Source organism: Magallana gigas, chromosome 6 (assembly GCF_963853765.1).
Source record: "Magallana gigas chromosome 6, xbMagGiga1.1, whole genome shotgun sequence".
In the NCBI taxonomy this organism is placed as follows: Eukaryota; Metazoa; Mollusca; class Bivalvia; order Ostreida; family Ostreidae; genus Magallana; species Magallana gigas.
Window position 1 is genome coordinate 10,088,701 of NC_088858.1, and position 72,089 is coordinate 10,160,789.

The 72,089-nt window shown below is 33.2% G+C and overlaps 2 protein-coding genes, 1 long non-coding RNA gene, 1 other non-coding gene and 1 pseudogene across 4 annotated transcripts; 1 reads left to right on the forward strand and 4 right to left on the reverse strand.

Annotated features, from left to right (window-relative positions):
* Nucleotides 1-10,390: 10,390 nt before the first annotated feature.
* LOC105333914 (uncharacterized) lies at nt 10,391-12,277 on the reverse strand. Its single transcript, XR_010714760.1, has 3 exons — nt 12,144-12,277; nt 10,653-10,970; nt 10,391-10,464 (listed from the first exon to the last, which is right to left on the reverse strand). It is a non-coding gene; the product is annotated as an uncharacterized protein (transcript).
* A 9,053-nt stretch (nt 12,278-21,330) lies between these two features.
* Nucleotides 21,331-22,699, reverse strand: LOC105333922 (forkhead box protein L2). Its single transcript, XM_011437155.4, has one exon. It carries the CDS (start codon nt 22,548-22,550, stop codon nt 21,726-21,728), a length of 825 nt encoding a protein of 274 aa, XP_011435457.3. The 5' UTR covers nt 22,551-22,699; the 3' UTR covers nt 21,331-21,725.
* Nucleotides 22,700-29,938: 7,239 nt separating this feature from the next.
* On the reverse strand, nt 29,939-33,333 carry LOC136276127 (uncharacterized; annotated as a pseudogene).
* A 15,540-nt stretch (nt 33,334-48,873) lies between these two features.
* On the reverse strand, nt 48,874-52,134 carry LOC105333947 (uncharacterized). The gene is made up of 3 exons (XR_010715209.1): nt 52,029-52,134; nt 50,184-51,467; nt 48,874-49,784 (listed from the first exon to the last, which is right to left on the reverse strand). It is a non-coding gene; the product is annotated as an uncharacterized lncRNA (long non-coding RNA).
* Nucleotides 52,135-66,447: 14,313 nt separating this feature from the next.
* On the forward strand, nt 66,448-68,039 carry LOC117688968 (uncharacterized). The gene is made up of 2 exons (XM_034468314.2): nt 66,448-66,742; nt 67,177-68,039. The coding sequence occupies exons 1-2, from the start codon at nt 66,520-66,522 to the stop codon at nt 67,992-67,994; spliced, it is 1,041 nt and encodes a 346-aa protein (XP_034324205.2). The 5' UTR covers nt 66,448-66,519; the 3' UTR covers nt 67,995-68,039.
* The last annotated feature ends 4,050 nt before the right edge of the window (nt 68,040-72,089 follow it).

The window sequence follows — 72,089 nt, forward strand, 5'->3', positions numbered from 1 at the left end:
AGATTGGATTTACAAGAAAAGCAAGAACGTCAGATCATATGTATATTCTTAAGACTATTATTGATAAGTATTGTAGTACTAAGGATGGTAGAGTGTATGCCTGTTTTGTTGATTTTCAAAAAGCTTTTGACACAGTCATTCATACAGGAATTAAAATTAAACTCCTCAAAATTGGTGTAGGAACAAACTTTTATAACACTATCAAAAGTATGTATTCATCAAGCAAATCTTGTATCAAACTAGAACATAACATCACAGACTTTTTCCCTATAAAAATGGGTGTAAAACAGGGTGACAATCTTAGTCCCAACTTATTTAAAATTTTCATTAATGATCTCCCGAAATACTTGCACTTGTCTGCTGATCCTGTGTTTTTAAACTCAAATCCAATCAATTGCTTGATGTATGCGGACGATATAATTTTATTATCTTCATCAGCAGATGGTTTGCAACAAAAGCTTAATATCTTGCAAAAATACTGCAATGATTGGTGTCTCAATATTAATACATCCAAAACCAAGATAATAGTTTTCAATAAAGCAGGCAGGCTCTCTAAATCCAAATTTAACTTTGCTGATGTTGAACTTGAATGTGTCTCTGAATTCAAATACTAAGGTGTGTCATTTTGTTCCTCAGGCTCATTCTCCTTTGCTCAAAAGCAGCTTTATCAAAAAGCCTTAAAATCATTTTTCAAACTAAAAAAGGACTTTATTTCTATGAATCCAGACATCAAAACCACAATTCATATTTTTGATCATACTATTAAACCTATTTTAATGTACGGAGCAGAAATTTGGGGGTATTTTAATCCATTTGCTAAAAAAATTCACCCTGGTTGTACAATGGACAACATTTATTCCAGCACACTTTGTGACAAATTGCATCTTAAGTTTTGCAAATCGATACTTGGTGTACATAAATCTGCAACAAACTTTGCTGTTCTATCTGAATTGGGAAGATTTCCCTTACATTTTGATATCATAAGATCTATGTTAAGTTATTGGTACAGACTTGAGAATCAAAGTCAATCATTTCCACTTTGTTATTGTGAATCAAAACAGTTGTTTCAACAAAATACTCCCTCCTGGTATGGCTCAATTCATTTTTTAACTAACAGCATTGATGGCACAAACAATTTACTGTCAGTAACAAAACAAAAATTCAAAAGAGCACTTAGAGACTATCTATTTAAATATTTTATTAAAGAATGGAATTCTAAATTCACTATACACGCTGACAAAAAACTAAGTTGCTACAGCACTTTTAAGCAAAATTTTGGCCAAGAGAACTACCTAAGATTACTTAAAAATTTTGAGCAGAGGAGAAGTTTAACTCGTTTTCGCATTTCCGCTCATAGACTTAATATTGAAAGAGGACGATATCAAGACATTCCACGACAAGAAAGATACTGTAATAGATGTAATGTCAAATCAGTGGATGATGAAAAACATTTTTTATTCTCATGTGATCATAATAAGGCATTAAGAGATACTCTGTACAAATTAGCTAATGACTCTTGTAAAAATTTTCAATATATGGACAATAACCAAAAATTTTACTGGCTTATGACAACTGAAGATCTACAAGTACTTGTACAACTCAGTGAAATGATTCTTAAAGGTGGAATATAATGATTATAGTTATATATACAGATATATATGGAACGCCTTGGCTGCCTTATGTAAGATGATTTTATTATATGCTGTGGGTCTATTATTATATGCTGTGGTTCTATTATCATATGCTGTGGGTCTATAATTATATGCTGTGGGTCTATTATTATATGCTGTGGGTCTATTATTATATGCTGTGGGTTTGTAATTATATGCTGTGGTTCCCTTATTATCTGCTGTGGTTCTATAATTATATGCTGTGGTTCTATAATTATATGCTGTGGTTTTATTATTATATGCTGTGGTTCTATAATTATATGCTGTGGGTCTATTATTATATGCTGTGGATCTATTAGTATATGCTGTGGGTTCATAATTATATGCTGTGGGTCTATAATTATATGCTGTGGGTCTATTATTATATGCTGTGGGTCTATTATTATATGCTTTGGGTTTGTAATTATATGCTGTGGTTCCCTTATTATATGCTGTGGTTCTATAATTATATGCTGTGGTTCTATAATTATATGCTGTGGTTTTATTATTATATGCTGTGGTTCTATAGTTATATGCTGTGGTTCTATAATTATATGCTGTGGGTTTGTAATTATATGCTGTGGTTCCCTTATTATATGCTGTGGTTCTATACTTATATGCTGTGGTTCTATAATTATATGCTGTGGTTTTATTATTATATGCTGTGGTTCTATAATTATATGCTGTGGGTCTATTATTATATGATGTGGATCTATTATTATATATGTGGGTTCATAATTATATGCTGTGGGTTCATAATTATATGCTGTGGTTTCATTATTATATGCTGTGGGTTCATAATTATATGCTGTGGTTTCATAATTATATGCTGTGGTTTCATAATTATATGCTGTGGTTTCATTATTATATGCTGTGGTTTCATTATTATATGCTGTGGGTTCATAATTATATGCTGTGGTTTCATTATTATATGCTCTGGGTTCATATGCTGTGGGTTCATAATTATATGCTGTGGTTTCATTATTATATGCTGTGGATTCATAATTATATATGCTGTCGATTTAGTCGAAACTAGCTATTCGAATCCGGATTTCTCGTTTTGGAGTTTACATTTACAAGCACTTTCAACTGACACCAAGGACAATGATCTTGTGATCTTGAATGAGACCCATATGCTAAAAATTGCTTTTTAGAGCTTTGTTGTCGCCGGGTGCATAGTGTTTCACAAAAACATCTTGTTTCAATTTATCAATATAATACTTTCAGACAAAGCAGAAAATGCGTTTGTGTTCTAAATTCTTTTATTTTTTTTAACTACAATAAAAATGATTAAAATACTGAGTATGCAAAATTTATTACTTGTTTTATTTACTATATCAACTATAATAATTTAATCGTTGATGTTTAAGATTCTTTAAAGGGAGTGTGCTATTAAAAATCAAGTACAAGCTTGAGATTCTATACCGTCATTTGAGAGTACGTTACTGGAAGTCCAAGTAGCTCAAAAAATTCTATGTCTCGGCATCTCTCTTAGCGCAGCCGTACGTGTTTGCTCACGAATTCTATAAGGACACATTTTTATGCGTCCGAATCGTATATTGTTTTTGTCCTGTTTGTCTGTTGTCAACTTTAACCTTCGCCATAACTTTTGAACCATAGGAGATAGAGACTTCGTATTTGGTATGCATACTTCACTAATAAGGTGCTTTTAAATGACACCTAGGACAATGAGTTTGTGACCTTAACTGTGACCTATATGCAAAAAAATTGCTTTTTCGAAATTTGTTGCCGCCGGGCTCATAGTGTTTCACAAACGCATCTGTTTTTAATTTGATAATTTGTTTGCCCTCTAAATGTAACGTTACTGTATTTTTTTATGGATCCGCAATCATATTTTTATAAAGAGAGTGAGAAAATTCTGATCTTAAATTCATGTAATTTGATAAATTATAAGTAGTTCTTCAAAGGGAAAAAGCCAAGTTAACCAAAATAAATACAAGATGTGTTTGTGAAACACTGATGTCCCAGAATGGCAGCGTATGGCGAGGGTTGAAGTTTCTCTAATGCAATTCAAACTCCAAAGATCAAGGTCAAAAGACAAAATTTGTTGTTATCCAAAGGAAGAGCTTGAAACGAGAAATACATCTATGAAATATGAAAGCCCTAGTGCTAAATGTTCAAAAGTTATGACCAAGGTTCAAGTTTTTGAAAAGTGGGTCAAACTCTTGGGTCAAGGTAAAAAATATACCCACTGAAAGGTCTTGTCAGAATGAATACATATGTGAAGTATGAAAGCCTTAGCACCAATTTTCAAAAGTTATGGCCCAGGTAAAAGTGTTAAAATGTTTGTAAAAGTTGATCAAACTTCATGGTCAAAAGGTCAAATTTGGTGTTACCGCAAAAAAGGCCTGGTCATAAGGAATACTTTTGTAAAATATAAAAGCCAGAGCCCAAACCACTCAAAAGTTATGTCCAATTTTAAAGTTTTTGCGGACAAACAGACAGACCGATGGACAGAAAGGGCAAAAACTATGTACCCCCCAAATCTTCGATGAAAGTGTCATTAAATAAAACTGCTATTGCATAAGATTATTGCACGTACTCTATAACCACTACACTGATTAGGATCCCCACCCGCAAAATTGAATCTGTGTTGGATTTCCGGGCATTGGGCGAGGCTGAATGCACATCTCTACTTCAGTTCCTCAAACAAATAAAAGATAGTGTCTTCAACATTGTACGAAAGACGAATAGGGCCACATAAAAAAATATTATCTCGTAAAGAAAAGATCTCGTTATTACGAGTTTATTATCTCGTTATTACGAGAAAAGATCTTGTTATTACGAGATAATTTTCTTGTTATTATTCCTAGTCAACTGGATCACCCTTTCAGTTTATCTTTTTTCTTTCCAGAAGCGTTGATTTAATTTTGATTAATTTTTAAATAACAACAATCATTTTTCATTAATTTTTACATAAAATGATCGGATTTGACATTTTATCTTAATGAATACGTGGAAAGAGTTTTCAACATATATCATAATCCCACTCCGAAGTAAATACCAGGTAAACCTATAGTCGTAAAAACACAATTCTATTAGTTACAGATGATTTTAATGACTATATAGTTTCAATAATGGATATACAGGATTTACCCGAATTGTGTTTTATATGTTCATACACAACCTACATGCATATTGAAAACAATTGATTTTGTATATTAACATTTTGTAGTCTGAAAACAAATAACATGTATCCTTCTTATTAATAAACAGTTCAATGAATTTATTAATCAATCTGCTTTGCTACATTTTCTTAAATTTCTTTAAAACTGCTTGGTCTGATTTTATATCAAATTATGTGTAAAAAAACCCCACTGCAGTACTGTTTCAGCTGTATTATTGTCTGTGCATCTTAAGAACATCACCAGTCTGCTAAAACCATCTATTCCGCCAACAATTATGAATCGTCAACGCACAAGTTTATAATTAGTGTCTATGTGCCATAAATGGTTTGGGCCCGTTACATTATAAACACGTCTGTGCAGTCTGCCAGCTTGTCTCTCACAAACACCACGTTCATCCATTCGATGTATGCTTTCTCTTAGTCTCCACCTAGGAACCCTTATCCCTTTTAAAGTTATAATCTGTCTTAAGAGATTTTCTCAACAGAGAGGGAAATCTTTTAAAATTTCCCCGAGTTTTAAATCGAGGTCTTTGTCGGATATTTCTGAAAAATTCATTTTACTAAGTCCATAATGTGCCATTCTTCTGTTAATCGTTCTTTTTGACACTGAGAGAAGGTTTGAAATGTAAGTAATTGTGCATCCTTTTTCAAGGAACATTTCTAATACTGTTGTTAGAATATCATACATCGGAGGACCACACTGAGGCCATACCTTTTTTGGCTTTTCAGTTCCATATTTCACACACTCGTTTCTAATCTCATATCCCTTGTATTTGAGATCCCCAAAGTTTGGAATTCGTGTGCAGATAATTTACATACAATATCTGTGGTTATTTTTTCAGCCCTGAACCTGTCGTGAAACAGATGTAAGTTTAAATCCTCCAATACCTTTCCTATCAACCCTGTGGAATCTGCTGCCATTTTGTTTAGGAACATTTATAATAAGAGCCCCTGTGTAAAATTTAAGTATACCAGCATATAATAATGAACCCACATCATATAATAATTGAACCACAGTATATAATTATGAACCCACAGCATTTAATTATGAACCCACAGTATAAAATAATGAAACCACAGCATATAATAATGAACCCACAGCATATAATTATGAACCCACAGCATATAATTATGAACCCACAGCATTTAATTATGAACCCACAGCATATAATAATGAAACCACAGCATATAATAATGAAACCACAGTATATAATAATGAAACCACAGCATATAATTATGAACCCACAGCATAAAATTATGAACCCACAGCATTTAATAATGAAACCACAGCATATAATTATGAACCCACAGCATATAAATATGAACCCACAGCATATAATAATAGACCCACAACATATAATTATAGAACCACAGCATATAATTATAGAACCACAGCATATAACTATAGAACCACAGCATATAATGATAGACCCACAGCATATAATAAGGGAACCACAGCATATAATTACAAACCCACAGCATATAATGATAGACCCACAACATATAATTATAGAACCACAGCATATAATAATAGACCCACAACATATAATAAAATCACATAACATAAGGCAGCCATGGCGTTCCATAGATATATTATGCAGTGTATTTACTTTGGTTGGGGGAGGGGGGGGGGGGGGGTTATGTTATGTATAAGCATACTGGCTTGAACACTTTGAGTACAAGTAGACCAGTCTAATCGACTGTGCAGGCACCGTCCCTTGGTACTCTCTGTTTTCAGGCCACTTTGTTTCTGTATAGCTGTTGTATTCACTGATGTGTAAATCCCATACATATATTTCATTAATGAAACATTTTGCATATTGTTGCCTGGACATTGTGAGCAGTATTTCATTCATTATTTGTTATAATCATGATATTATTATTATTATTTTTTTTTTAATGTATATGCCCCCTGAGGGCCCTTGATTGGTGAATAAATATATAAATAAAATATTATTAGTGTAGTTTATTATGATATACAGTATAATTCAATTAAAATATATATGCATGTGTATTAAAATTTCCAATATAACGTTTTATCGGTTTACCCCTCAATTCCCTTTTCAGAAAGCTTGTGAGTTTTATTCAATAGCCAGAATAGACTTGTACTAACTTAAACTCTCAACATAATATAGTTTGAGTAATCAATTTTTGTTCAAACTGGTACATAGCATTTCGAGGATATAGACATTTAAACCCCAATTGGTTCGTGTCGATGGTTCCTGCAAAATCACTATCTTGTGCGCCCAGAATCTTTCCAATAAAAAATTACGCCTTTTTGTAATATCGTTCCTGAATTTATCCATGCAAATGTGATATTGTAGAAACGTAAACTAAACAGCCTCTCATGATTTAGCGTGAATGTAATGCGCATGCGCAAGATTGTAAAATCCGAAAAATCCAGATGATTTCCGGATTTTTGAAAGGAATTTTCGTTGATTATTAATTAGCGAAGCTTGATTGAGAAAAAATAAAAACAAATTGGTAACATTCAAGTACCAATGATGTTTAAAATATATGAAACAAAAGACAGTACTCTTCCGATTTCTCTGTATTAAAGTCCAAAAATTCGAGTCTATTATTTTAATATAGTAGTATAGAATAGATTCTGTGTGATTTTGAAATATTCCTTGTATAAACATATTAGCACTGTACTTTAGTTTGATTTATATAGATACCCATGTGCAAAATCTTTTCTGCATGAACTCTTTCTCTTGTCATTGTGCTGTCATGGTAATAGAAAGTTTCAATTGATCTTAATTTTGAATTGTGAGGATAGTCATTTTCAATATTGCGTATTTGAAATTAATGAATGTCTCATTTAATATCTCATGATCAGTTTGATCTTTTAAATATTTGATAAAGTATTAGTTTGGTTAAATACAGATTGTGATGATATTTTGTTGCTATGGTAACAGAGAAATACTGAGATTCCAAATGCTTTAGTTCAAGATGTGTATTTTCCTTCCAACATGCATATGCTAAAACACTTTGAACTTGTGTGCCCAACTGACAATATGCTCCCAAAATGTAACAATTTCAGTTGTATTTTTAAGGCCATTTTTATATTTCGTTGCCATAGTAACAGTTTGGGGATGTGTACTTTCTATCTTATATGATCTTTTTCTTTTTAAACCTGTGTTTTTTATTAGCAGTATGTCAACAAATTGTATTATTGTTTTGTTTTTTGTTTTGTTTTTTTTTGTTTTTGCTAAAACAATTTTTTTGGGAAATTTCGTTGATATAGCTACAAAATGTTTTTTAAAAACCCACCAGTTTTATCTAAAGTTTAGAATATTCAAGGTGTGTACTCTCTATTTTAGGTATTAAGATTTCTTTGACAAGTATAACCCCCCCCCCCCCCCTTCCACCAATATCTTTCCAAAATATGATGATACGTAGTGTACATGTCAAAATTTGACTTTTTCATGTAGTTTCGTCGCCATGGTAACACATTATGTATTTAAAAACCCATGTATTTTATCTTAGTAAGGGAAATGTACTTTTTATCCTCTGTCCTCAAATTTTTGGCATATGTGGCATTTTTACGTTTTTATGCCCTTAATGAGGATTTTTTAACAATGAAAAACAACATATTTTGAACTTGATATTACTATAAGGTAAGGTAGACTGATAGTATTATTATGATTACCAGGGAATATAAAGGGCCATATTTCCAGAGAGAAAATTTGTATAGTTTTGTTTAAAAACAATTTTAATTGTCTAAAGTAATAGATAAACTCAAAATATTATGTGTTAAGTGTTTGCTGTTTAGGTACATTTACAAAGTGCAACGTTACCATGGCAACAAAGGTTAAACAAAAAAGCCATAATCTCCAATGATGATCTGGTGTTCCATAAAACTTCATTTTAAAATTTCATAGAAATATGAGCTGGCCATGAACCACCCCCTGCCTGGTTCTTACAGTAAGTTGTATATAATTGGCAACATTTATTCAAATACCAAGAATATACATAATCTGAACAATGTTGAATGAAGCTTATTTTTACATTTAAATTATGAATATAAGGTTCCAAGATTAACTATGCATAATCGATTAAAACTTGGTTATATTGAGAGATTTACGTCAAGATTTCAAAATGGACTTTTCCGAGAATCGCTGACTTTTACAATTGACGGCTTAATTACTACGGCAAAAAACCTGGGTTATACACAATATCCCGTCATGGCAATAGTCGTGCAACGTCATTCAAATACATAAAAATAATGTCTTTTAAATTTACCTTTACTAGAGGCCAAACAAACCGAAAACGCAACCATATTATATATACATGTACTTTGACTCTTCCTAATTTAGATATTTGTATCACAAAGAAGCGTCCATATTCCGTAATCTCGAACTTTGCAAAAATTTCTTGAACGTGAACTATGTTTATGATCACTGAGAACGCATAGCTGCAACATATCTTGCACTTGTTATGCAACAAATGAAATACGAGTACCCCCCCCCCTCCATTTATATAATTTGATGTATATAAGTAGTGAACAAAATGTTTCAGAACAGCTTTGCTGGTTTTAGTACCACAGATTAATGGTACGCAAATGATCGTAAGTAAGTATTGTGGCCCAAGGGCCTTTATCAATCATATCTGAGCATTTTGAGAAAAGTTCGTTAATTTAGTTGATATAAATAAACTTTGAAGTGCTTTGACTTTGAAAAACGTCAAAGTGCGTATTTCTTTTAAAGTGCAGCTGTACTAGCCCGCACTGTCTTCGTGCTCTCTCTACAGTTTAAACGCAGTATCTACATGCAAAAAGTGCATTATGATGGCAAATCATTATAGTGCTGGAAATAAACCAACTTTTGTTAAATTCATCACGGTCCATGAATTGAAACTGATGGATGGCGCTTTGTTCCAGAGCACAGGTTGTATTCATTTGTTGTTCAACCTGCCGTGCTCTTTCTTGGACCGTGTCATCGAGTTTGACGAATGTGACATAAAATTAACTATGATTAAGTCGGTTCTCTATCCCCTATGAGAACAAAGCGATGGATTAGGTAGGTTTAGGTAGTGTACCGATGTTAAACATCCAGTTATCTTTGGTTGACATAGCGATTACGTATCCATTGTAACAATATAAGATTTTGTGAATGAAAAAATATTGAATGTTCTCTGCGCAAACGTTGCACGTTGAATGGCCCGTAAAGTATTGGGCACGAAAGGGCAGTGCGTATAATATTTACGGTCGTTAACATTTAGGGTTTATTACATACAAAGACACCAAACAGATGAATTATATGTAATTTTAAGACCCCCCCCCCCTTATCAAAATGGAGAAAGGGGAAGGGAAACAGAACTGAATAACCCCGCTTTTCAATGGTCCAGTGATTCCATTTTTTCTAGGTTTAGGAACAGCATAGAAAGTTAAGATTCTACAACATCTTTTAAATAATGGCACTTAAACAAGGGTGGATTATGAAATAACGTACCTTGTATTATAATAAAGACATGTTGATACAGATTAACTCTAGTGATGTATACAATAACTCTGAAGAGAATGAGCTAAGGGAATATACATGTATTTCCCCATGCATTTCCCGTAAACGATACACAAAAAAATAAAACAATATGCGAGTGTAACGTATTTTCTTTTATTTTTTTTTTGGCAAATAGCACATTCTCATGACCCACACACAGCTCCTCCTGTTAAATACAAGCATCGTTTTATTAAAACGAAACAAAAATAATATTTTGAAATATCAATTTACTTTTCAAAATCACAAACGTCGAGGAAATTTTTATTTTACTTGTATGTTATCATCGGGCAACAGAAAAATTCGGGAGGCCCTATGTAGGCAAATATTAAATTAAAACGTTTCTTTAAAACCTACGTTTAGTAAACGTGAATATGCGAGTGGGGATATCCGAAACCACCAAAACCACCGTATGGATATCCATAACCTAGTCCATGGTATCCAAATCCTCGTCCAAAGCCGCCGTAACCGTAAGGGGAGCCGAAGCCGCCATATCCATAAGGTCGGTTAAAACCTCCCAGAAGCCCTGCTCCTAGAATCCCGAGCCCGAGCCCTGCCGCAAATCCCCCTAAACCACCTCGTCGTCGTCGTCTGCTTCCGAATAGTTGGGCGTCACATGAAGCGACCAGGATACTGGAAACTAACACTAGAACTAAAATCTGCCTGGCGTTCATTCTAAAAGTATAAGGGAAACAAGAGAATTACATTCTCTTTTTTCAAGTGCTAAACAAGAACAGCTAAGTGCTGTGCGGGTTCCTGGTAATAAATGCATTGAAAATTTTAGTCTGAAATTGTTAAAGAATTCAATTAAAAAAAAAATACCCCCACCCCCCTCCCACCAAATATCAGTTTGACGTGCAATACTAGTAATGCAATTCAAAATAACATAAAATCTATAGTCTGTTCAACGTTATTGCTTCCATCACTTTTTGATGATTTGTAATGAAAATACACATACCTGTGAAAGAAGTACAGTTGAAATTGGCGAAATGGAAATTATCTAAAATATCTTCATTGACAAATTATCCCTTTTCACTCATAAAAGTTTACAGGAACGAAAACAAATTTCTTACGGAGATTTCTAATGGGAAATGGTAACATCTTTTCTCCAATCAGAAGTACTCGGGACACCTCGCGCAATTTTACAACGTTATCATCCGGGCTTATTAATGGCTGATGCAATGCAAAATCCCCGTAGACTTTCTATTTTTGGATGTGTATTGAAACCTGAAGCGTTTCAAAACAGATAATCTGGACATTTTTCATATTAGTGGATGAACGTAGTTTAAGCACAAAGGTATTTATTACTCTCGAAATATCAAGCGAAAAGTGGTGGAAGCAAAAACTCGGAACAAAGTATAGCACATGAAACAATGTTCAACGAAAGGAAATTGTAGGAGATCTATCATTTATCGCCATCATGAGATGGGATGGACAATAAATAAATTCATAGTCCGAAAGTTTGGGAAAAAACCCCCAAAATAATCAACGTTTTGTAGTCAAACAGCATAGCGAAATAGGTTAGAGCGTCAGCCATTGATCTGCCAGATTTCGAATTGCACTGGAACGTTTTCCAATTTTACGTTTTTAAGAATATCTAAAATTCTTTTTATTGTCAAAATCTTGCATTGTAAAATATGAAAATTTTAGAACGATTTTGATTTGAGTTTGATGAAATACTTGAATCCTAGAAAGAATAATTTTACATGACCAGGCTAACCTCAAGCTACATTAAACCGGGTCCGTACGTAGGACATCTGTCATTTTAACGATAGAACATTTTATCTACCTGAATCCCTATTAACATTTCAGGGAGTCCAATAACACCTCAGCCACACCTGAACTCACCTGTCTTAGTGTATGATTCCCTGAGGGGTTTTGTCGAAGGGAGCATGTCTCTAACAGCACGAACCTCCTTATATATATAGTATCGGACGAGGGGCCAGTGATTGATAACGAATTTGAAGGAAAACACCCAGCCGTGATATATAGGAGGTTTTCTGCTGCTTCCTGGAGCATGCGATGACAGACATTATGTTTATTGTCCAATCCGCTGATAGATTATTTGAATCATTAATAGAAAGATCCTTCATCTATCTAAAGGAAGTATGTCAGCGAGTATTATTGAAACGTATAATGAACGCAGATCCCCAAGGTCTTAACAGGTAAACAATAAATTTGGTGGTTTGATTTTTCAATGACAAACATGTATATATTATAAACTAGGCGTATTGAAAATCAATTATATTCATTATAAAATTTGTGTGGTTCAATTAATCAATTTTGTGAGAAATTTGCTTTGTATTATCTTTGGAATACGTTTATCAGAGTAAAAGTACTACGTGCAAATGTCCTATTTTTTATATTTTTATTTTGGATGATGTATCATTGGAGTTGATCAAAACCTCTTGGCGTGCCATTTGTACCGAATTTCACTTGCCCCTTCTTCAAACGAATGGACCTACATTGAATATGCACGATCGATTATCTTTATTTTTATACTCAGGGGCACACAGCAGTAGCATGGGGGGGGGGGGTATCAAAACAGAAGTTTTAGGTACTTTGCCCCCCCCCCCCCCACCCCGATTACGATGATTAAAAGATTGGTGCAAAATCTGGTCCCACCCCACCCACCTCCACTTTAAAGAACGGTGTCCAATCCCTGATACTTGTGTACCAAGATGAATGCTGTACATCCATTTATCCATTTCTATTTGACATTACAAATCTAATACACATATATATCATGTTTTACACTAATAAAAAACTAAGTAATAAATCAATAAATTATTACTTTTATCATAACTGCATAAAGAAGACTGACTTGGTGTATTTTTTTTTTTAGTAAAAACTACGATAGAAAAACTCTTTTTGTAACCCATGTGTGACATACACCGGTTGCATGTAGTGTACATGTACGTATACTTGCTAAGTTTTATGACATTCTATCGTCTGTTTACTTTAAATTAAAAAATATGCCTTTTATTTTGATAATTGTATTTATCTAGGAAATTGCCCTTTTCTGCACTTCACAGGAGATTATTAAAATACTGCAATTAATAGAATTTTCCCCAAATTGTAATGCCGGTATGTTGTAAGATTTTACAATAGATTTGACCGTCTAGTCTCTTTTTATGTGCATATTACTGAAGTCGATCGTTCCAAAGAATTCATTTTTTAAAAAGTCGCCCCGAGTGTAGCATATTTCTGTGTGTAAGCTATCCGATGTGTACATATTTCTGTGTGTCAGCTATCCGATGTGTACATATTTTTGTGTGTAAGCTATCCGATGTGTACAGTTTTTACTTTTTAATTTTATGTCAAGTCTTATGAACTTATCTTATAGAACTTCAGTTTAATTATAAGACGGTCATTAATTAATACATAAAGACGACGCTCGCCCACCGAACAACAGACAATCTTTGAAACTTAAAAAAAAGTTCAACTGGTAAATTATTTATCGAGTTCGGCATTAGAACAATTCTTAAATTCTTGTAAAATGCAGTGCTTTTACACTCCTTTTTACATGAATGCGCAAAAGATGCATGTGCAATGAAAACCAAAATCTACCATATCTCGTATCTAGTCAAAAGAATTTTCATTTTGGTACAAATAAAATGCATTGTTACAACACTCATTGGATTAAAGTGCAATTACATTCACTATTGGGTTCGTGATTAAATGACACTGTAATGTAGTTCAACTTATGACTAAGATGGGGGGGGGGGGGGGGGGGGGATTAGATGGTCGTGATAATTTTTTAGACTCTAATAATCTCCTTTGAAAGAAGAGTTTTGTGTAACGATAAAGGAAATTATTTAAATTTTAAATCTAAAATATTAGGATGTTTTCTTTATTAAATAATTGTCCATAATTGAAGAAATCATGTAAAAAAATTTAAATAGATCTGATGATTAATTTGTTTACCTTTCAGCCACCTACACAGGGTTTCCAATTCTATCTATAAGTGTCCCATACCACCGAAAATGATTTTGTTAAGGTGGATTGTTATACTTTTATGTTAAATACTGAAATCTGATTGGTTAAGACGCAGTTAATAATATTTATTGTTATACTTTCATGTTAAATACTGAAATCTGATTGGTTAAGACGCAGTTAATAATATTTACTATTACCCTCAGCGTTAGCAACGCACTTGGCAACGGGTAACATTAAAAAATGTTACATGCGCGAAAATTATGCGCGTACGGTTCGCTGTAGAATTCACGTTATTCCTATATAAAAGCAGTAAAATTTTCTTAAAAATTTTAAAAAAAGACATTCAGTATAACAAAATAAATAGTGCCTGTTTGGGAGGATAACAGTTGAAATTGACACCCCTCGAAAACCATTGTCAACCTCCGCTTCGCGTCGGTTGACAATGGTTTTCTCGGGGTGTCAATTTCAACTGTTACCCTCCCAAACAGGCACTATTTATATACTATTACCCTCAGCGTTAGCAACGCACTTGGCAACGGGTAACATTAAAAAATGTTACATGCGCGAAAATTATGCGCGTACGGTTCGCTGTAGAATTCACGTTATTCCTATATAAAAGCAGTACAATTTTCTTAAAAATTTTAAAAAAGACATTCAGTATAACAAAATAAATAGTGCCTGTTTGGGAGGATAACAGTTGAAATTGACACCCCTCGAAAACCATTGTCAACCTCCGCTTTGCGTCGGTTGACAATGGTTTTCTCGGGGTGTCAATTTCAACTGTTACCCTCCCAAACAGGCACTATTTATATAATAACACATCATCACATAATAGCTGACCGCTGATCGAAACGACATTTCGTTTTATATTAAAAGGATTTTATTGACTGCAACATGTAACTTACTCCATAGCCGAGTGGATACCCAAGTTCGAATCCCACAGGGGCTTTTGTTTTTACTTACTGAAATAATCATTTTAGATATTCATTTTTTATCCCCAAACTGCAAATTTTTCGCTCATTTGACATATGTACAGTTTATTTATCATTATACCTTTCATTATCAAATAATGTCCTGTTGACTTTTACCAGGTGTGTTATTCCGCCTTAAAATGTATTTTTTGTCCTTTCGGCTGCCCACATACATGTACATGTATATTCCGCTGAACGGTTCTATTGATGACCTGAACTCCACGATATCAGAGGAATGGTTCTTTTTTTTTCAATGTCAAAAACTAAAGTATTGCATGGTTTATTGGGTTATCATCATTTTAAATTCGCTTAAAAATGAGAAAAATTAATATGAAAAATTTAATCATCACTAGACTTTCACCCGTCCGTGCACGAGTTGACATTGCATGTGATATCGGACATTTACGAAATAGATACATCGATACACCGTACATTGTTGACATTTGTATAACCAAGCTTTAAGCCTACAATAATGCTTTTAATTTTACACTCTGCTGAGTTGGAATAATCTGTGTCTCGAGAAAGGCCTTCACCACAGTTAAAATACCTCCTATATACCCGAAATGTAGCGTAATGTAGCAGATTTTTGAGAAAATTGATGAAGTTGCATTGAACATAAACAGTCAAATTGTTCATAACAAACCATTTTGAAGCTGTAAACCTTTATTTGAAAATTTGAATTCTATATGTAATTGCAGAATCCACAATTTTTCAACAACGTTTTTTACACACCATGTTGACATTCGAAATTCTCGGGATTTTTTTTTATAGTAAATGCACTGTGTTAGAGTTATCTCCCGTATTTTCTTCGATGAACCAAAAAAAATTCCATTGAAAATTTACACGCATTTGTTTTATCGTTTCTGAGTTTATCAATGCAAATGTGATATTGTGGAAACATAAAATAACGAGCATCCCGTGGTTTAGCGTGAATGTGATACGCATGCGCAAGATTGTAAAATCCCAAAAATCAGATGATTTCCGGATTCTTTTGAGGATTTTTCATTTATTATCAATTAGCAAAGCTTGTTTGAGAAAAAATAAAAACACAAAATTGGTAATCTTCAAGTACCAATGATGTTTAAAATATATAAAACAAACAGTACTTTTCCGATTTCTCGGTATTAAAGCCCAAAAATTCGAGTCTACTATTTTAATATAGTAGTATAGATTAGTGATTAAAAAGTAAATCCTCTTAAATATCGTGTAATGCTCGTTAAAGTTAAATCCACGACTAGATCTTCTATTCTCAGAGCTTTATTTTTGGTATTAAAGGGACATGGTCATGATTTTGGTCAAAAATTATTTTCCCGATTTTGATATTTACAATGCTTCAGAAATTTTAAAATTCTAAAAAGGCAACCGAAATTTGAGTGTCATCTGTTGAGTTATAGGCAAGTTATAGAGCATGAAATTCTTCGCTATGTAAACAAAGCGTTAACTTTGTTTACATTTTGAACGTTGAAGTAACAATTTCAATTTTAAACCCAAAACGAATGTGTTGAACGTTAGGAACTGTTAATGAATGCTTAAGATAAATAAAAAGATAGACAAATAGGCTGGGAAAAGATTTTTACTGGTATATTGAATCTATGTAAACAAAAACAGGGCACGAGCTTTGTTTACATGACAAACAATTGTGAGCCCTGTATCTTGCCTATAACTCTACGAATGACTCTCAAATTTTATTTGATAATTAGAAATGCATTTCTAAAGCATTGCAAATAATAAACACATCAAAATAGAATTTGACAAAAATCGTGACCATGCCCCTTTAAGTATAGTAAGCTAACTCAGTCACGCTCCGACATTCATACACATGTTGAAATTTATTTATTCGATAAGGAAAGTCCGCCTGCAGATGAATCAGAATGTTGAACTATTCGCCATAGGACGGTAAAATTGATTCATCATACTATCTTAATTATGTTTACCTCACTATCATATTCAACTTTTGCCTTTTTAAGTTTAGTTAGGAGCAATATGAATTAACAGAGACTGAAAATTTCTATATTTAGATTATTCAAACGAATAACTAAAATCCCAGAATACAAACTGCGATGTGGTGCAATGCAGGCGTGATCACCTTAAGTTTATTGGCTTGAATCAGTTCCCCTCCCCTTATTTCCACTTTCAATGACTTTTTTTTTTTTTAAAAAAGACGTTCACAGTAAATGTGATTACGTGATCACGACAATATATTTTGCAGGCAAATGCGATCAGACCCCCCCCCCCCCAAAAAAAAAAATAAAAAGAGAAAGAACGAAAAGAAAAAAACCCACTCATAACTCTCCAAGTATACCAATAAGATTAACATTTCAGGTTTTAATTCATTTGCCAAAGAGAATGAGCCTGTTCTTGCTTGGGTGTGGGTCTCGACCTGGCTTTAGTATCACCCATAACCCCAGGTAATACTATATTTGTTAGACCGGAGTACGCCGAATGCACCGGTTAACCTTTGTTAACCCAGCTTGTTGCTTCGTTTGTCCGGGGAAGGTTCGTCGGCGTACGCCGATCTGGCAGAATTCGACGCTTATTAAGTATGGCGGAATCTCACGGTTTGGTGATGTAATGAGATGAAAAATGTAGATATTTGAATAAATCAGCAAGCTCGTTGATAGAATTAATTGATTCATTAATTGTTTTTCAATTTTGCACAGAAACTACTTCAATATCTGTAATTCAGGGTACTTTTGGTAAAATTGCGTTGCTATCGGCAAAGCCAAAAAAGAAAGGTGTCTTTATCAGCCGAAATGCATTTATTAGCGATGTTTCCTTTTGTAACAAAAAATCTCATTCTTATGTCAACCATTACAAGAAAACACGTGGTACATTAAACTTAGTTTAAAAGTTCCACATCTTTCCATTCTAATCACTGCATGTGATTATTGTATTCCATTTTGAATATACCGTAAGTTTATTTTATAAAGTTTTGGACACCTCAGAGAGTATTTTTATTCAGGATTAAGCATATTTCTATTTGTTAACACGGAATATCTATAATGGATCAACTAGTCAAAAAATGCACTCTATCATTTATAGAGGAATAACAACAGTGAGCAATGTTTTCAACTGGTTCATATTAGATCGATTCTGCTGGTGTAAATAGGCGAAAGTTTATTTTTTATAAAGATAATTGGTTCCTGTGGAAAATTCAGAAAATGTCTTTACATGCGAATGCATAACACGCCATACCTTACATTTTTATCACACAATTAGTTAAATTATCTGTAAGCCATAAGAAACAAATTAAAACATTGTCGTTATTAAATAATTAGTCGGTAAACACGTGCATATATGTATGGAGGTGTATGCAACCTAAGGATGTACAAAAGTAACAAAACATTGATTTGATAGTCAAAAGGGATAAGTAATGAACTTAGGAAAAAGTCCTTTCCTTAGATATAACTCAGTCCTAAGTATGCTTTGTCAAACGGGCCTCAGAATGTTTGGGTTTATGTTAACCAGCATGTTATGCATCATTTCTAAACAAAATTCAGAAAAAATAGTAAACAAAATGTTCAGGTTTATTTTTGATTTGCTAGAGCATGACTCATATATAGACTCAATTAACGATCTCTAATCCACAGAAACGTTCGATAACTCTAATTTATCCGGATTTTATTTAACCATACCATAAAACTGCCTTTTATATAAACAAATTTAATTTGTCTTGAAGTGTTGATATTACCCTTAGCCATTCAACGAATTGTCTGGCTTAGTGGCTCTACGCAGACCTGCTACTTAGAGGTAAAGGGGTTCGAGCCACTGTTGCACCGGTACAACCTTTTCTTCTCATTTGATATCAACTTGTATACGTTTTCTATTCCATTATATTCATCGTGGCCAAAATTGCAATAACTTCGTAAAATGCATGGATACCATCATTTTTTTAAATTTTTATTTCATTTATAAAGTTTGAAGGATAAATGATATTTTTAAGATAAAAGAAAATACTTTAACTGCCGAGGGTCGGAGAACACTGTTTCAAAGACATACAACAGTATGAATATAAATGGCAAGAATTTGAAATTTAAAGTAATTGATTGTATAATCTTTCACAAAGAACTTTTCTAAAAAGCTGAGAGATTTTTTAAAATAAATGGGTTTTTTTCTGTATACTAAGGCATACTTTTCATAATAGAATTTTTCCAACTCACATTGCAACTTAAAACTTAGCAGAATAAAGCTCAAACTAGCATCCAGTGAATAATGAAAAACATAAGAATGGATAAGGCCCCATTTTATGGACTTTCTTCTCATGACTGTCTATCAAACATTTTTTCAGCAAAAAAAAATCCCACTTAATTATGCTTGTAAAATGCCCCTCCATTTGCTTACGAATTGTTTATATTGTACATGTATAACATTGCAGTTTTTTGTCTGATTTGCTTAAAAAACATATCAATCAAAATGTAAAGATATAAAAGTATTTGAAAACTCTCTTTTAATTCGTTATTATTGCATAATCAATAGTACTTATTACTCTAGCTTTTAAACCGTTTCTATCTCATTTTATCACAGGGGATTTTTTAAAACGGATTTTACCCCATGATCAAATGGGTTTTGGAATATGAACGGGGTAATAATTTTTGTAATCTTCGACCCACCCCCTTTTTTTTTCAAAAGATGCACACCAAATTTAGTCAAGATTTGCCAAGTAATTTTTCAAAGGAACTAACATTTACTACCTTTCATTATAAATAATCAATTTCATCTCAGATATTGAGAAATGAATGGCCTGCCATAAACATGACCGGAATGAAAGAAAGGGGAAAATATACTATAAAGTAAGCTTTCCGTTGGGGTAACATGGCTATAAAAATGGGGAATTACCACTTTATAGCCAAAGTTGGGGAAGAACTACATTTTCCAAGAGAAAGATGGCTGGGGGGAGGCACTGCAACGGTGAATATTTTTTTATCGCATGAAAATTAATGTTTTATATTGATAGTTTTGAAAATAATTAATGTCAGAATAAAGTTATCTAAACGCTTTTCAATGTAATATTTTGTATGTGTTTTTAATTTTTTCAACGTACTTACATGTACTGTAGAAAAACGTTTCCTCACCCTTTTAAAGGAAATTAACGAGTATGCCGTTTTCAGCGACATACATGTACAGGTCGTTAAAAGCAAAAATTTATTTAAAAAGGTGTGAATTGGCAATGAAGCAATGTCGTTGAAAATATAATATGTTACGGATAACTTTGTTCCACGTATTTCTATCTCTCGACTATATGCGACTATATGCGTTTATCTATAGTAAATTCTGTTGAAATAAGCAATGACAACTCTGATGTCAGGGTTAAGAAGTTTTTGAACTTGTGCCAAATCCCATTGTAATCATATTACAATATATTAAGTTCAAACCAACTCTGACGTTGTTAGAGATCCAAAATCAAAATTATTCATGTAGCTCCGAAGAATGATAGTTTAAACACGCTGAACTGTAGAAATCAAATTGTTTTGTGTTAATATCAAATTACAGAAAATATGATCGTCTTCTTAATTCTATCTTTAAAGATCAAATGGTGGTTGACGTTTTCGATAAAAATGAGCGTAAAAAGTTTGCATTTTTGCCTTCATAAAGGACATATCCGCTATGTAAATATAGTCGTCTACGTAATGTGTCTAATAGTATATTTGGATACGTCTCTTCCAGCGTTACGTGTTAGCTCACATTAGGGAAAAATCCCGCTTTTCAGCAACAACATCTTTACAACATGACAAGTTGTCATTTTGTAAATTTTGTATTTACATCCTCCCAGTATATTTAGAATTTACAATGTGACAAAAGTTTAACGCAAGGAACATGTCTCTAGATTATTCTTGATTGGTTTTGTTATTAAGTTATTTTACAAAAAATTTTATATAATTTTTTTACATAACTAATTAGCACTTCGAGAATTTAACTGTTCATTAATGAACTCTTCAATATCAATATACAATACTGGGTTACTTTACTTTCAGAATTTTAATAAAGAAAATCGATATTTTGGTCATTATGAAATAAAAAAGTTTGGAAAAACGTTTCGTCAAACATTCAAAGTACATGTACTAATAAGCATAGTACTAATTAGCACACCGTGTACATGGAGGGTGTACATTGTACAATTTGAAAACTTTCTTCCTATCAGCTGATTATGTTTTATAAGTCTATGAGTAAATGTGATCCCTATATTAAGCAAAGTACAAACTTCTTCAAATTGCAATGTTTATTTCATTCTCACAAATTAAGGTAAATCAACAAAGAACAATTTTACCAAAGATGACAGAATAATACATGAATAGATGATTTTTTTCCCTCATATTCTTTCATCAAATTCATCGAAATAAACATTCTACATGAACCAGTATAACTAAAATTTGTTAAAAAAAATATTTAGATATAATATTGCACTTGAATTATGTACATAAAATCGTATATTTGACACAAATAACACAATAAAACAAATAACAATTAAAACCAATAATAGTCACTTTCATGAAATTCACAAATGCGTACATCAGAGCTCGTATCACCAGCAATGCTGCGAGTAACTCACGGAAGGGTGGACTGTCGGGGACAGAAATTGCTGAGATTGTGGGTTGGGATGTGGTATGTGCATGGGTGAAAAGTAAGCTGAAGGGGGAGACATCTGGGTCACGTGATGCGATGTAATGGACGCGGGCATCTGTGGTACGGAGTGGAAGTTTTTCTGTGGATATAGCACTTGACGCGGGTATCCATGATATCCGAGGGGAGAGGAGGTCATAGGAACGTACCCCACGTTGTAACTACAGTCCGGCCGGAGGGGGCGCTCTGCGGGCTCCTTCATGCTCTTTCTGGCGCGTCTTCGCGCCTGGCGTCGGCGGAAGTCCCCACGCGCGAAATCCTCCACGCAAGCGGGGTGAATGGACCAGAAGTTTCCCTTGCCATTGTCAGCCCGTCCATTTTTTACGAAACACTCGTTCAGCGATAAATTATGCCGAATGCTGTTCCTCCATGCTTTTTCTTTGTTGTTGTAGAACGGAAAATTGTCCATCACATACTGGTAGATGTCACTTAGCAACATTTTTCTATCCGATGTGCTTAATATCGCCATAGAAATCAGAGCGATGTAGGAATGCGGGGGTTTCTCCTTTGACGGGTCTCTGTTGATTCCGCCTTTGATAGTTTTATCCAGCGACAACAGGACCTCGGCGATGGACTCTGCATTGTCCCCTGTGGAGCTCTCGGACTCGCAGGACGAGGACTGGGGGTCAGGGGAGGTACTGCACCGGGCCACGTCCTTGCTGCTGTCGTCGCTCCGGTAACGGTCATCTCTTGTCAGGAAATCTATGCTGAAGGAGGAGGGTATCATTGTCTTTCTGGAATGTTATCTTCCAACAGATGAAAATTTAGCTCAGTTAAAATTGTCTTGTGTCGACAAAGCACTTCGGGGTAATGATGAAATGCCGTTAAACGCCCGTTTTTAAAGAAATCTCGAGAGCGCTGACACACGACATTTAATTGGAGGGTTGGTAATTTGTTGTGATTGACGTTTAGTGAACAAATCGTTTTCAAACGCTGTGACACGTGATAATTATTTGTTTGTCACCACTCACGCCGTGAGTTCATCTAACTCGCTGGGTTCTAACTCCCGCGCCTATATGCATATTCATTAACGTATTTATTAGCGATGAAAATAATTACAGTTTAAAATGTTTACCTGAAATCGTAAATATGTTTTTGCAAGTATACTTGCTGGTTTTGCAATACCTTGATTTTTAAAATACATGTAGAATCAGGGATTGGAAGCAAACCTCGTATCTTATTCGTGCTTCTTGCATAATAAAGAAGCTATTGACTTATTGATCAATATGATTTGACGTCATGAATATTCGAAAACATAAGTTTGACGCATTAAGAAATCTGTGCATTGAAATAACAAAGTTACATAATGATGAAATTAAAAAAAGACCCATAAATTATTTTTTTTAAAAGTGTCTCAATGTACCCATGGTTATACAAATAGTTTTATACCGATTTTTTTTAAAGTTTGCTCAAGTATTTTTCTGATAAGACTTGAATAATTAAAAAAATTGCTCTTTTACAATGTTTAAATCTTTTCCTTCTCGTAAGTTATGTAACTTTTTGATGTATTTTATATATGTAACTTTTTGATGAATTTTCTAAAACGGGAATTGGATAACAAACGATGTGTGTGTGACAGAGAGAGAGAGAGAGAGAGAGAGAGAGAGAGAGAGAGAGAGAGAGAGAGAGAGAGAGAGAGAGAGAGAGAGAGAGAGAGATGTATTCTGTTGCAATTATACCATTGCTTATTAAAAGTATTTATTAGTTGACCAATTTCGGGCCTGAGTGTGAAACACACTGGTCCATACAATCGGAGATGAACACTACTGGACCAGTGTTTGTCATAGTTCCCGGTTTTACCCAACTCATTCCGTGGCACCCGTCGATAAACGCATTGTTTGGTTTTTTATATATCGACATTATTAAATGAATAATGGGGTTTTGCTTTGTTTGCCAAAACAAGAGCGATAACATTGCACGTAAGCGCGTCGCAAAACACAACTTCGGGTTTTTGTATCCGATACATGCATGTCAGTTTGGTAGAACTTTTATATACAATATGTTACCATGTACTTTATACCAACATATATATCTAAGATGCGTCAAAAGATGTACCATTGTAATGGTTTGAGATAAATAAAACGTTCATTCAGTTATTTGGTTTCACGGAAAAGTCATTAGTTGATTGCAATGGAAAGCATTTAGGAGTTGTTATTGACTTGTTCTCTGCATATGTATTGTAGCATGTATTCCTCAGCATCTGATTTGTATTGGTTTTACCTAATATCATCATTGGGTGGTGACATTAAACCCCACATTTATAGTGAATGTCAAATAGAGGAACCTAATACCTAAACACAAAATATTGGAAAAACCAAATTTTTTTCTGAATTTTCTGAACTCATGACTAATTGCAATTGTAAATCGCTAAGAAAATTATGTGTATTTATTTCAAATATTTTTGATGCTGTCTGCTCCTCTTAGTTGTTTTCCTATTATGATCCTTTATACCAAAATCTTACATACGTAGTGATTCTATAGTCTGCCCTTTTTTATTTATATTTTTTCCCTGTATGAAAATGTACCTGTTTGTATGTACCTCTGACGATTTGTATTTGTGTGTATTATATATATGAGCCTCTTGTACCAAATTAGTTGGTTTGAGCGAATAAACTGAACTTGAACTTGAACTAGAACAAAATCAATCCATATTTATAATGTCACACAGCCAAAGACCGATTTCATCAACACTTCTAATTAACAACAATTTTCTTAAAATTGCGTAGTTGTGTTAAATGTCTGAAAGCCTGGAAGATTTCGATTGTTGACTGTTTGACACCCTTCTTGATTCACATTTGCGACATCCTAGCTATAACTCCGGCACACAGGTTATTAAAAATTGTGCATGGTTTATGGAAAGAGAGAAGGTGTTGTTCCTTTATTTAAAGCGTTATCAAAGGGTTTGATGCACGTGGTTAGCAGAATATAATAACATGATAGCTTAGATTTCTTGCCTCGTGTTTTACTGGTGCAATAGTTAGCATTGTCGAAAAATACTAAAAGATCGAACAAACACGTTCAACATAATACTAAGACCAACAAATAAATTTTGGCATAATTTTGAAACTCAAATACCGCTTTTTCTTATTTTTACTACTTTTACAATTTTGAGCAAAAAAATAATATATATATATATATATATATATATATATTTATATATATATATATATATATATATATATATATATATATATATATATATATATATACACACACACACACACACACACACACACACACACACACACACACACACACACACACACACATTACCGTCCTTGGAAAAACATCATAATGAATCATCTCTTTCACCAATAAAAGTGAGAGAAAAAAAAATCAGTACAAAATTTAACATGACGCCCACCCCACCCTAAATATTGTAGGTGGTAAAATGAATGGGCTGTTGTGCGCAGTACCGTTATTTTTTTTGGTCAAATTGTGACAGACAAGTTATGTTCAACGATCAACACGATTGTTAATTAGAAGCAGGCTGGGATCACTGCATGACTCCCGCCAGAAACCACCTCTGCTCCATTGCGCTATCGAGTGTTGACACGATAATCGCTGATCACCGAGACCAGGTGAGGAAACCTGACAAAAAGAAACTTATACCTGGGCAATACCTGTTCAGCTTATTATCCGTAAATACGTGGTCCTCGACCTAGCAGAAAAACTTCTTTAGATCTGAGGGAGTGCCCAGTTAAAAGATGATTTAGATCCATTGTAGGAAAAGACCTTCTTAATTAACAACAATTTCTTATGTCTTTCAGACACATCTGAACCATCCTATTTTTCTTATTAAGAATTTCACTCCTTTACTTATATTTGATAAATCTCATCAGGTACGTCTCAAGTGTAAACATGTACGAAATAAGACAAACCAGTCATTTCTCCCATCGGTTATTGCAGGCACGTGGCATCGGGGGAGGGCATGGGGCAGGGGGCTGCCCCTTACCACGACCCACCCACCCATTTTTTCTCGCAGCAAACATTTTTCTTCAACTGGCTTTATAAAACGTTTTGGTGAGATGTAAACAATTGAAGTGAAAGGAAGGAAATTAACGTAAAATTGGAAATTGAAGTTACTCGAGGTCTTTCCCGTTATTTATTAATTTATCGTATGAATATTAATGAAGTCAAGGCAAGTAAATATTTTTGAATTCAAAGTTCGATTTTCAAATCATTGAGTTTTTTTAACAATACATAAACAATATTAAACTAGTACTTTTATTTATACAATCTAATTTATTTTTTTCTGAAAAAAAAAATGGAATGGAAATTTTATTCATTTATAGAAACATTCTTTCAATTGATTTGCTACGAAAAATCCATGCACAAGAACCTGGCGTTTTAATAAAAAAAAAATACCCTTTACGTGAATTGGTTGTAAGCTAAGATGTTGAAGGACCAATCGGGAGACGGAGAGGATCGCAAAAATAATTTTACCGATGAATTTCAAGGGAAACGTCCAGCTGATATGACAGTTGAAAAACCCACAAGTTTAGCTTTAAAAAAAATCTTACCGTCTTTATTTAGAGCAAACTCTTCACAGCAACAAGTTATCAAAGAAAATTTTATTCTCTTTTATAAAAATGTCGCCTTCCTATACATCTGGAACTTTTTTATGTATGCCTTTTAAGCGTGCATGTCCAAAATTGAGAAGTATGAACAACTTGCTTGTTGGTTGAGATCGACTATAGTAGGCAAAAAGAGATTTTAGGAAAGGTCATACAAACTTGTTAACGGATATTTAGCCATATCTTATCGAATTCATACTTTTTATATTTGCATGAACAAAACAAAAGGAAAAGAACAAATTGTTTAGATAGATATTATAAAAGATTGCTTTCAACTAGTCGCACTGAAAAACTAAAACATGAATTTCCTTCATAGCAATTTTTATTGCTTTTTCGTTTTTTCACTTTTGAAGATTTGAAATCTACAAACATTATTAAGTCGTACTTAAAAAAGAAAATCAGAAAATTATCTTTCTTGCGCCGAACAGTATTTCAACCCTTGAAATAAATGTATTTTCTATCAATCAAAAAGGAGGGGATGTGCACAACCCGGACTGTAAATTATTTCAACTCTTTATACCGTCTCAGACGGTAACTCCAATATGGCGGCGACGTGTACCTTGTGTACTGTAAGGTAAAGGATATATTTTTTTATTATGAGAAAAATGTATAACGTCAAGTGCCAGTAGAAAAATCCTAATGTGAATGTTAGCTTTGATTATAAGATTATCCTTATTAAGGTTACAAGGAATCATCTATAATATACATTGTAATATAACATAAACAATCAATATAAACAAAAAAATAGAGAATTCTAAAAGAAATAATGGCAGTTAAAATTTCGTAAGTTTTACAAATGGTTTTCGTTAAATAAGAATTTTAACACAAATAGGATTTTATAACGAATGGAGTAAGAATGTTTATGAAATCGTTTGCTAAACTTCCACCCAAAAACTGAAGCTGAAAAACCCAGGGGCGTTCAGTAAGGGGTGTGTTCACGATGCACAGCAGTCTTGGCTGCAGATTTCTTGTCCCCTGATCGCTATGACTCCGTCAATCATGGCACAAGTCTAACAGGTGACCTGCAGAACACGTATCAGCCATGGAGACTTATACGGGTATTTTAAAGTAAGCTACATGTGTATCGCTTATGCAAAATATATATAAAAAAAATACAGGTATGTTCTTTGTTTTTTAGCAATTTCATTTGCCGTGCTTCATTTATATGGACAACGTAGCTTATGAGATTTTAAGAAGTTGTTAGTTGCTAGTTCCATTATGTAATTGTTTCAAAGACAATAGTAATATATTATAAGTGTACAATATAATTAGCACCTTTCTTACGTGGGAAGCTAACACGTGCATTAGACTTATTTGTGACCTTGAAATTCAACATCGGGGACCAGTTGAACAATCCTCTCATAAGATTAACTTAGTTAATATATTAAAACTATCTTAAGGTTGAATAACACCTGGAAAAGATCACTCAAATCAACAGTTCATTATTTGATTTTGAAAGATATAATGATAAATAAACTGTACCGTACATATGTCAAATATACGAAAAATGATTATATTTGATATTGACCTAAAATGCCCCCCCCCCCCCCATGAACATTTATCATTTTTCTGTAATTCTTTCTTTTCTTTTTACACATATCATATGCATGTAAAAATATTATACAATTCTCCTTTTGATCCAAAAGCCCACAATTTAGAAATATGACATCATAAAGTTAACCTCTTCTCGCCATTTTCCAATTTGTAGCTGAAAACGGCTGCTTTTAAACAGTTTTTCTTTCAGAGCACACTGAGCACAAGCTTGAACAAACAAAATATTTTCATCAGAGGTGTATCTATTCAAAACTAATAAAAGACAAAAATATTTTACTTGTTCAAAGCGTCGCTCTATGTTTCCCATTCAAAGATGAGAAACATGCAATCATTTGAATGATTTTATTTAAATTATAAAAATTGCGTAACTTCTGACATCATAAACTACCAGTGAGTGCAAGAAATTTAAATAAATAGGTAACAAATATGTAAAATCAACTCTTCTAGAATATAACATTATATAAATAGTGCCTGTTTAGGAGGGTAACAGTTGAAATTGACACCCCGAGAAAACCATTGTCAACCGACGCGAAGCGGAGGTTGACAATGGTTTTCGAGGGGTGTCAGTTTCAACTGTTATCCTCCCAAACAGGCACTATTTATTTTGTTATACTGAATGTCTTTTTCAAAATTTTTAAGAAAATTTTACTGCTTTTATATAGGAATAACGTGAATTCTACAGCGAACCGTACGCGCATAATTTTCGCGCATGTAACATTTTTTAATGTTACCCGTTGCCAAGTGCGTTGCTAACGCTGAGGGTAATAGTAAATATTATTAACTGCGTCTTAACCAATCAGATTTCAGTATTTAACATGAAAGTATAACAATACAATTTAATGTACATGAAGCGCTTAATAAAAGGGCGAATAATGGGGGCCAAATATGACCGATATCGTATAATGTTTTTTGCAGTTTGGGGATAAAAATGAATATCTAAAAAATTCATTTCAGTATTAACAACAAATGCCCTGCGGGATTCGAACTCGGGATGTACGAATCACAAGCCCAACAATTTATCCACTCGGTTTTTGAGTATGTTACATTTTGCCATTAATAAAATTCTTTTCATAAAACGTTCAGAGCATTTCGATCAGAGGTGTTATTCCACCTTAGTATGTTGAAGGATGGACACGATCCTACAAAAAAAACTGGGGGTGAGATTCCAGGAGTGATCAACAAAAAGAAAAAAACCCCGAAAAACCCCCCCAGAAAACAGCAGATTTGCACAAATTAAAAATTGAGCTAAGATCTTTTACATATAAAAAATATTGGTTTACAGTGAGTCGCGATACGGTCATGATCTCGATATTTACGATTATGAACCCAGGTTTGCACCGGCCTTCGGTGTTGGTGGTGGGGTATATGCGACCAATCGCGGAAAATGGTTAGAGATCATCCGGCGAGTTGGTGATCACTTTCTTGCCGTTAATACCCAAAGGTTTGATATACATGTAAATTCGGCTATCAGATATCCAACCACTAATATATAAAGATTTAGACTGATAACAATACTGGCACTGTACCAGTTATCGGCTAAAATTTAACGTTTTCTTTCTCGTATTTTCTTATTTCTATTAATTTTTTTGGATAAAACTTGACATACTTTAAATAGTGTACTCCTTGTTAATCCATCTGTAAGGTTATATCGTTACCCAGAACCCAAAATATATTGTTTTTGTGCTTTTTAGCACAACCCGAATTTGCCGAGTTTTGACGATTCACTGTACCAGTTATCGGCTACATGATAAAAGACGTAAAATCCCGAGGTCATTCTTTCGGATCTCATCTATAATTTCCCTTACGTTATGTAATCACATTGATTTATAAAAAAATAGTACGATATGCAAAGACATAGGTGTCGGAACCGGGGGGGGGGGGGGGGAGGCTATTAAAAGGGGTAACTTAGCCCCCCCCCCCTCCCCAATTTCTTTCTTGTCAATATTTATGATGAGTCTAACACCCCCCCCCCCCCCTTTTAATCTGCTTCCGACGTCACTGATATGTACATGTAAAGAAATAAATTTCCGAGAATGGTTCCTTGCGATATAAATATTTATTTTATGTTTATATAGAGAATACAAATTAATCCAGAGTTTCTTTTTACTCTTCTCCTCTTTCATTTTCTCTCTTTCTTTGTCCCTTGGTTGTCTGCTTCTGTTTTTTCTCGTTCATTTTTTCTTGTCTTTTCCTTTCTCTTTCTTTCTTCTTTTCCTCTGTCATTAATCTTTTTTCCTCTGTCGCTCGCTCTTTTTCTTCTCTTTTTTTTATTCGGTCAATTTTACGTTTTTCCTTTCCCTCCTCCAAAACTCGAGCCTTATTTTCCTTTTCCTCCAGCAACCTGATCACGTTTTCTCCTGTTATGTGTTAAATACACGTTCATGAAAAAATTGTATTTCAATATAATGATAAAATAATGATAGTGAGTTTATCATAATGTTGGAGTTTACAAATGCAATTTGCTAAAAATAATTAACTGGCTTTAATACAAACTGAAAGGCCTGTATAACGCAAAAGATATTGAAAATGGTTCGGGTAACCTGTAAGAACTCTTGCTTCTGTTATTATTTTAGAGCTTTTCTTCTTTTGGCCGTTTTGGTTCTGATCAATTGGAGGCATCAGAATGTTTGCCAGGGAGTCGGCTATGAGACCTTGTGTGACCAGGGGGTTCGTAGCAACAAGTCTCTTCGTCTCTATCTCGAGACCTGTTCCACAGCTATGACATAAGATAGTTTCTGGTGTTGCCTCATCTAATAATTCAAGACAAAAAATCATTTTGAAAATGATTTGCTTGTTCCGGTCAAAATTTCTTCAGCAAAACATCATCAATCAATCAACAGTTAGATCGATCGATAAAAGAATGAATAGTTTTTTTTCTCTTATATACCATGCATAGCATACATGTATTAACGAGTTTGTAAGGTTAATTAAGTATCAAAGTACATGTATAGATATTCAGATATTGTATGTGTTAATAAGATATTGCTCATTTACTCTCTATGAAATCTTCGCTTTGCTTTTTGTTCGATGTGTCAGGAAAGTCCCTTGGTAGGATTTGTGTCTTGTCGATGGCATCAATGTCTATTGGATAAATGCCACATTTCATGAAACCCGATTTCACCCGTGCTGGCGTGCAGATATGGTCAATGGCGGAACTTTTCATAGCAGCAAAATAACAAATAAAATTATTAAAATCCTCTAATCTCCTTGTATTTATATCAATACCATAAGTTAAGGATTACTCATGCACGTATCATGAAGGGGGGGGGGGGTGCTGCCCCATTCACTTTTCTCTCTGCAGTCAATTTCTTAAATTTACACATATAAAAAGTGAATAAACATGGATCGAGTTGCTTACCACCACCCTTTTTTGGGAGCATGTAAAAAAAAATGAAGTGGAAAAGAAGGGATGCAATAGTGAAATCGAGTTAAATTGTATTATAGGTACAGTATGCTAACCCCCCCCCCCCCCCCCCCCCCACGGATAAGGATTTTCATGGTTTTTAAAAGTTGTAAATTCATTCTTTTATTATTTGTCAATATTGTTTTGGCGAGTCTGCGCCCCCCTCCCCCTCCTTTTCAAAAACGATGCTACGTGTCTGTTATTTATTGTACCGGTATTAGAAACAATATCTACATTGCGTCATATATTCGTGATTCTGTACCTCAGAAGCATTGGGAACTTAGCCTTCCCTATTATGGCATTTGGATTAACGTATCCAACAGAAGCCGCAAGTGATGCTACCTTTTGTTTCAAAGGGCCAAAAATGGAAACGTCGAGGGGTTGCAGAATATGGGTTGTGTGTGGCGGCAAACCCATGACATGGACGTCGTTAGCCATTGCCTTTTTAAGAAGGGACAGTGAGATATGGGAATCGTGGTTGTCGAAGATGAGAAGAACTGGTCTCCTACTTCCGCAGTGCGGCAGAAAAATATTATCGAACCACAACTCGAAAAGCTCACTATCCATGTAGCCACTGGCGGACGAACCAAACAACCAGCTTGGAGGAACCCCGTCCGTAAAATTCCTGTGGGGCAGACCTCCTTCAAAGATTATGTAAGTTGGAAGCACCCTGCCGTCAGCTGCGACACAAACATGCGCTGTACAATGCGAGTGTCCAAGATTTGACTGCTGGTACGCATGTGTGCCTTTACCAACCAAAACCTTCTTTCGACATTTTTCTTTACCTGTAATTGAGGGAAATTTTGTATTTTTTAATATCACATGTGTAAATACCGCTAAATCATCCACTCGGCAATACCAATTTAATTTCATGCGTCGGACTCACGCGCTCATATTTAAAGAAAACAAAATAAAATAATATTAAAAAAATCACGTTAATTAATCGTAAATTCTATTTAATTTCCCCTTCCATGTTAAGTACTTGTTTTCATCTGATGTCCTACAAATATGAAATTAAATTGGTGTGACCCTAGTTTTTCTTTTTCTTTTAAATATATAATTATTGTATAATTATCTTCAGTTTTTTAGTCCATGAAATTGTATTTTAATAGTCATGCAATATGAGTTAGCATTTTTAAAGTACCGCTAAATCTGCTTTCATCACAGTTGAATATCTATGCAGGTTTGTCCTTAAGGCCCAAGTCTTCAACAGTTTTATTCAAAAGATTGAAGTACTGGTTCATGACAGTCCAGTTGGACATTCTAGCTCTAGAGTTATCTAGCACCTCGGGAACTCTTTCCGAAATGTCGGGATGTCTTTTGAAAAACTGCCGACACCACTTATCTGAAGGGCCATTTTCTAGGTTGAACAATGTGTTTCGTCCACTTTCTTTAACTATTGCAACCACGAACGACTAAATTGAATTAAAAAAAAAACATTGAAGAAAATTTACTGGACTGATCCCTTCAAAATATTCAAATTAAAGTAGAAATTGGTGTATAAAATAGTGTATAATTTTAAGAAAGCGTGTACTTATGTTTTAGCAACATAATTATATCAATAAAAGAGAGACCTTCAATAGTTTTCTCGACACGGGAAAACCTCTTGTTCCCATATGTTTAATGTAATTTAATAGAGACACTTCTTCGTCCTCGGTAAGCATACGTGGTGGACCTGGCGTTGTTCTCTCTATCTTGTTTTCTTCTTTTATGTGGTCAAACACAGTTGACCTAGGCACTTGGTATTCTCGAGCAGCCTGATAAGTATTTAACTTTTTTGTTCTTACATCACTCACAGCCCGATGGAAGCATTCCTCTTGGTACTGGTGTCTTTTTCTTTTGTTCATCTTTCTCTTTTTTTTTTATACACAAATAAATATTAAAATATATGAATGCAACTTTATTTTACGGGGGCAATACAGATGGCGGAGAATTGGATATGGGACTTAATATATTTTTCTTTTTTTTGTTTATATAATTACAATTTTAAAAAAAATATCTATTGTCTTTCATTACCTTTAAAACAGTTTGATAGTGTATTTTATGCAAGTTCAAGTTGATTAGATAGAGTGGCATGCATGTACTGGTTTGTTGATTTTATCGATGCAATTAATTTTATGTAATTGTAATTCGAATTATGTCCCTTTGTGGGGTCAGACTAAAGGTCGTAAGGGTTATGATACATAAACAAAACTCATAAAATTAATCCTTTGGTATCATGCGGTAATACACAAAATCGTACTGAATATTCAAACATGTTGTCGAATTAGGCGTTTAACTGCGATATAAATCTTTCATAATTCAGCGATTTCCTTTTGTTTGTATGCATTGATATTGTATGTCAAATCAAAGAAGGGATATATAACAACGTATTACAGAAGTCATAGTCTATTTTTAACTTATTACGTCACTTCCCCCACTGCTGAAAGTGCAAAGATGGTAAACAATGATCGTTTAAGCTAATGTTTAAAGGATATTCAAGAAAGTTTTTAAGCAAACTTACGTTTCTTTATTCGGAGCAGACGACCAAATTAAAAAATCTCGGATAGTCGCGCGCTATAAACCCGAACTCTCAGTTTAGCCGATAACTGGTCTTAGCCGATAACTGGTACAGTACCAGTATACATGTACTTATAGTAGATGTACTAACGTAAAACAAGAAACATAATTTAACGTACTGAGGATGATATTTACGAGACCAGGGCTGCGTTTTACAAAAGAACTTACGACAGAGTCATAAATATTTTCAGTCTCATGGAACGGTCTTTGATGAACAAAATTTATATCAAACCATTTATTTACACCTATTTTGATTTCCATAATTATATTTTACAATTATAACAATAAAATATTGATTAGTTTGTGATTAATAAACATTCATTAATTTGGTCGTAAGTCGTAAGTTCTTTTGTAAAACGCAGCCCTGGTCTAATTTGCTTTGCTCCAGATTTTTTAATGAAATTTTTTACATAAATTTCTACTGAAATGATTATTATTTTAAGATGAAAAAATTAGACATTTACCAAATCGTTTGTTTACAGGGTCATCTAAAGGTTGATTATTAATAATTTTTAACTTAGGACCCTATGGGATTTTGCTTGAAATGTATCAATTTTGCACATTTTTTTTTCTTTTACATTTTTTAAAAAACTTCTTTTCTCTTTCTGTTCTACATATGAAAGTTATTGCTAAAAGGAATCAAATGGTCAAATAAAAAAAAACCTTTTACCTCCTGGTTTGTTCCTGGGGTCTTATCAAAGTTGTTTTTTGTATGCCCAATTTCCCAGATTTGTCAGATAATGGCTATTTTTTATTTGATAAAGGCGGAAATGGTGAACTTTATAGTATTATTAAACCATTCAGACATATTTAATTAATAAATAGATATATAACATCACATATTAAGGGTCATTATCATAAAATACATAGATACTGTCTTGAAATACATGTATTAAGCTATATCAGGCGGGGTAAGAAAACGTGACAGAGAGCTAGGCTTGCTGAACCCTCTATACGTTTTAGACCCGAGCCCAAATATAGCTTATACTTCAAGACATGTGTTTTTATTCTACAATATAATATCAATTTTACACCTCAAACGAGCTATTTTCGGCAAATTTCGCTGAATATCTGCAGTTGAAACCATAACGCCATGGCGTCAACCAAGCAAAAAGATGACGTCACAATGCAAATGAAACGCTGCGCGAGAGCGTGCGTACTCGAACTGTACTCGGCCTCGTTAAGACGTTGAACTTTGATATCAAAGTAAGAAAAGCGAAAGAATATGAAACATAAGTACACAGAAGAAAAGATCGAGACATTTCTATGGAATACTTGTCATTTCACGTACTCTTGTTTATAAAAACACGCAAATTCGTCTTTTGTTATCGGAAAAGCACACTCCTATATATTAAGAGTGGACTTAATTTAACTGTTACTATAGTACCCACGGGACTTGTACACGTGAATTCGACAAACGATAGGGTTGGTTGGGTTAATAGGTACATACAAGATGTAAATGATTGACGTTTGCATTCTGATATACGAAAGCTTATTAGTATCATTTATCTAACTGAGAAATAAAATTATAGTCTGTCCCAAGTTATTGCTTCCATCAATTTTTGATGATTTTTAATAAAAATACACATACCTGTGAAAGAAATACAACTGAAATCGATGAAAGGGAATATATCCAAGATATCTTCATTGAACAATTATCCCTTTTCACTCATAAAATTTCACAGGAACGAAAACAATTTTTTTACGGAGATTTATAATGGGAAATGTTTACATCTTTTCTCCATTCGGAATACACTCGGAATACATCGCGCAATTTTTTAACGTTATCATCCGGGCTTATTAATGGCTGATGCAATGCAAAAAACACTGTGCCGGATAATTATGCCAGTGCCAAGGTGGCATTTTTGCACCCGCTTAAGCTGCATATATCAAAAATTTCAAATATGCCATATGATAGATCATTGCTTAAAGAGTTAACAACCACCTTTGTTATCAGTGAATCTCACCTGTCAGGTAAGATATTTACCTTTCAAAAATAAATTCCTATCGGAAAATAATTTTTCCCATACGAAAATCAATATTCCTATAGGTAATTTGAAATTTCCTATCGGAATAGAAGAACTTCCTTTAGGAATTTCAATTCCGATAGGATTTGATAAAATCCGATTGGAAAACTTAATATCCTATAGGAAAACTACATGTCTGAATCCAATTCCTACAGGAATTACCATTCTCCTATAGGAAATATAATTCCTACAGGTCTTTAAAAAATTCCTATAGGATTGTCAATATTTCCTCTAGGAGAGTCAATTCTCCTATGGGAATTATCATTTTCCGATAGGATATTAATTTTTAAAGGTAAATATCTCACCTGTCAGGTGAAACACACTAAAAACAAAAGTGGTTATATACTCTCTAGACAATGGTCTATCATTTGGTATACATGGATTTTTTCAAAACTGCATCTTAAGCGGGTGCAAAAATGCCACCTTGGCACTGGCATAATTATCCGGCACAGTGTTAAAATCTCCGTATACTTTCAATTTTTGGATGTGTATTGAAACCTGAAGCGGTAGAGGGGGCGTTTCAAAACAGATAATCTGGACATTTTTCATATTAGTGGATGAACGTAGTTTGAGCACAAAGGTATTTACTATTGTTGAAGTATCAAGCAAAAAATGGTGGAAGCAAAAACTCGGGACAGAGTATAGTAACAACGCGAAAAAGAGTCATAACGCCTTCTCTTGAGGCTCCTTTCAGAAAGACGTTATAACAGCTATCCAAAAGGCTTGCATTGTATTTTCCGCGTTAAACCGCTTTTTTTGGCGATTTGATTTCAAAATCATCATTTAAGTATCAAATTTCAATCTGGATAGATTATCTACTGCAAAATTTTTTATACATTATGTTTTCTCTCCCAAAACGGTTTCTCCTTTCATGTTCCATTGAAAAAGAAATATTGTATAAATACTTTTTTGAAATGGTTCCTTTTAAAATTTAAGTTCGGTTTTAATATTGTTTTTTTTTTCTTTCAAAATTGATGTTGAAATAACATGATATGTTTGACATTTGTCATTTTATTACGTAATACAGACTTTGTAACACCACGTGGCGTCATGATGATGTTGAACACGTTCATTTCAGGCAACCTGCCAATATTTCTTTACTGCAGCATTTTCACAATTAAGACTATATTAATTTCATAGAATTGAATAGATGTTAGAGAGTTATGTTTTTAGCTCACCTGAATCGAAGGTTCAAGTGAGCTTTTCTGATCACCGGTTGTTTGTCGTCCGTCCGTCCGTCTGTCTGTAAACTTTTTACACTTTTGAGTTCTTCTCTAGAATCCACTTGGCCAAATTTGACAACACTTACTTATGGAAAGGGGATTCTAAATTGCTAAAATAAAGTGTGAACCGTTAAAATGGAGATGATCACGAATCCGTAAAACAGGCTGTGTGTTTTGATTTTTTTTTCTCAATTACCACAGTACCAGAAATATCTATATTTACACCAAAGCTTGTATTGTTAGAACTGTGACCTCCGCACCAACACTGGAATCCTAAAAGGGTTTCAAAGTTTAGCATAGAAATGTAACGTGCAAGGGGGTCACTGCCTGTGATCCCCGCGGGCCCGTACCCGAGATAGAATCGGATAGCCCTGATTGGTGCCAATATTTACAAGTGCAGACTTTAATTATCGCTCCTGCACATATATAGGGACTCAACGTTACGCAGGCAGGGATGACCGCACACCTACGCAATTGAACAGGTATCAACGTTAACCCAAGCAGGGATGACCGCACACTTACGCCAACAACGCAAGCAGGAATTGCCGCACAATTGCGCCAGAAAATCCAGAACACCAGCAGGGATGACCACACACTAGTGCTCCGCCGCAACCACCACCAATACAAGCAGGGATGACCGCACACTTGCATTAATGCGATACAGAGCAGGGATGACCGCACACTCTACATCGTAGGTTAAATCACACGAAGATTAGAGCGAGCATGGAAGTCCACACACTCATTCTAGCATTATCTGTTTAAGTTTTACCCCTAATAGTCGTTCTCCAAATTGCAACAGACACTGTCCCTATATATGTGCCGGCCTAAAATAATTCATAGTATCTAAAAATTGGAAATCAAAAATAAACAAACTAATCCGATCTAATCTAAAACTACTTATGCAAAACATCTTACTTACATATACTATTTATTATTGTATAAAAATAATCATCACAATAATTGATTAATATTGGATACATTAATTAAAATAATCAAGAATCAATTAATCAAAGGGGAATAACTCTTGCAAATAAAAAATACATTAATAAGCTGCCCGCTTCAGAAAAAGACATGGAACGAGTTGCTGTCCTTTAAAAAAGGACTGCAATACGTGGACCATATGCATGTGTTTCCAACGAAAACGTGAAAGTCTTAGTATGGAACGCCTCAACTGCCTTATGTAGATAATCTTCATAATATGATGATACTTCAATATTACATGCTGATACTTTAACATTACATGATGGTACTTTAACATTACGTGCTGATACTTCAACATTACATGCTGATACTTTAACATTACATGATGGTACTTTAACATTACATGCTGATACTTCAACATTTCATGCTGATACTTTAACATTACATGATGGCACTTTAACATTACGTGCTGATACTTCAACATTACATGCTGATACTTTAACATTACATGATGGTACTTTAACATTACATGCTGATACTTCAACATTTCATGCTGATACTTTAACATTACATGCTAATACTTCATTATATGATGGTACTTCACTATGCGGTGGTTCTAAAAATAGGGTTAGGGAAGCGTCGCCTAGGGAACGAAATACACTAAAACTCAGAACACGTGGATGCCTGTAAAGTTTTTAACACTTAGCTGTTTCTCTGTTTCAGAGATTGATCAGATTGGACTAAGATCCACTAAAACTAGTTTAGATACTCAACAAATGCTACTATTTGATTAAGTGTCGTCTTTTAAATGGGTCATTTTAAATTTTAAAGAATGGCTGCATTGTGAGTTCATTGGGGCTCAGCGCATAAAAATCAGGGGGTACCAAAAGTCCTTCAGGGAATTTTGGTCTAAAAATGTGCATTCAGAACCCAATCTTTTGGCGCTTAGTCAGAGCGAACAGCTCCTAAACAAATACTTCTGTCATTCATGTTACATGTAGATTCCTGGAGATCCACGTAAAAGAGTGGGCAATGAAAGCACTGATTCGTTCAACAGTACAGTAACTGCTAAAATCAGATTCAACAGCAATGCAATGCTTTATCCTTTGCATGATCTTATAAGTTGCATGTGTGGTTGTCGTTTGCCTAAATACATTGCACCAAAACAAATCGTATTTTTCGACAATATTTTTATTCAGTAGAGATCCTCTCTCATGAGCTGTAGCGTATTGTGTACTTCTTCAGTTCCAGCTTTTTTATTTTTTTTTTTTATTTTTTTTTACACATAAATCCACATACACACATATTTCAGACATATTTCATACATTTCAAGATTCTACATATTGTAATATCTTATCAATCTAAAGGAAATATATTATCCGTGTAGTGTGAAAACGTGTTTTCTTGCAAAAAAAAATATATAAATATAAAAAAAATAGCAGTAAATGAAAAGAGAAAAAGGGAGATATAGAAGATAAAAAAAATACAATAGAAAAGGGGGTACATGTATATTTGTTCACAAGTCATTATAATTTAAAAAAAAAAAAGAGAATAGTTTAAGCAATCACATATGTCATAAAACTTGTTATAATTTCTCACAAATTGTTTGCCAGTGGTTTTCATAATCTGAGTATCTACAGTTTCTCAAAAACATATATTTTTCAAGCAGAATCCTGTTTTATATTATTTGTAGTTCCAGCTTTTTGACAATATCCAAACTAGTCTCAGTGGACCTTAGTCCTATATGATCAATCTCTGAAACAGAGAAACAGCCCAATGTTAAAACTTCCCTATTTTTAGAACCACCGCATAGTGAAGTATCATCATATAATGAAGTATCAGCATGTAATGTTGAACTATCAGCACGTAATGTTAAAGTACCATCATGTAATGTTAAAGTATCAGCATGTAATGTTAAAGTATCAGCACGTAATGTTAAAGTACCATCACGTAATGTTAAAGTACCATCACGTAATGTTGAAGTATCAGCATGTAATGTTAAAGTACCATCATGTAATGTTAAAGTATCAGCACGTAATGTTAAAGTACCATCACGTAATGTTAAAGTACCATCACGTAATGTTGAAGTATCAGCATGTAATGTTAAAGTACCATCACGTAATGTTGAAGTATCAGCATGTAATGTTAAAGTACCATCATGTAGTAATGTTGAAGTATCAGCATGTAATGTTAAAGTACCATCATGTAATGTTAAAGTATCAGCACGTAATGTTAAAGTACCATCACGTAATGTTAAAGTACCATCACGTAATGTTGAAGTATCAGCAAGTAATGTTAAAGTACCATCATGTAGTAATGTTGAAGTATCAGCAAGTAATGTTAAAGTACCATCATGTAGTAATGTTGAAGTATCAGCAAGTAATGTTAAAGTACCATCATGTAGTAATGTTGAAGTATCATCATATTATGAAGATTACCTTCATAAGGCAGTTGAGGCGTTCCATATCTTAGGATTATCTGAGATTCCTCCGACTCTAGCCGCCTACTTTTAACCACTAAATTTGTACGTTGTGTTATGTATGTATAGCCCTGACTTTTCATCTCAGAGTTTAGGAGATTCGGCGAATTCTACTATTTGCGCAAACATTACGCTTCGCACTACTTTGAAAACTATGCAGTGACATCTTTGTGTAAATTAATTTCATATTTTGATATAATTTTCTTGAGATTTTAACTTTTATACAGTGACAGAATTATTCAGTCATCTATTATATACAGTCACATAATTATTCAATCATACTTAAATGCTTAAAAATTCTTAATCGGGAAGTTTTCGGAAAACAACAAAACATTGCAAATTATGCTATTTGATGCCTGTTGTAGTTTCGGCATAACATTAACTTATTTCATAATACTGACAGTTCATATGCCGATCATTTCTTTAAAAGGAATTCTTTGTTTCTGTACTGTTTACCGACAACTTTACAATTACAGCGCCTTTGAACTTATGTGTGCATATAGCATAGAATCCTGATCCCGATTCATGTGCTAGCCTGGTTCCCTAAGCAACCCATTACGCACAGGAACCAGACTAGCTCATGAGCAGGCTGAATTTTCCTCATAGCATCCGGTTTAACCTCGCTTATATATTTTTTGCGTGGACCTCAGGGTCCACGCAAAAAATTTAAAATCTTCTTTTCAAGAACTACAAAGCCACCGTTTGTGTTATTATAGTGCAACCATCCACAGATAATGTAAATTGTTCAATTAATGAAGAAATGTATACGGAAATGTTTTAAAATATTTCTCACAAGACCTACATTGCTAAAGTTTGCGAGATTACTATGCAAGCATCCAAATATAGTGTGGATTATGAATTGTTCAAATCGTGACCCCCCGGCCAATACTTTTTGTATTCAGAAAAAATCAATAGAAATTAAGATAAAATAAATAAATATTAAAACTAGACTGAAGACGTTATTGTCCTCCCCCCTGATCCCAAAATTTATTCTAGGAATTTGAAAAATAATCTGTAGCAATTTTGCATTCTCGATTTTTCAGAAATAATGTTACAAGCTAAGATACATTGTAGGTTTGATGCACCGAATTCATATTAATTTACAAATAACAAACTTACATAGAACAAACCGATAAAGAAAACACACATGCGCTAACTAAGTGACTTCACCCTGAGGACAGTAACCTTCCCACCGACAACAACTTCATGTCGGTACCATGAGTAGCCTAAGCTGTTGCCCTCAAAAAGTGGTGGGATTGGGGTGAGGTAACTTTATTTTGTCCGTTAGTCAGGAAATACAGTGTAAACAAGTTGGAGTTATCGATCTTTGAATTTAACTGTTCAAGATAAAACTGACAATGCCTTCTTATGATAACAAACAAAAAATTTTCAAAACAAAACAAATGTCGCCAAGAATGCTTATCTAGATAAAGAAAAAACAATAAACAAGATAAAAAAGAAAAATATTTGAAACTATTAGACCGTTATGTTTTCACGTTGATCAACCACAGTTATTTTCTGCATAACTCAAATCATATTTTCAGTTCATATCTGGTTTCATCATTTACCTGCACCAATTGATAATTTTAAGACTCTCCAAAAAAAATACACATAGAGTTACTTAAAGTAAAACATAAATACCAAATATCTCAAATAACGCACTTTCTTTAAGGGACAGGTTTAAGATAAAAAAAAAGTCTATTTAACGTTAATCTTTCTTTAACATAAGTTGTGTATAACACGTTTCAGTGTACATTTTATAATATTATAATAGTTAAACAATTTTTTCTTTGGTGGCACATGAGGCTAGGAAGTATTAGAGAAAAAATAATACCTAACCCACGTCAGCCTTTTTTGAATTTTTACTGTGCTATCTCTATCTTAAACATCTGTATTCATACACATGATTATAGCAAATCATTTGAAACTGCTATGATTGTAAGTTATTGAATGAACACAATTAGATTTGTTTAAAAAGAGGGGAGGGCGAGAACGGTTCCAGCAAACCAGTTAATCCAGGAAACCAACCTCGAAATTCCTTATTCACTCAGAACACCATGGAAGTTTAGAAAGAAGGTTGCCATGGTTTATATCCTTGACGAATGCACAGAGCATTTCTACTGCAACTCTACAGAAGAATTCTAATGTAACCGAAAAAGGAAAACATTGAATCATTATTTTTTAAAGATATAGTCTCATAACTGCAGCGATGTTTATGTAACGGGGACCAGTACTACAAGGGCAATAACTCTTGTGATCAAAGTAACCCTACTGTCAAATACTGACTCAGTTAAAAATCAGCCCAGGTAAGTAACAGATGTACTCAAAGTGAAAATTACTATGAAAATAGATATAATCTGAATTTATAAAGAACAGATATTACAATACTTAATGATTTAATTGAATTCTACAGTCAATGAAAAAATGCAAAAATGCTAAATAATTGCCAAATATCAAAATATGTCCCTATTGGGCCACCATAGAATATAAAAATGATTCAATGATAACAGAAGAGGAACGAGCTACATCTCTATAAATATCAAATTTCTTCCTCTAAGAAAGTGTAAAAATGACTAATATAATCCTCTCTATAAAAAATAATAAGTTATCCACAACACATTGAACCAGGACTGGGAAGGGGAAACCTTTCTTAACTTACACTCCAAACCTCAAGGAAATTTGTATTAAAAATTCTTTAAACCCTAAAAAAATGAACTAAATCGTAACTTCCTAACTCTACATATATCATGCTTTATTTTACTTAACCTAACTCAAATCTATTCATAGCTTTAAAACCAAGAGGTTTAATTATAAGTGCTAAGAATACAAAAGGAGACTTACCATTTGATAAACTGACCGAACACTCTCTTATATAAACATAGACTCTATTCACTAACTTTACTCAAATAAACCACAGAAACTAGACTAACCAAGCCAATAAGAGAACAGGGTAAATTTTTAACTTAGGCAAAAGTGACAACACGGATACTATTTTCTGTAGAAGTGTATTTATAAATAGGATAACTTTTGAATTGTTCAAAAATATGGGAATAGAAAGAGTTAAATGATCAACAGTAAGTATTTGAACCTTAAGAATGACAATAAACTTTTTAAACTGTAAAAGCTTTAAGAAGAATGCCAACTGTATAATGAAAATAAACAAATTTGTTACATGTACATACATATTGAGTAAAATTTCATATTAATGGAACAGCCACTGTAACAGCTTACATTTTCGTTTGTGACGTTGCAGTTTACAGCCTTCAACGTTTGTGACGCCATAATTAAACTCATCATTTTAACCTTTGAGAACCCTGCGTATGTTACAGTGTTATAACTGCTGTAGGTATAAAAAATTTGCAAGCAGAAATATGTGGGATGTAAATATTGCCACATATATATCTCATATACATAGTACATGTATATTATAAAAGACCTCTAAATGGTATATCATACAATCGTTTAATCTGATAATGGGATTTCGCTGCACCTGCAAAAGTTATGATTTTATAATGAAAACAGAAATTAAGTTGCTATTGGCATAGTAGCTGACTAAATAAAGAAGAATGACAAACCTTAGCAAATATAAAGTAATACTGAAAGTAATTGGAACTTATAAATATTAAAAAATGTAAAAATTAAATATAAAATGATTATTTTCAAAACAAGGTTATTTTCTATCTTTTTATTCCATATAAGTTATCAACAAACCAAAGTAATAAATATACAGCGTATTACATGTAAATTAATACCTGTTGCTATGGCAAGAAGCTTAAAAATATGGAAAAAATTAGAGATTCTAAAAAGCGACCAATACTTGCATTAAACACAAAAAAGTTCAAGTTGAACTTTAATGTTATACAAGGGCACCGCACCGGAGCACCCCTATCGCGCCAGTAAATAAAGTGAAGGAAAATGCCGAACTATATACAAAAAAAAATCTTTTAAAATAATACTGGGAAATGCACTCATTTAATTTGCAGCAGTGGTGTTTGTTTTTGAAACATAAGATTCATAAAAAAAAACCCATAAAATAATGTTCAATTTTATTTGTTCTTTGAAACAAAATTATTAGACGCTAAAATATTCATTATTGAAGGTAATAACATTTTGTACGTGATTAAATAAAAGTTTGCCATTCCCAAGTGCATGTATACAGGGAAATACAAAGAGAACGCAAGACCCAGGTGTCTGTCGCGCATCCCACTCAATCTAATATGTCATGTTTCAGTGTCTTAATTATATCTACAATGGAAACAATTGGTATAATAAGAGGGCTCCAGACTTTGAAATGAGTTTCTGCATTTGGACATAGTGACTTCGGGGAGTTAATTTAGAGTCAATATTTTCAAAGAATCATTAAGATCAACTCTATATAAAAATCATAATTGCATAAAGGTATTCAGGCTTTAGTAACACATTTTCTTTACGGAAATGCATATAATGATATAGATTGATGTACTATGGAACAAGAATTACAAGATGCCATAAATTTGTTGCCAAGGGTTACCGTTGTCATGGTAACTGAGGCCAACGATAGAAAAATGACAAATCTTAGCAACTTTAAAGCAATACAGAAAGCATTTACAGCCGAATTAAGTTATGAAATATAAAATAATGAATTACCTATATGGTCAGTTTTCAAATAATAGAAAAACATTGATGAGCAAATCAAAACCTTGAATGTCAAAATGGGAACCGAAAATTATTATCGGAACATAAATTTTTCATATTTTTTTTCAATACCACAGAAGAAATAATGAACCAAACCCACAGTTGAAGCTGTATTTAAAATATTCATGTAAGATAAAAAAAGATAACGCTTGTTGCTATGGTAACAAAGTTAAAAATAAGAAAAAATGAAAAAAAAAACCTTAGCGAATCTGTCAAGTGAAAACGTTTGTTTTGAACACAATTTCAAACCATTTTTGTGCTATTCTTGACAAATAGAGATCTAGTAAATGATTCTAGACTGTTTTTTTTTGTGCTAGAACCATTATGACGTCATAGTTGATTTGATGAATTTTTTCCCCGTATTTTATGGCTTTAAAGGAATTATGTAGAAAATGAAACAATATTTTGACATTCTATATTTAATCACGGGAAAAGTAATCCCGGTACCTATATTCAATTTGACATCATTTTAAAGAGAAGGTCAATAGCTTGTATAATGCCGTTTTTGGAGAGACTGTAGGCATTCATTCTAGATATATCTCATTAGTCAAAAATTGACAAAACTCCGAGATTTGTTACTTTTATCCTTCATATTTCATAGTTTATATTTTGAATTTCATAAACCTGTAGGCACCTTTCATTTACTAGATCTTGACCTTAAAACTGCCGTTGCTAAGGAAATGTGTGAACCCTAGAAAAAATACAGAAATTCCTAATTGATTAAAACTTCATACCAACGGCTATTTCTTCTGCTACAAAAACCAAACACAACAATTTACTTTTTTCTTTTAAAACTATTTATGTTTAAATAAAATGAAAAACAAATTTGAATTTTGAAGTGCTGTTTAGTTACCATGTTAGCACTCTTAACCTATTAATTTGCCAATGAAAAAATTTCAATAATTTGAAATAAAATTGTATGCGTTTATTTTATTTTGTATGGCCGAAACTGCTGCAATCCCTTTCAATTTGTGTTCGAAGTAGTTTAGCGAGGCCGGGTCTAATTTTTTCTGGCCTAGATTTTTGAAATTTTTTATATGAATTTCTACTGATAAAATTATTATTTTAAGATATAAAAATAAGACATTTACCACACCGTTTGTTTAAAGGGTCATCTCAAAGTTTGTTAATTTTTCAACATAGGACCCTATGGGATTTTGCTTGAAATGTATCAATTTTGCACATTTTTTACATTCTTTTAAAACGTCTGCCCTAGGGATTTCTTTTTCTGCTCTACATATTAAAGTTATTGCTAAAAGGAATTAAAATGGTCAAATAAAAAAAAAACCTTTTACCTCCTGGTTTGTTCCAGGGGTCTTATCAAAGTTGTTTTTTGTATGCCCAATTACCCAGATTTGTCAGATAATGACTATTTTTTATTTGACAAAGGCGGAAATGGTGATCTTTATAGAATTATTAAAACATTCAGACATATTTGAGTAATAAATAAATATATAACATCACATATTAAGGATCATTAATATAAAATACATGGTTACTGTCTTGAAATATATGAATTTAACTATATTTAGGCGGGTTAAGAAAACGTAACAGAGGGCTAGGCTTGCTGAACCCTCTTCACGTTTTCGACCCGAGCCCAAATATAGCTTATACTTCGAGACATTTATGTTTATTTCTTAGTATTATATCAATTTTACGCATCAAACGAGCTATTTTCAACAAATTTTGCTGAATATCTACAGTTGAAACTATCACGCCATGGCGTCAACCAAGCAAAAATATGATGTCACAATACAAATAAAACGCTGCGCGAAAGCATGCGTACTCGATCTGTACTCGGCCTCGTTAAAATGGCCATTTTGCAATAATGTGCTTCTGTTACCATGGCAACCGGTCCTCATATCAACCGAAGGGAATCAAAATATCAAATGTGAAAATCGGTGACTATGCGTGGCCAATGAATTTTTATATTTACAGAGAAGTTATTTTGTTATATTTGTAAGTGTTTATCTACAATGTAGTAAGGAGATATAATATAAGGTAACAGCCATTTTACCAAGTAAACAGTATCATGTTTCTTATCAAATGTCTCGTAATAAAGTAGGTTTGAATAGGTTTTGCGTCTAATGTGTAGGGAAAACACTACAAATTGTTTTTAACGTATATTCCAATACATTTCATCAATGACTATTTTGATATTAATCGTTCAATCGCTGAAAAATATATTCTTATGTAAATATGTTACAATGAATCAATTTTTGAATATTATGAGGTGATCAAATACAGTCGAGGGTAATCAGGCCCCGGGGCCATAAAACTAAGACGAGCTTACTTTTGATCTAAGTCTCACTTTTACAAAAGAAACAGTGGGAAAGTGAGACTGAAATCTAAAGTGAGCTCGTCTAAGTTTTATGGCCCCGGGCCAGCTCTATCATAAAGTCCTTCGGTCTTTGTTGGATTTGACCACCCCAACCGTATTTGACCCCTGCGAATGTGTTCGGAATGTTCTTTTTCGTTGCTAAATGTATGTAATAAATCCAGAGGTGCTCGAATGAAAGTTCACGAGAATTCCCCAAGATTTATTCAGTTCCTGTGAAATTTTTAGCGGAAGTATAAGTGTTCGGTTGATATTCTCAAAATACGTAAGTATTGGTCGTTTTTCATATCATGTCCTTCTTTGATTTATGTTAAAACATCTAAATTTTATTTTGATATATGTCTTATTTTATCATCTAGCGGTTATTTAATCTAAACGATGATAATTAGAACAGAGTTATCGTTCGTGCTCAACCACTCTACATGTGGTTAAAATATATAAACATTGGGTTTCTTAATAAAATCATAGCCATGCTTAGTGCGTTTGATGTGCAATACCATAAAATGTTGTTTAAAACACGATGGGGTGTTTATTCTGTATTAAAACTTATATCGAGCCATTTTTAAGGAACATTTTGCATAAAATAGTACATTCTGTTTCACTATTGATGATATTTCTATTAAGGCGAGTAACAAAAATTAATCTTTAGGGGGATCGCTACTAAGCATGTTAATTGTTGCAACAACAGAAAAAAAAACATATGTTCTATTGTCACATTTATTTCTTGAACTAAAATTATCCACCAATTAATTAAGACATAGTTTAAAATTGATAAACGTCTAGATTTTATATTTGACTACAAGTACCTAGATTCTGGGAAATAGACTTAAAACACGAGGCACGATTTTTACTGCGAAACTGAAAGGGTCAGAAATGACAATAACATTCGCTGGTGTGCAAATGTGAGATATTTAACGCCTTGTACGCCTCTGTCCTTTAAACATCGATGCAAAGAATATTAGTTCCTGATTAAGATTAGCGGTGATCATCCACTTGTATTCTACATTTTCAATGTTCGCTTGATAAACTTTCCCGCTCGATTTTTTTTTTCAGCGCGGAACCTCCTTCCGACCCTTTTTAAACTAATCTTCTCGTAATTCAGGTGAATTTCACACCCGAACCAATTCAAACCCTTCGGAGGACCTTCTAACTGACTCGGCGCATAGGCAATTGCCAATTGCCCTTTTGGGTAATTTGTTACCTGTACATTAAAAGTTTTATATTTATCAATTTGAATTTAACTGTAAATGTTTTAAGTGTTATAATTAATTTTAAATTTATTTAAGTTTAAATTTATACAATTATAAGCTTTTAAATCAGTTGATGTAACACGTTTACTGTGTCTCCTCCATTTTGAAAAAAAACCTCAGTTGGACCAAGCTCAACATCAGGGGAGGGAAATTACCTATGGCTCTGCACTTATAAATGCAAGAAAATCTTATTTACTTACATGTATACACTTAACTTTTGACTTTGACCTTTCATGATTGTGAAATATTCAGGTTAAAGCATGTTTTATTAGAGAGTACACATGTAATAGAATATTTATTATTTGCTTTGGAGAAAATTGAACCTAAAGCAAATATCTCTTCTATATGCGCCTTGGGAATATTAGTAATTAGATAAAATCCAAAGAAAATAAGAAATTCATTAAAATAGAAGATAAATTTAAAAAAAACCAATTGATAAACACCCCTTGTATTGATCGTCAAGCACTTTATAATCTATATGCTGATTATCATGCAAAAAAATGTTCTCCTTTAATATCGAAAAGTTTACTAAACTGTTTAATATATTGGCATAAATATCATCAAATAAATAATGCATAATTGGCAAATGATAGATACGTACTTCGAGGAAAAGAAGGGCAATCACACAAATTATATTTTACATAGTAAATACATACAATCAATATCAAATATTATATACCGGTACTTGGACAATTAGCTGTACACGAACTGAACAGGAATACATACATCATACAAATTTGCACGAGAATCAATATTATATGATAATGATTTTAAATAACACACAGACTCGACTTTTAATATACGGGTGTACATGTGAGTAAGTTTCTTGACAATTATGGCGACTATGAAAATGGATTGTTAAACATTGGGGCTGTCTGGTTGGAAGTTAGGTACGTCTGTCCTGAGATGGGTAGACGTGTAGATGAGATGAAATACTGAATGGTCTAGTAGGAGCCCTAAAAATTAAAAAGATAATATTAGACATACGTGTATTTACATATACAATCATATTTATTGCGTAATACAAAACAAAACAGCATATGATTACACTGAACAAAGCCCGAATGTATGATTGCAGGCAATAAAACCAAATAAATGCAAAAAGTCGTAGAAAACTCTACCATTAATCATCTTCAAAATTATTTCTTTTTTCCTTAGGTTTATTTTAATATTTTTTTTTATGCTTCTCCATGTAATTTTATTGAAAAGTGCACATTGGTGTTGTTAATAGTGTCTTAATTAATTATTACAAACGTTATTTGGCTGTATTCTTTGTCAGACGCCTTGTAATAATAATTTTTTAGATGGCAATAAATTAAATAAATTAGACAAAGGACTTCATAAAATAAACTTACTGGCGTTTTGTGGCTTATCAGAGTATGTGGCATAAGGTAAACTTCTCTTTGTGGAAAAACAGAAACGTCATCAAATGAATTCAAAGAAATATACTGCAAATCCGGGTTCCTTGAATGTAGATTGTAATAACTGTAGTATGGAAATAACGATCCATATCGAAAATGTTTAAAAGACTGTGGTTTTATATATTGTTGTAACGGAATAAATAAATTCCGAAAATTGTCACCATTTTTCTCTCGTGTATGCATATGTTTGTTCACTACCTTTGATCTTGTACGAGAATGAATAACACTGTTCGATTTTTTTCTTTCAAAATGATCGCTCGATTTTTTTTTCAATTTTTTTGGAAAAAGATATATCAAATGATGAAGAATCTTTTTCTTATTCGGCAACAGTGGTTTAGCTCTTTGATGAATAGTTGAGGGTGCTTGTGTAAATATCGACAAGGAATGCCGTTTGTTTTGTGTTTCATGGTTCCTAGAAATTTCTTTTGAAGTCGTCTTTCGATTCCTTAAAGGTACAGGTTTGTTGATGGTTACGCTTTGTTTTGAATTATCAGAATCCCCTTTCCCGTTGACCTCCAGAGCATCGTTTCTAGTCATCAGACTATTCCCATGTTCTGAACGGGGCATCTTGGTACTTAAATCATCAATACTAGGTATACTTTCAATTATGTCGAACACACTTTCTATGAGATTGGCATTTTTTAATGGGGCAAGATGTTTTTGTCCATTACTCGTAGATTTGATGGAGTTTCCCGAAAGTCTTTCCATCTTGTCGCCATTATGCTTGACGAATTCTAAAGTGTTTAAACTAAAATCCCTTGGCTGATTGTCATCGCCTCTAAAAATTTGATTTGTTGAAGGAGGATAGAATATTTCTGGCCACTGATCATTCGACTCCATTGAACCCAAACTTGGAGACACCGGGATGTCTATGATTTCAGGGGATTTCTTTTGAGTTTCCATAACAGCTTTAGCAAGACCGTTATCAAATAAAGGCTCACTCAGCAGAGCGTCAAGGAACGACTTTCTGGATTCTTTTCCACCATTCTCAATCAGAGGTTCGTCCAAGAGATCTACGAAAAATGAAATCCTCATCTTGTCTCCGCCGGTTTCTTTCTCTTTGTTTCTTTGCAGTAACCATTCGAGATGTGGACTTCTAGCGATGGTGGTTGGAGAGATTGAATGCACGCCGGTTTCGTCCGATCCGTCTATGACAGCCCCTTCACTGTCGAATGGAACCACCAGAAGTAAGAAACACAGATGTGGAAGCATATCACCCTGTAAGTGTAACATGTACCTTAAAATTTGTATACAACCGTTAGTTAAACCATATTTTCAAGATTTGTTTTTAATGAAAAAACGCGAATAACATGACATGTATTCCTTGAACATTGCCATGTACATGCTATCTTTGTCATTGTCATGTTGTTTTACATATCACAGTTTTTTTTTAAATTTTGAGCAAGCAAAGTAAATATCAATTTTCGGTTAAAAACGTACAATTTAATCATAGTCACAATATCATATCTCCGTTATAACATCGCTCAGATACTTTACTTTTAAATACTTAATCTATACAATATATGAACTTTTATTAAATATTTTATCAAAAGTTCACGTTCTATTCATATCTTTGATTTGGAATACCGCAAAAAAAAAAAAAATCATCATTATATTTACATACCGGTGCCCATATAAATGATATAAAATTATTTTTAAAAATTCCTTAAAAAATAATTTTTTAAAGCAAGGAATTTAATATCCCCAAAATGTATATTATTTACCATATTTGTTTTACACACGTGGGAATGAATCTAGAATTGCGAGATATTGACTTACTGTTTAGTGATTAAACACGGAGGTCAGACTGATACTCCTCACTGTACAGGTGCAAACTTCCAGGTAAAACTGTGGGCATGGGCCTTAAATATGAATAAGCTCATTAATATTGAAGTGAATCCTACGACCGAAGAATGTTTTGCAAACAGTCTAGTCATCATTTCCCGTATTAATAATGTATTTCATTGGACAATTGTAAAACAGTGCTTTTTGGCAGTCTTCATGGAATATAATTAAATCTTGAGAGAGTAAATTTTAGGCCAGAAACTAATTAATCAAATAAACACCGTAACACCCCAGATGTTTTAAGTAAAATATAGTTTTTTGTATTATACAATGCAAAAAGTTAACACGGTAATGAAACGAGTTTTATGCAATGTTTTAAAAAAAGTAGTTTAAAATGTATTTTTGTGGGACCTTTATTATAAATGTGAGACACCTGCAGTACAGATGTGTATTACTGGTACGACTTTCGCTTTGTTTGTCAACATTTCGTTAATTTTTAATTGAAAATACCGTACTTAGAAACATTATTGGAAAACATGACATCTCTGATGGAACATGTATTTGTAACATTTCCAATGTCTTTACCTTATTTGCGCTTAAGAGCATGATAATACGTCAGAATGTTTAACGTCATCTCACTGTGAAATACTCCAACATGCCAATCAAGACGGTCAGAAAATCCCTTTATTTACAACAAATGGACATTGACCTTATTATGGCGGTAATGGGATATTCCGTACACATCTTTCAATGAAGAAACTGGTCTTAACCTTAATCTTTTGGTTAAATTGTGTTGCATCATGTGTTATGTTGGTTTTGATGGTCATAAGTGTGAGATCCTTTTAAACGCATTTGTTATTAGCAAATTCTAATCAATAACTAGCATGTTATATTTTGAATTTTTGTTAATCACTGATATTACTATCTGACCAGAAAAGTCAAAAAATGTAACCTTAGACTTGTTATCTTGAAGGGTTAGGATTTCTGTTTAATTAACTGCAGAACGTAATCGGAGGAATGTAGCTAATAATTTAAGATCGAGTTGCATTAGAACATGCTGTGTTATATAACTGTATAAACATATGATTAGAAAGACGTTTCCAAAGGTCTCATGCTCAACTCCTTAACAAAAAAGATGTAAACAATTAAATCAATGTACGCTGATAAATCACCTGTTTGTTTTGTGTTAAAGACAAAACGACTTTGGGACCACCATGTTTTTTTTTCACCAAAACATATTTCTCAGAGTTGGACATTAAATACCAATCAATCTTAAATACCTATCAAATGTGAACAAGGTTTTGTTCAGAGATAATGAAAATTTCTATCTTGATGTGTTTATGTTGTGATGTATTTTTGAAATATCCGTCTCTCTGGCTGTTGCTTGATTGATCGAGATGTAGCGGTGAAGAAGTGTCCAATATCGTGAAACTTATATTCTTTAACAACAAGAGATAGGATAAGAAACCTTTTATCTGAAGGACAGTTATGGGTAGCGAAATTAAGTTTGTTTCAGAGACAATTATTCTTTATTAATTCCACTGCGCAATTAAGGCTTGCAAAGTTATTATTGCTCGGAATTTTTGTGAATCTGAATAAAAACTTTGAATTATGAGCAAATAAACAAAGACAGTTATATTTACAAATATGAAATAAGTTTGATTACATTCATGTGAACAAACAACTAATTTTTTGTGTGTGGTAAATAACTGTCCTCATAATAAGTCGCGGACAGTGACCATTTACAAGATACTAAACATAATCAAATTACCCCCTTACCTTAAATAATCCACGACAAGGATGAATTTAGTTGTATACTTATGAGAAGTAAAGAAACGCAATTTTTTTTGGCCTGACAGAACATGTTTTAGATTGGTAAAAATCGGTGTCTTACAGAGTAAAAAAATAAACTTACCAACAAACACAACATAAATTACAAGGGTTGATCCTAAAGTAATGACACACTTTGCACCGCGCTTCTCACGTGTACTGTTTTGTATAAAATGATGCATCAAATTTTTACTTATCAAATTTTAATTCGAATTAAAATTTTCATTTAATTTCGTTGAACACTTATCAAGATGTTGATGTTAATAGCATGATATATACGTGACATCGCCGCGTCATGAGTTTACGTCTTAACGTATATAAATTCTCGTTAGTATTTCTATAATGAGAAACACCGAATTGTTCATTGAATTTCATGTACATTTACTTCACATTTCCAAAAACGTTTTGTATAATCGACCTATATCAACACAATTCTGTATTGTTATGTTCCTGTTAAATATTGTCACTTTTTTCTGTCTAATACCATCACTTTATTGGGTTTTTTTGTCTGATACTATCACTTTGTTATATAAAGTAACTGGTTCAGATGTTACAAAAAAGCATATTTTCAATATTAATTATACTATCGACAACAATCCCGTAGTCATGTTTGTATATTTAATCAAATGAAATATATCGAAAAGGACAATATACAGTTAGATTTAAATAACACTTACGTTATTTTTTGCTTGTTGTTTCTAAAAATATTTATCACTAAGCCAACACCTCATGTTTCATATTCATAATACATATTAACCAAATCGTTTACAGACCTCATAAAAAATGACCATTTGTGATATAAAGTTTATAACTTTACTTCAGTCAGCTGATTCTTACACGTTTTAGTTTCAGGATCGACATTGTATTAAATGTCTTACTTTGCAGCCATTCTTTATATGACGTGTGACTTTCCTCAAATTTCAGTTGTAACTGTCACAAATTTGTGACATTTACAAAATAACTCTTTGTCCTTTTATGGCATTAATGTGCTAAAATAAAGCGATGACTATTCCTAATGAAATGCAAACAGATTGTACACTGCGAAACGAAATACACTATAAAAGCATACCGATTGATATTCCAGTTATTTTCGATGTATTATTTTTTCATTCATATACTGTCTAAACTTTCTCTACTAGTCTTAAAAAATCGCAAATAAAGCCTACCAAAATTTTCAAAAAGTGATTTCAACTAGTAAATCAATATTATTGTCTTTTGATGAATTAAAATAAAAAAAAAATGGAATCTTCAATAGTTTACGCGAAATACTTTTGCGTTTACTCAAACAAAGATACCAATAAGATGCAGCAAATATAAGGTTAACATTAAAAATAATGAGGAAATGCAGGTATTGCAATGCTCTTTTTAAGTTAATACTTCCTTGATTTTGAAAAATGCAGGTAAAATTAATGTGATTCGACAGTTAACAATTATAACAAAATCCCCAAGTGTTTCCTTCTAATTAAACAAACATCAAACGTCTACGAACATACCGGCCGTTACACAATAAAAACATTCAATCTTTGACAGAAGTAACGTTTAGCCTGAATTAAACAAGAGGCTCATGGGCCACATTACTCACCTGAGCAACAAAATAAAAACAGCATTATGAAGTCAATAACAAAATATTTGAACAATGTCGTATAATAGATCCTGTATATAAAAAGTTCCCTGGCATATTCTTATGTTTATCATTGGACCCCTTTGTAAAAGAATGATTTTACAGTCATACCACATATTGAGCATTATAGTTTTCGAAAAGATCTTAAACAACTGTTTCTAAATATATAGATTATTAACCTACAACAAACTTTGAACCCATTGTGAGGCGCAAGAAGTGTCCAGGGGCCAGTGTCTAAACAATTTTAAAGAATTAATAATATATCAAAATGCTTGCATTTAAGTGAAATCTAACGTTTGTTGAAATCTCTTAATACAAACTATCTGTTTTTTCTAAATGATGTGCACTGCAAAATACCCCTTCACTGTAACCGCGGAACTGTTTTTTGTAGAATGTAGAATGAAAATCGAATATAAGCTGGGACTAAAAAAAACAAAAAAAAAAATGTGAATAGCATGGCCGCATCTTACATGTAGTAAAATTAGACCTTTCTTTTGTCCTAGCTATTTAAACAGAAAACAGAAGCAAAATTATTTACTTTTGTTTGATTTTAAACTTCTCGACACTTGCATCAGTTTGTCGGAACGTCCAGTTTATCCATTTTTCTGATTTGTGGAAACATGAGCGGGTTTTATGGGTGATAATCGTTTTCGAGACAAGAGTTGTCCATATCCTTTAGTACTATAGCAATATAGCTCAACAAGGTCAACAGATTTAACCAATGGAATTGACATGACATCATAAATTCCATCAATATTTTCTCTAGTGATTCTTTCGGGTATGACATTGTACAAAAACAACATGACCCGCGTATGATAGTTATGTTAATTGTTTCTGCAATTATCGCTATGGTCTTCTTTCTGTTTGGGAATTTGAGTCTGACGTAATTTCGCACAGTCCGAAATTTTCTTTGCTGAATATCTAAACCAATTGATAAACTGGTTAGAACTAGATCGTGTAGATTTTAGCCCTGTCAGTTTCAATAGAGCTATGAATCAAGTTGGTTTTCTTAATAAATAGAGGGGAATATACTCAGTGGATTTAAATATATACATAAACACCGTTATAATAATGACGACTTTGATTTTTCAATGAAATTAAAAAACACCACATATCCATAAATGCACCGCAATTCATTAGCTTCATGTGACTTTTGATTACACACTTCTCCATTTCGAAATTCTGACAGCTGTCAGTTTTTATCATTTTTTAGTCTCAAGATATGTCAATCGAACGAGGGTAATGTATAGTTAACGTAAAGGCGTTGGACATCAATAGATCAATCAATAGGTGCTCAAAAATTTAAAAACTGAACGAATACAAGCAATTTCATTTGATTCAAAATTTTATTTTATTAATTTGATCCTTCAAACCCCCTTTTTTATATACTTTGGTATTGTCAATAAATCATTGCTGACGGAAGTCATTAAGACGAGACCACAAAGGCTTCAAAATGAATGCTTTTTTGTCAATCAAAGCTGCCGACTTTCCTTGCTAATTATTAATTAACAAGATTTTATTCACAGATTATTATACACGGGTTTCTTCTACCTCTCGACAACGTGCAAAATGTAACTTATATAGATATCTATTTTATGATAAGTTTTAAATCCTTCGAATTCTCTCTCCATTATTTAATCAGCTCATTTGTACAACATTCATCTTAATTATATATAGATATTTAATAAGTGCTTATGATATGTACTAGCTTACAGGTAAGCTGTTAACACAGATTACAGTTATTTTGTAAACACCCTTTGAGAGGTTTTACAGCTGGCACTGTTCCTGATGGACGCGGACCAGTCAGCGGTCAGACTATTCAAATTAAGTTTCAACGTACGCATACTTAAAACAGTTTTGCAAAAATTAGCAAATTCTATTTTGTTTGGAATCTGAATTGAGCCATCATCACACAATCGACGTTTGCGACGATAGTGCGATAGTACGACTTTGCGATGTTATGATAGTGCGATGACAATATAGTGCGATGACGCGATAAAATAACGAGAACGCAATGGTGCATCATTTTGTCATCGCTTTATCGACTTCTTTAAGAAAGATCACATTCCTAGCACTCATTGCACAACATGGCGTTTGAGGACGAAGAGATGCTAGAATATTTCTTTAATTATGGAATCCAGATGAGGTCATGTAGTTCACAATCGCATCATTGTAACAAGGACGTTTGCGTCGATAGTGCGATAAATCGATAAAGATGAAGCGATAACAATAGCGCGATAACCATGGCTCGATAATGCGATGACAATGGTGCGATTGCACAATGAAGCGTTTGTGCGATGACTTATTTTATTGCGATAACACAATGATGCGATAGCGATGACAAGATGGTGCGATATGAATTTTACTAATTTTTAAACCGAGATGCTTCTTATTCAGGAATACAATGCATTGTCTTTATTCATTTAATTTTTTTTCAATAAATGCTCAGTTAGCATTCTATTAATGACTTACATAACCATCATGAATATGCTACAACTTATTGAAATGTTAATAACTATCTATTTCAATCACTTAATGTTTTATTCATTATATGCGTCAGTGACTAGCATGCTTCAATACCTCAGAGTTACTGTATTAAGTAGTTATCTTACCTATGCATTTGATATCTTATTAATTATCTACGTCAATATAAAAAAACCCTCTGCTTTAAGGATATAGAAATACACTGAAAAGAATTGAACAGCAGGCAATATGTCTATGCATTTTTATCATATTATTTGAACTAAAATGAAGAACTTTCAAAAATTAAAAGTTCGTACGAATAATACTTGAATACAGGTTTAAAATGGCTTTAAGGCAGATTTACCAAAAATAGGTTTTATTCTGATTTTAAATCTTACAAAATGAAAATGTTGTATTGAACAAATTTTATATATTCAGACATAAATTGCAAAGGTTTCGAAATGTATCCATTAATTTTTCCCATATACTTTTATGTAGATATATAATGAATTATTAAATAAACATATTGTCATCGTGAATAGGAAAATGTTTATAACCCCATTGCTCTCTAGAATAAAAAAAAAGATTTTTTTAGACTAAAACAACAAACGTTGCTTTTTTTCCAACCTGCTTAATTGTACTTTGAAAGATCAATTATTGTTTTGTTCAAGATGTGGGCGTAAATGAATGAATAAACGTTATCCAACCAAATGATGATCAAATTCTGCATGTGTTGGCCATTCTAAGTAAATTATATAATATAAGTCGGTCGTAATTTAGGTCGTTTAAAAGAAATGTTTGAAAAAATATATCTAATTGATTTCAATCGCCGAATTAATTGGTAAGCAATTATTAATGGCATTGATGCATTTCCCCCTTTTCATTTCTTCGTCTGCTGGTTCATCGACGGAAATTATTGAGATGAAACCGCAAACCATTCAATGCTGATTCAATTCTCCGGATTTTGCACCACTAAGTGATTTTCTGAAGTAACCTCAAGAATAACAGAGTTAAGACAACTGTTATCTTGGTACTTATTCAGTGGAATTAACTTCGTGCATTTCCTGTACATTCTAATGACAACAACTTGTTAAATTGGAACATGCACTGTTAATGATGCTGCAAAATCACACAGTATTGTGTTTGATATGAGCATGCAATACATTCTCATTCTCAAGAAGGCTCTGGCAAGATGTACACTGTATAACCCTTACTGCTCATGAATAAATAAAACAGAAATGAAGGGCAATATACTAAAACAAGCTCATTTTTTTTTAATTCCAGTCCTGAAGAAAGAAATGCTGTGAAATGTAAAACTGAGTTTATGAACACGAAGTCTGGCAACGTCTAAAATACGAGTACTATAAATGAAAAGTTCATAACAGGACAGCGATCTAGCCATCCATCAACCCATCAATCAATGTGTGGTGATATTCGAATGTATTTCACGATATTATCCGCGAAATCCATTCAACAAATGAAAGATTAAATACCATCCGGCTTTCTAAACATTCTTTTACAGCAGGATTATCTCGTTTGAAGTAAGTCTTTCATTCAAATGACGGTTTGACACATTCTCCCGTGAACCATTCTTACTGTACTAAAATAATAAAAAGGGTTTTTTATTCGTCAACCAGTCAAAGTGTCCTTATTTACCGTCTCCGAGGACAAATGTTATCATCATTGATCTTTTAAAGTATTGTTGTGTGTACTACCATAAACTCAGAACAATTTTGAAATCTTAAATCATTTTACTGAGCAATACTGTCTTAACCCAAGTAAATTGCTATGTAGTTTTATTCTATCAAATACAATATGAAAATTTTGTGCAATAATAAACATGATTTAGCCGTAAAACATAGAAGGAAATTTATACTTCTCAATACAATTTTTGACAGATATATTTTCTAAGTGTTCATGCATGTAAGTTAAGACTAGTACTTGTCTCTCAATGGCATCCACACGTCAAAATCTGACTATTCTTACTAAATGCAACAACATACCTTCACAAAACCTGTTATATATCTTTGTAAACTCTATGATCCACCATGATTATTTCAAAACTTTATATACTAGTTTTTACTTTAAAGTATTAATCCAGGATAATGATCCCGTCCTGCAGGTATGTTCACGAAACTTTCCTAAGATATGACCTAAGTGTGTTCCTAAGATATGACTTAGGAAAAAAGTTAGGAACATCCTAAGATCAACTTAGGACACGTCTTAAGATGTAGCTCGACGGTAACTTAGGAACATCTTAAGTTACAATATCCTAACTTTCTACAACCATTCTTATTTTTCACATTTATTTATTCAGATCGAATTTGAGAGACTTGTGTAGGGTTGAATCATTAAACATTTTGCCAGAGAAAATTGTACGTCTCGGTAGTTAACACAAAAGGCCTAAAACCATTAATTTTTTATGTATACATTTTAATAATTTTACATTTACCTAAATATATATCAGTTACCAATAACAATTAAGTTGTTTTTTTTAGATGACCCCCCCCCCTCAAAAAAAAAAATATTTAAATAAAAAATACCACAAGCCCCAAAAAATTCAAATAACTCTTCTTTTTTATAAAAGAAAATATGTATCAGGACAGAATTGGCTTATAAGCAGATAATTATGTAAACAACACGTGTGTGTTGTCATTTGATAATTTACATTTGAGAATCTTGTCATTCAAGTATATGTAATACATAAACACGCGATTTTCATAGAATTTGAAACGTTACATGGGGAAACACATGTACTCGTACAAACACAACCAGTTTCCCTTTAATCTGCAATATATAGAATACACGAACATGTTAAATAAGAAATAAGTTGTAATATATCTCGAAAATATATAAATACAGTTCATTCAACATTACAAATTTTTTAAAGATTATTTTTTCAGAATAAAGTGATAAAAATTAGGAATGATCACGCATGGCTTATATAACCCGAAGTAAATTTACTTTTTATAGCAAAGGACATTTAAATAATTGTTATCAAAAATTATTTTAATCAAAACAATGAATGTAACTCATTTAGTGCACAGTGTAGATAAACAAAATAAGTGAATAACTTTCATTCGTCGAACAGAGAAAGTATTTGCAAAAAAATAAATAGAAATCTTAATTTGTCAACTCCCAGGTAGGCATGTAACAACGGGGAAGTGGTGAGAGTTCGGGGTCCCACTCCACATCATTTTGATAAAATGAACATACATGATAGAAGAATTGAATATTCCCCCCCCCCCCCCCCCCAGATTAGGAATTTGATGTTTGTCGAAAATGCTGGAACTGGGGAAAATATTGCTTTATTCTACCGGTCTCAAGAAAAGGCTCCACAACATCCCAATATCCTCAAAAACGTGATTGTATAGCTTTAGGATGGTCTTAGGACAAGGTAGGTGATGTCTTAAAGTTAGGACAAAGTTATGGCGGTTCCTAAATTTAGGAGAGCTTCGAGAAACAGACTTAAGACTAAGACGTATCCTAAGATGTACTTAGGACGCACCATAGTCCTAAGACAGCTTCGTGAACATGCCTGCAGGTCTCTGAGTTTAAGGAACAGATACCAACAAGATAAGAAATTAAAGGCCATTTGCTTTCTGATAAGAATACCTTGAAACAACCCCTCATATTGTTATTTTTTTTTAATCATACCCTTTTCGAAGGAAGCCTTGTTCTCTATTCGAACATACTAGAAAACTCTTAGTCCAAGGATGCTCTTTAAGGAATTCACTATTAAATTACATAGTATGCAAGGTGGTTAAAGAGAAGAGGTCATAAATGTGAACAGTTTACGAATACGACTACTCTAGAAAACATACTTTTAATCAGATCAATTCATTGGAACTTTTCAACCAAATGACGACATCGCTTTTTAAATAGCTTTTAGGGACATTTGCTTAAGACAAACCTAAAATTGTTTACAATATCCTGCTGAATTTGACAATATTGTAAAGTAATAAAGTTTAGCATCACTTAAACGTTCAATTTTGTAAATACCATAAAAAATATAACAAAGAAGTAGCATTAAAAACTTTTGCCTGTAGGTTATCTAACAACTTCCATAAAAAACAATTAAAATCTCACAGAAAGTGTATTGAGAGTAAATTCTCTTTATTTTATTCAAAAATAAAGTTCGTGTGTGGAAAAAAAATATGATTTAATACAGACATGAACTACAAAATTAAATATTCTTTTCATTCTAATTCAACATGATATATAGAACCACTTACTTCACAAATAAAAAAACTATTTTTGCGGTCATAATTACAGGATAAACCCATAGGGCTATCCATGGAATCATACTTCAGATAATAAACAAGTTCTCCACAAGAAGAGATGTAGTGCAAAAGATTATTCCATGGATCGGCAGCTATGAAATGGGAAGTAGCATCTGCGCATAATCCGCGTGGATAGAACAAACTTCCTCTTCCGTAATATTTGAAAATAAGTTCGCCATTAGTTTTGACACAAACTAGAGCCCTCCTTGCTTGGTCAGAAACACAAATATCGCCCTTTGGATTTTCAGCAACATACCACGGGTCGAAAAATAGGGGTTTGTTGTTGTGGTACTGGATTTCACGACAGACGTATCCATGAGGATTGCTTACGATAAGTTTAGACTCATTTTTTCTGCGTAGAGTTAACAAGATGTTGCCTGATTTGGACATGGTTATTCCCTGTGGTTGCCAATCTCCTGTAGAAAATAAATGCTTGGTTCGTCCTTTAGAATTAAACATGACCGCTTTAATTCCAAATTCTGTATACAGCACACCGTTTGAACTCGCTGTAAGACACAAGGGATTTTTACATCCCTCAAAAGTATCTCTTGTTAAACCAGAATCGTCTAATAGGCTAATGCTTTTGCTTATTTCGGAACAGGAATAAAACGCTCCATTTTCTTTGCATGATATATCACACAAACTTTCCATTCCACTTGATATTTTCCCCAATACTTTTAGCTGTTTTGTTTTTACTTGACTTTTCTCGTTGGCAACGACAATTTTGTGAGAATCGCTGGGTTTCATTTTGATGTGTACGGATACACAGTTTCTACATAGACAGATCTTGCATGACAAACAAAGAAAGGTAACTTTGTCAAAACAAAACTGGCACAAGTCTTCGTTCTTGTCGTCCATCGTCAAGCTTTACCTACAAATATATAATGCAATCATATCCTATGTAAATTGATAACTGTACTGACTGTAAATAATATTGCAATTTGATGTTTGCCATTTTGAATTATATAAAACCCGGATCAAAGTCATGTTGTAAAAAACGTCAAAAAACCCCACAAAACTTGAATATGAAAGTGTAAAAACATGATTATTTTCTACTTGGGGACACCTCTTACCTTACAAAGAAAACAGGGACAAACTATCACATATCGCTGGTATCAGTGCTGTAAAATATGTATAAATACGACCGAGGCCAATGTCTATTTTATCTCGTCCCAAAATTATATTTATGTAAATAAGAATGCCCTGCAGATAAAATCTTCAGGGCATTCTTATTTACATAAATCTAATTTTACATCTGATATACAGTCACATTTTATCTTATTAGGAAAATAATCACGTTATTTAACTTGATTAAGATACGGTTTTAACGAGACGTGTTTTACCATTAACCAAGTTCACCAAGCAAAGATTGATAAAGAAAAAATAAAAGTATAAACTGTTAGATGTTTTAACTCAATAGTTCCATATATAATTCGGCCGTTCGGTGTTGTCCCGATTTCTTTACACATCATACGAAATATTTTAAGCTAAAGTACTGCTCTGTAATTTTTCAAAGTCTTCATTTAAGATTTTTTAAATTAATTGCGGGTTCTCACCTGACATTAATATTTTTATTCATCAGGAGTGATTATAATAATTAAACCCCCTCCCCTCACAGAAATTCAAACTTATTGAAGTCACGTGTTTAAACAAAAAAAAAGGCCTTGGACCCCCCCCCCCCCTCCCGGGAGAAAATATCTTAATTCGCGCGTGTAGGTTGAAATGTATTCATTATACTTACAAATAAAATATAATCAGGCCCTGGCGCAATAGAACTTAGACGGGCTCACTTTTGATCTCAGTCTCACTTTTCCACTATATGTTCCTTTTGTAAAAGTGAGACTTAGATCAAAAGTAAGCACGTCTAAGTTTTATTGCCCCGGGGCCTGAAGTCACACAAGCCGTATGATAATGTATTGACATATATGTGTACAAGCACTAAGGTCACCCACGCTAGTAAAAGGCTAACTTTATTATTTGCTAATCCCAAGAACTAGTTAAATAACATTAATGAGTCTAGCGATAGGATTGTCTCCGACGTAGGTCTTCGACCAACATGGTGTTGGCCTATATTTCACACATACCAGGAACTAGGTGTGCCTTCACCTGGCCCCGGGGCCATAAAACTTAGTCCAGCTCACCTTTGATCTCAGTCTCACAACTACAATAATTTTATTGCTCCGGCATCTCTTTGCTATATCTGGTGGTTTTGTCCTTTATGGTGTAAACGTTTTCTAATCAATATCTCTTTGTATTTCAAAGATACCAAAAAATGTTTCATCACTTGTCAGAATAGAAGACAAATTGTCGATAACCACAGTCTTAGATTGTTCGTTTACTCTTATATTTTGTACTTGTTAAAAGTAACTAAATATGGGGTACAAAATGCACTATGCTTTTTCAGTATCGAATATTTTTTTTTATTTTAAAAGTGTGAAATGCCATACATATGCCTTTTATGAAGTTATTTATCTAACATTTAAACGATCGTTATCAGTAACAAGTTAAAAAGGGCTTTGTATTGATAATAAGAGTAAAATTTGGCCGCCATGTTAAAGAGTTGATATACATGTAAAATATATTTTTTATTTATTCATCGCAGTTTATTTCACTCACTGGCAGTACATGGCAGTGACGCTATATTTAGAATTTGAATTATGTGAATTATTTTTATATTTTTTCCAATGGGAAAAATTAAGCGCAACTTTGAACTAGCAACATTTTCTTAATAACTAGTCTTTGATGGATTGACATTTGATAAAAATATTTTGTTTGTTCAATCCTGCGCTCGATGTTTTCTGAAAGACAAGCCGTTTTAAGCCAAAGATGGCGGGAAAGGCGACTTTATGTTGTATATTTCGGAAATAAGGGTATTCGGATGGAAGCAGTTGGACCAAATTGAAAATTATATAAAAACTTCAAATGTACACATATACAATAAAATATCATTTTTGTACAGTAAAAATATGATGTTCATTTTAGGGGACCATTTAGGCCCTTATCATATATGGTTCTTTATCATTGGACAATCGTTGATGTTCTTGATCGACAAGGAGGATACATTTCTTTGGATGCCCATCCTATGACAATGGAACTGTTTTTTTTTAAAAATTTTTGAAACGCATCTCCTTGTTTTTCTACATGACATGATATAAGTTGCCGTTATCAATATTAATATCCTACATTCAGTGAATATTTCTTTTGAAATTTTATGGATTTTCACAGCAGTCTTTATATTCTTCCTTTTCTAGACCTGTTTACTGAATTTTCACGTAAACGGCCAACCACGCATGAAAGCATAAGTAAAGTATACCTGCCCCTATAATTGATTTAAGATCCCTCGACTGCTTAATGCGCATCTTGCGATAATAGAAATTACGCATGGAGAATGCTCAAATAGGCTCTGTCTGTTGCTAAATTCCAACATTGAACAAAGTACTGTTTAAATAAATAAATGAATAGAAATTATGTTTATAATGACACAAAGAATTTAGATAATGTAGGAAAAGTTTGTATCCAAGTAATATGGCCAAGCGTAAACATATTTAATTAACCGATTCTTTTCATTCATTAAAATGCTGACTGGAATGATTCTCACTGATATTCTTTCTGAGAAAGCATTGTAAACATTTCAACGGTTAAAGCCACAAATTTTGTTAACATACGAATATCTAATTCGAAAAACTGCTTCTTGTAAGTTTTGACGACATAAAAAGGTGTCTTGGAGTTTTCTGCAAATGTCGCTTTCATGAAACACATTTTGTATTTTTATACAACCCAGGCAGTACTTGTTTACATTTACATGTACCTTTGTTTCTGTGATAAATTAAACTTACGACAGATCGACTCTACCGCTGTCCGCCATGTCAATTTGTCCGGGAGCCACAATACGTGTCCACATTCGCAGGTAAACACAGGAATACATATCGAACACACCAAACACTTGCTTTATGGAAACGAACGATCGCGGTGACTCGTGTTAACTGACATTGCATTAGTGTTCAATTCTTTTCAACCTGTCTCTCATCATTTTACTTTTTCTACCTAAATATATAAATAATGACCCAACAGTAAAAAGAGCACCATTCCGTCTCATTATACTGGTAAGTGCACACAATTATCTTATCCTCGTTTTCTTTACATTTTTCAGTAAAATGAAAATAAGTCTTTGCATGTGTTGGTTTTTGCGAAATTCCGCTCATGTAGGGCCCTGAAGTTGACTACATAAGATGCATTTATATGCAATTTTGGCTCATTTTTTGTTTTGTGTTACTAAAGGATATTCAGCATGATCCAAACATCTCTGATGGCAATGTTCTTACCCATTGTATTGGGAGGAATAGGTGGGTTAAATGGAGGTGATTTTGGAGGTAGATCGAGAAACCAAAGTCCAAATGCAATGTCCACTAATACTGGCAGTTCTGGGAACTCTAACTTGATGCCCGGAAGTAGACCACTGACAGTGAGTCCACCTCCACCAAGGGAGATATTCCCACCCCGAGTTCCTTACAGTGAGTATTGTTTTCTAAAAGTAATACGCTTTTTAAGCATTCTCACAATGAATTTAACGAAATGAAAAAAAATGTTTACATTTCTTTATTTCAATATCCGATTGTTGATGACAAATATTTCCTAGGATAAAAAGAGTTTTCAATTTGTAAATTTTGTGACGTTTGACATTGCAGTTTCTTTTCTTTTTAAATTATGGGAAATTTTTTAAGAGTAATGTTTGGCAAAAATTGAAATTAAACGAAGTATGACCTTGATTTTCAAAATTAAAAATGAAATTCGTTCAAAGCATCACGGTTTTACCTATCACAGATATTTAAAACAAACCTTGAATTGTTTGAAATATCTTATTGCTGAATTTTTAATTACATTTTAGGTAAAAACAAGTTTAACGTGATGAAACACGAAATTATACTTTGCTTTTTATTAATTTCAGCATGTACCTTGTTTGTGGATTCTGGTTACTTCTGTCCCTCCAGATACCCTCGCCCTTCTACCCAATATTATTACGACCCTTTTACTCAGAGATGCCAGACCTTTTACTACCGCGGATGTGGAGGGACCCCAAACCGATTCTCTTCACGGTACGAATGTCTTCGAAGCTGTGGTTGCTTCAGCGACATCGACTTTGGCAACAGTTGTCCCTACAACTCTTACATCTTTTTCCAACAATACACAATAAGATATGCCTTCAACAAATACACGGGAACCTGTCAACCATTCCGATTCAGTGCATGTAACGGCGGGAATGATAACAATTTCCAGACTCAGCTTGAATGCCAGACTACTTGTGCACCTTCAAGCGCCGATTTAGATGCTCCACCATTTCGTCACAATTTTGCAGCGAGTTCTAATTCCATGCAACAAGGCACTGCTAGAGCATTAAATATGAGGCTCCCAGAAGCAGGGTCTTCTAGTAATATTAGGTCCTCGTCGCAAATGCCAACAGAAGGTAATGTTCCATTGAACACTGGATCTCAGACAAATTTCGGTTCTTCTTCAATCATGGCAATGCAGAGTTCACCATCCAACATAAATTCAGGAGTCATGGGCTTCCCTGCAATTCAAAACAACTTTGGTTCATCGGCTCTCTCTGCTGGAAATTTGGCAATGAATGGAAGATTAAACCAGATGCCTTCACCACTGAATCCAAGTACTGCACAAATGATGAATTTGAATGGTCAGATAATCCCGGCTGGAGGAAATAGAATGCAGAATAGAATGATATCTAGAAAAGGAAACAAGATTTATTGATAAAATAAATTATCCATGCCAATATCATTGTTCTTTTTTCCTGAAAATAAATAATATTTTTTTTATTAATTTATCCGTTTGCTAAAGAGACATACATAAATTATTATTTTAAATTGTATTAATAAATAAACTGATGTCTATGGAATATCTTTGCAAGTCTTTTTACATTTTGTCTTTACTTAGCAGACCTTGAAGAATTTTTTAGTAACATCTAATACTTTTGTCATATAATTGTTACGCAACATGCTCGTCAAGTTAATAAATTCAAACTGTTGTTTATGTACTAGTAAATTTTAGATCTTAAAGGAAAACATATAAGCAGAAGTTTTTACACTCTAATAACCTCATGAATATGTAACTTTTTATTCGACGTTAAAATACAATAATTCAAATAATATTTCAACATTTTCTTTAAGAATAATTAATGAAATCCATATTAATAAGTACCACAATTGACCATTTCTTAGTCCTTTGAAATTTTCATATATCGTATGATATTTCTTAAAATCTTTTGATTTGTTTGATCTTTTGATAACCTGTGTAATGAGCTACATGTATCCGACTCTTTGTTTCCAACAACATGAGTGATACATAAACGTTAAGTGCTATTGCATTTCTTTTATGCAGCGATTCTGACGAAAGCATCTCTGATAAGTTACATATTAACCAGAGAGTACGGCTGATGCGGGACAGACTTTTTATCGACGGAGTCGAGTATACACCGAGCGAAGGACGCGACCAACCCGCGCATCAACCCACTGTGTCGCCTAGCCAACGCCCAAGGGTAGGATCCAGTTAGGACAGACAAGAGGGCCAGGGACCTACATGTACGGAGAGTGATTTTAAGTTAAAGTTGCTTAGTTGGAACATTAATGGGGGACTCGAGAAAAAATTTAACGACCCCGCTTTTTTAAACTTTATATGTACATACGATGTTTTATTTTTTTCTGAATGTTGGATAGAGAATGAATTTGATTTCGATGTACCGGGGTTTACATGTAGATTTATACCAAGATCACTTTCTAGATCTAAAAAAGGAGGTGGGATGACTTTATGTATAAGGGATGTGTTTCGGAAACATATTACAATAACTGATGTTATTTTCGACACAATTTGCTGGCTAAAGATTAACGGTGATGTAATAGAGTCTAATGAATGTTTATACATATGTTGTATCTATATTCCGCCGGATAAATCTTCATTTTTTAAGCAATATAACTGTGATATTTTTTATGAATTAGAGAATCAAATTGCTTAATACTCCGAGAAAGGTAAAGTAATGATTGTCAGAGACTTGAATAGTAGGTGCTCGGTGTTAAATGATTATATTGAATGTGATAATGTACATGAACAAATCTCTGATTTAATATCACCTATTTGTAATTACACGGAGGACGATAGATTAAGTGACCGTGTGTGTCCAAACAAAACAGTGAATGCCAATGAGCTAAAGTTGATTCAGATGAGTATTGAAACTGGGTTACGAATTCTAAATGGCAGACATGTAGATAATATGGCTAACTATATTACATATTGTGGTGCCAATGGATGTAGTGTTATTGATTATGTATTGAGCACACCTGACATATTTAGTTACTTTTATAAGTTCATAATTTGTAATTTTAACACTTATTCCGATCAGGTACCATTGCACTTCGAACTAAGAATGGGTATGAACATAGCATTGAATCAGTCAGAAGGGAATCCATTCAGTAGTCATGATCATGTAAGATATCGCTGGAAGGAAGATTTAGTAAATGAGAGTAAATTGTCACTGCAGCAAAATGTGTATAGATTAGAGAAATGTTTAGCACAGAATGATTTATTTAGTGATACAGGCTTAGAAAACGGTGTCAAAACTTTTGTGAATGAATTTTCTTTTCTGATGTCTGACTTTCATAAGGTGCCCAGTCCTCGTCATGTCAATAAGAGTAGTAGACAAATAGGTAATGTTGAACCTAGACATGACTGACCATGGTTTACTGCTGAATGTAAGCATATATATATGATATGATATTTATCGTAAAGCGCTAGCTTACTGTAACAAAAGTAATTTTTAAAATCAAGTAAAAGGCAATATAAAATATTGGAACGAAAAATCAAGAGAAAATATCTTAATGAAGAAGACAATTTATTAGAAACAATAAGGAAATCTAATCCTAAAGTGTTTTCTTCGAAATTTAGTAGGAGAAAAGTTAACAAAGTAAATGTTTCACTTGTAGATTTACACAGTCATTTCATATCCCTTTCTTGTATTGATCATACAGCCGTGGGAAATGACATGGTCGAAGTTGAAAAAGCGGTAATTTTTGAAGAATTAGAAAGTGCCATATCTTTAAATGAAATTGAAGATGCTATAAAGACTTTACAACCAGGTAAAAGTCATGGACTGGATGGTATGATTAATGGATTTTTCATTGAATTCAAGGATATTTTGGTACCTTTTGTACACACAGTTTTAAATGCTATGTTTACAACAGGTCATTTTCCACATATACTGTGTGAGTCTCTCATTGTACCAATATATAAAAAGGGTGGGACAACTGATCCTGCCAATTATAGAGGAATTAGTTTAATTAGTTGTATGACAAAACTTTTTACTTCAATATTGAATAAGAGATTTATGTCATGGGCCGAGAGAAATGATGTTATCACAGACGCACAGTTCGGGTTTAGACCATTTCATAGTACTGTTGATGCCATTTTTGCATTACAAACAATCGTGAACAGATATCTCTCGAAAAAATGTAGATTGTATTGCGGCTTCGTAGATTTCAAGCATACCTTTGACACAGTAGATATGGTTAAAATGTGGAATAAAATTTCAATGTATGGAATCAGAGGTAAACCTCTGAAGATTTTACGTTCACTTTATAATAATATTAAGTCTTGTGTTTTATTAGATGGTAAGTTATCAGATTTTTTATGAATAATCTTGGTGTTTTACATGGGGAAATAATTTCCCCTCTCCTTTTTTCCCTCTATGTCAATGATTGCGAAATGGAATCTTTAAGCAATGGAAATACTCCAATTGAATTACAAGAGCTATCCTTATTTTTACTGATGTACGCAGACGACATGGTTATTTTTTCTCAGTCTGCTGCTGACTTACAGTCAATGTTGAATACTTTAGAAAATTATACAGAGAAATGGTCGTTAACGGTTAATGTAAACAAAACAAAAATAATGGTTTTCAGAAATGGGGGAATTTTACGAACAGAAGATGTGTGGTTTTATAAGTGTGAACAAATTGAAGTAGTGAACAGTTTTTATTATCTCGGACTTTTGTTGAATTACAATGGCAAATTTCATGTTACGCAAAAACAATTGTCATTACAATGTATGAAGGCCCTTTTTGCACTGAAAAGGAAATGTTGTAATATGAGTCTTAATTTTACTACGCTTTTGTCCCTTTTTGACACTTACGAGGGTTGTTCGGAAATTATTGAGACAAATCGATTATTTTCTTTTCTAAGTGACGAATTTTGGTGAAAATTGGCATAGACACTGAAGAAACACCAACAAATAATTAAACAAAGTGGTGTTAAAAGAATATTTAATATTTTGTTTACGACAGTAGATAAACAAGTCGGTGGTCGGGGTACCCGGCGCAGCCATGAACTCGGAGATTAAATAACTTAAACATCTACTTTATAAGTGTCCGTAGAATTACAGTTAATGATAAAAGAAATTAAATTAAATATGTTCATTTTGCTATTCTTTGCAACTAACTGTCGATTAAGTTTCACTGATGTTGGGGTTGAAATACAGATATGGTACACACATATTTACCAAACAATAAAAATCTGACAACGACTTTACATTGAGTTTTGACGTCAAGGCGGCGCAACGAAAACCATTAAACTGGTGTAAATCTCAGAAGAAGACCTTTTAAAGCCACGCAATTGAGTAAAAAAAAATATACGATAACAAGACAATGTATAGAACTTCAGTTCATCATATTTTTTTTCACTGATTATTTAACTAGAATTAGGCCAAAGGGATTAATTAACAACTTTTGAAACACAAACTGTTGTAAACAGTTCTAAAATATGTAAAAAATGACTGCAGGAGACATTCACAGTAATTAGACTT

Coding starts and splice junctions, on each gene's coding strand:
- LOC105333922 (XM_011437155.4), bottom strand. CDS start 22,550: ATGATACCCTCCTCCTTCAGCATAGATTTCCTGACAAGAGATGACCGT.
- LOC117688968 (XM_034468314.2), top strand. CDS start 66,520: ATGATCCAAACATCTCTGATGGCAATGTTCTTACCCATTGTATTGGGA. Junction 66,743..67,176: donor CCCACCCCGAGTTCCTTACA/GTGAGTATTGTT, acceptor TATTAATTTCAG/CATGTACCTTGTTTGTGGAT.